The sequence below is a fragment of the Eriocheir sinensis genome, unplaced genomic scaffold (assembly GCF_024679095.1).
Source record: "Eriocheir sinensis breed Jianghai 21 unplaced genomic scaffold, ASM2467909v1 Scaffold195, whole genome shotgun sequence".
Taxonomy (NCBI): domain Eukaryota; kingdom Metazoa; phylum Arthropoda; class Malacostraca; order Decapoda; family Varunidae; genus Eriocheir; species Eriocheir sinensis.
The window spans coordinates 303,815-373,981 of NW_026111350.1; the positions used below are offsets into that span (position 1 = coordinate 303,815).

General features: G+C 44.1%; 3 protein-coding genes and 3 long non-coding RNA genes across 11 annotated transcripts; 2 read left to right on the forward strand and 4 right to left on the reverse strand.

Moving 5' to 3' along the window:
- The first annotated feature begins 2,371 nt into the window (after positions 1 to 2,371).
- On the forward strand, positions 2,372 to 23,402 carry LOC126990745 (protocadherin Fat 1-like). Of its 4 annotated transcripts, none has more exons than XM_050849410.1 (8): positions 2,372 to 2,464; positions 3,137 to 3,365; positions 4,967 to 5,130; positions 6,719 to 6,906; positions 7,350 to 7,536; positions 9,520 to 9,637; positions 18,411 to 18,505; positions 22,860 to 23,401. In XM_050849410.1, the coding sequence occupies exons 2-6, from the start codon at positions 3,139 to 3,141 to the stop codon at positions 9,531 to 9,533; spliced, it is 780 nt and encodes a 259-aa protein (XP_050705367.1). In that variant the 5' UTR covers positions 2,372 to 2,464; positions 3,137 to 3,138; the 3' UTR covers positions 9,534 to 9,637; positions 18,411 to 18,505; positions 22,860 to 23,401. The 4 variants fall into 4 exon arrangements, with proteins under 4 accessions (XP_050705367.1, XP_050705368.1, XP_050705365.1 ...); XM_050849411.1 differs by lacking the exon at positions 2,372 to 2,464 and adding an exon at positions 2,498 to 2,689 and having other exon boundaries at positions 22,860 to 23,402; XM_050849408.1 differs by lacking the exon at positions 2,372 to 2,464 and having other exon boundaries at positions 2,498 to 3,365; positions 22,860 to 23,402.
- Positions 23,403 to 27,433: 4,031 nt separating this feature from the next.
- LOC126990729 (protein RRP5 homolog) lies at positions 27,434 to 35,353 on the reverse strand. 3 transcript variants are annotated; one of them, XM_050849403.1, is made up of 5 exons: positions 35,266 to 35,353; positions 34,873 to 34,971; positions 30,138 to 30,639; positions 29,619 to 29,784; positions 27,434 to 27,660 (listed from the first exon to the last, which is right to left on the reverse strand). In XM_050849403.1, the coding sequence occupies exons 3-5, from the start codon at positions 30,265 to 30,267 to the stop codon at positions 27,528 to 27,530; spliced, it is 429 nt and encodes a 142-aa protein (XP_050705360.1). In that variant the 5' UTR covers positions 30,268 to 30,639; positions 34,873 to 34,971; positions 35,266 to 35,353; the 3' UTR covers positions 27,434 to 27,527. The 3 variants fall into 3 exon arrangements, with proteins under 3 accessions (XP_050705360.1, XP_050705359.1, XP_050705361.1); XM_050849402.1 differs by lacking the exon at positions 34,873 to 34,971; XM_050849404.1 differs by lacking the exon at positions 27,434 to 27,660 and having other exon boundaries at positions 28,594 to 29,784; positions 34,873 to 35,169.
- On the reverse strand, positions 32,037 to 36,570 carry LOC126990728 (protein RRP5 homolog). The gene is made up of 5 exons (XM_050849401.1): positions 36,436 to 36,570; positions 35,750 to 35,940; positions 34,137 to 34,410; positions 32,769 to 33,619; positions 32,037 to 32,186 (listed from the first exon to the last, which is right to left on the reverse strand). The coding sequence occupies exons 2-4, from the start codon at positions 35,914 to 35,916 to the stop codon at positions 33,284 to 33,286; spliced, it is 777 nt and encodes a 258-aa protein (XP_050705358.1). The 5' UTR covers positions 35,917 to 35,940; positions 36,436 to 36,570; the 3' UTR covers positions 32,037 to 32,186; positions 32,769 to 33,283.
- Positions 36,571 to 37,060: 490 nt separating this feature from the next.
- LOC126990730 (uncharacterized) lies at positions 37,061 to 37,911 on the reverse strand. The gene is made up of 3 exons (XR_007744680.1): positions 37,893 to 37,911; positions 37,467 to 37,584; positions 37,061 to 37,294 (listed from the first exon to the last, which is right to left on the reverse strand). It is a non-coding gene; the product is annotated as an uncharacterized LOC126990730 (long non-coding RNA).
- A 1,158-nt stretch (positions 37,912 to 39,069) lies between these two features.
- Positions 39,070 to 41,774, reverse strand: LOC126990731 (uncharacterized). The gene is made up of 3 exons (XR_007744681.1): positions 41,533 to 41,774; positions 39,378 to 39,420; positions 39,070 to 39,207 (listed from the first exon to the last, which is right to left on the reverse strand). It is a non-coding gene; the product is annotated as an uncharacterized LOC126990731 (long non-coding RNA).
- A 7,827-nt stretch (positions 41,775 to 49,601) lies between these two features.
- On the forward strand, positions 49,602 to 53,856 carry LOC126990747 (uncharacterized). Its single transcript, XR_007744701.1, has 4 exons — positions 49,602 to 50,609; positions 50,820 to 50,905; positions 52,336 to 52,483; positions 53,701 to 53,856. It is a non-coding gene; the product is annotated as an uncharacterized LOC126990747 (long non-coding RNA).
- Positions 53,857 to 70,167: the final 16,311 nt, after the last annotated feature.

The following is a 70,167-nucleotide window of genomic DNA, read 5'->3' on the forward strand; positions in this document are numbered from 1 at the left end:
CCTCCTCCATCCAGAGGGACTTCCTCTTGGCAGGTTTGTTCTTCTCGGGGCCAGAGTAAGTGTGGGCAACGCAGCCGTCACTCACACACTTCCTTTTCTTCACTACGGCAGGAGACGTTGTCTCCTCCCCCAGGCAAAAGGACTTCTTCTTGGCGGGCTTGTTCTTCTCGGTGCTTGAGGTGCGGCCGGAGAAGGGTGGTGATAACTCTTCTTCACTGTATGGTCTATCCATCTAGTAAGCTGTGTACAGTAACTGGGGCTCTCACAGACCATACACCTCTGTTTGGTGGAGATATTTTGGGGAAATTTTTGGGAGAATGGAGTTGGCAGAGTTCGGAAAGTAGTCTAGAGCTAGTGGATTCCACACACCGCCTTTTCTCTTTATATCGCATCCAATAATGAACAGATAAATAAACATGTTAACAATGTGCAAAAAAACTTTACACACACACACACACACACACACACACACACACACACACACACACACACACACACACACACACACACACACACACACACACACACACACACACACACACACACACACACACACACACACACACACGCAAACACACATATTCTCCTTCTCCTCCTCTTCCTCCTCCTCCTCCTCCTCCTCCTCCTGCTCCCCCTCCTCTTCCTCATCCTTCTCGTCGCACTCTGCCATTCCCTCCATTCCTTGCCACCAAACCCTCCCTCTACCCTCTCTCCCTGCCACCCAACCCTCTCTCCCCTCCCACCCTGCTAGCTCCACTCCTCTCCTCTACAACCCCATATCCTTCCCTGCTACACCGACCCAGCCGCCCCTGCCCCCCCCCAACCGAGCCGACCTTCCTTGCACCACACTTAAAAAGGTGATGAAGGACTCCCCCGAGCTAGGCAGATAAGACCATATAGTTCCACCACCATTATCCTCCCTACACTTAACACCCTCCTCCCTGCTACCACACCCAGTCTTCCTTACCCCCATCACCCTTTTCATCTACCCTGCCTCCCTCCATCCCATCTCCCCTACAACCCCTTCCCCCTCCTCCCCTCCCGCCTCTCACTTCAGGTCCACACTCCATTAGTTGTCCACTGAAATATGAATATAATAGGCGTGGCATTACGCCTAACTGTGCACGGAGGACGAGGCGACGTGTCCGGAATACGAAACAACGGCGCGGAAGAGGAGGCGCCTACACATAATGGAGAGAAGAGTAGTTGAGGAGTAGGGGCAGGGGAAGAATAACTAGGAGGAGGAGTACAAAGATGATAAAGATGAGGGAGGGATAAATCAGTGTAGGAGGAAGAGGAGTCTAGAGATGATAAAGATGAGGTGAGAGAATAGGAGCAGGACTTGAAGTGCTCACAGACGTTGTGAAGATTGTGAACCATATCCGAGGGGCGCAACAACTTCAAGGATTTCTAAAGTGCTTTGTGAAGAAATGGGCTCTGTCTTCTTTGTTCTCCTGTTTCACACGGAGGTACGTTGGCTCTCACGTGGCAAAGTTCTGAATCGCGTGCTGCAACTTCGAGAGGAAATAACGATGTTGCTGCAAGAAGGTCGAACCTCGAAAGAAAATCTTCTTCACGAAATGATGCAAGATGACTGTTTCGTAACAAAGTTGCCTACTTGGCTGATTTCTTCTCTGAAGTGAATTCCCTGAATATTTCACTCCAAGGAAACCTTGCAATGCTGCACACAGTTCGTGACAAAGTGGCAATATTCAAGTGTAAGATTCAACTTTACGTGAAAAGAGTTCAGGACAGTGACACAACTTTCTTCCCTCTATGACAACTATCCTAGATTCTATGGCAGAATCTGAATGCAGTTTCCGTGAGGAGATCTCGGCTCATCTTCTGCCAGTGATTGGAGAGGACCTAACACCCCCACAAAGTGACGATGCAAATCAACAACAAAGAAATAATGGGAATAAATGTGTCATCCTCACACCACTCAGCAACGATCAAAGAAGCAACGATGAAACAGAGCGACCCAACGAAATATCAAAAAATAAAAAATAAAGCAGCATCAGGATTAGCGTCCCGTTGGCAAGACACAAACACCGCCGAGGCTCGGAGGAGGAAGAGGAGGCGGCGGCGGCTCCCTCACGCCTGGCGCCGGGAAGATGCTTGCTGCTGTCTGCCGTGACTCTGGCGGCGGTGATGACGCAGGAGGCCTCTGGTGCCGAGACACGGGCGTTCAGAGCGGCCAAGACTGCGGCCCAGCACCACTCCCGGCCCGGCCAGGCATTCATCGAGGCCAACTGTACCCGACACTTGTGCCCTAATGTAACGCACGGTGCCCGACCTTAAGACCCCTAACTACTAACGACGCCTCCGAGCAGCCCTCCCCTCCTTTATATTCAACCAAATGAAACCTAACAATCCTCTGAGACGTCCACTCCCATACGTAGGGCTAATTAGGACAGGTGAACTCCTCAGGCAGCTCAACACAGTGTCCATCAACAGCTCCAAGGTATGTCGGCATGTGAAAGAGTATTGGTAGAGGATGGAGAAGTCTGCAGAATCCTCACTTTACAGCAGGCATAAGTGCATGTAGCAAATCCTGAGTGGCAATGACTGTCGCTTAACCCCGTCAGTGTCCGGCCCAGCTCAGCATGCCAAGAACACCCCTACAGGAGAACAGCTAGGCAGTTGACAGTAGGACAGAAGAGGCTTGTAGGGAAGAATAAATGTCATGGTGAGCAAACTATAGAATCACACCCTTTTTAACCTGAAACCACAGGTAATTCCAGAGTTGGGTGTGCTCAGAAATAGTTTTCATTGTCAGTGATACAGTAATTGTCATTTGCTACCCTTTCTGTCATGAGTTATTTTTCATATGTTCATTACTGTTCATAATTTGTTTTAATAACTGAGCTCATTTGTGACTCCTTGCCCTGTGTCTGCAAGGAACTGGGGAGGTGATTATGGTGTCATTAAACTTATTATTATTATTATTATTATTATTATTATTATTATTATTATTATCATCACTGAGATCCATGAAAGCAGGTCAAGGGAGGATAGAAAAATGCTACAGACCCAAACCCTTAATGAGCAGACATGGATATAAAGGAGAAAAATCGAAGAAGGGAGTCAAACCCAGTGCCTGGTGAGTTGCCTGACAGCCATAACCTTTCTCCAGGAATGGTGGGACATCCGGCACAGCAAGGATGGGCTGGCGGAGGAGGAGCTGTCCATGAGTGGCTGCAGAGTGGTGTGGTCCCGAGGTCAGGCTGGCCGAGTGGGGTCCCGGCAGGTTGTCAAGTGCACGACCTGAGACTCGGCTGTGATACATGCCATGCTCGCCTCCTCCTACACCTGCCCAGACCAACCGTCCCTGCTGGGAGAACCTGTCCCTCAAGAACCCACAGGTGACCTTTGCTCTTTGACCATTAGTAATATAAGTATGAGGTTGCCAGACCAGACTGATAGACTCTTTTTTATTACAAGGGCAAAAACAAAGACGACAGCAACACACTGCTTCCAACAAAGGTGTAAAGAACGGGAGGCCAAGAGCTGTGTGGCCTCCAATCACCACCCGCCGAGGGAAGCCTTTTTTTTTTTTTTATTATTTTTTTTTTTTTTTTACATCAAAGGAGACGGCTCAAGGGCAACAAAAAGAGTGCATAGAAAAAAAAATCCGGCTCCTCACCGCTCCGTGTTCTTGCTCTTATTTACGGATGTATTTATTTACTCATTCTTTTTTTGTTCATTATTATTTTTTTTCTGCCGCGTGGTGTAATAATGCTGTGGTGGTTCTCTCTTTTTTTTTTCTTCATCCGCATCACTCTCCCATTCATCCTTGACCTTTCCTTTACCATCATTGTCATCCACCTCGTCCTAGTTACAGTAGAGCCCCATTCAGCGCGAGAATTAGGTGGATGAAGCGGCCGCGCTAACTGAATAAAGTAACCAATATGAAAAAAAATATTTGGTGCAGACGTGGGTCTGACTTTTGGGTTTGATAATTACTCAAAATAATCACTCACATTAAAAAAACAACCCTACGATTGGCTGGGCTCTGAAAACACACTTGTGATTCGCTGGGAGTCCGGTGACGTCATCGCCGGCGCTCACCCGGCCAGCGGCCTCGCTGCCTTAAGGCAGTGTGTCACACTGGCTGTTTTCTTCTAACCGTTGTGGCTACTGGCAACGCCCGTGCACCCATCCAGGAGCGAGTTGTCGGTTCACCGTAACCTGGTGTCACACTGAGCCCTTTTCTTCCCACCGCTTTGGCGGCAGCTTGGACAACCGGCAAGTCCAAATTTTCCTGGTGTGCATCACACACAGCCAAGGTCAGTTGCCCGTATCCACATCCACAACGTAAACAAAGCACTTGCCCTGTATCAACATGGCGTAAAGTAAGGGCTCTCGCAGCTTGTGCCGCGCATCATGGCAGCTTGGCGCAATTTTCAAAACTCAGTCGTGGTGGCTGCTCGCGCTAACTGAGGCTTTCGCGCTAATTAATTTTTTCCTTGGTAGATGGTGGCTTGTGCTAATTGATCTCGCGCTAACTGAGGCTTTCACACTAATTAATTTTTTTCCTTGGTAGATGGTGGCTTGTGCTAATTGATCTTGCGCTAAGTGAGGCTTTCACGCTAATTATTTTTTTCCTTGGTAGATGTTGGCTTCTGCTAATTGATCTTGCGCTAAGTGGGGCTCTACTGTACTTTTTTTTCTTCATCCGCTTTGCTCTCCCATTCATCCATTTCCTTGTTCTCTCATTTACTGTCATTGTCATCCACCTCGTTCTAGTTACCTTTTTATTTTCCTTCATCCACATCACTTTTTCTTATTTTTTTATTTTCCCTTCGACGCTCTCATTTACCGTCACAAGGATTACCTTTTGTTCTCGTACGCAGTCTTCCATCTGTTGCACTCTTCTGGGTGTGACCAAGCTATTGTGTTTATTTGTATATCTACAATATTTACTTATTCATTTTTTATTTATTATGTATTTTTACTGTTGCAGGTTCAATCACACACTCTGCGAAGCTTACGTGGAGGAAAACTGGTCTCCCGGCCAGGTGGTCACCAACCTTGTGGCCACGGACCTTGATGCCTGGGACCTGGGCAAGCTGAGATACACCGTCCTGCACCAGACCTCAGAAGCAGCCGTCACCATGAACAAGGAAGGTGAGAAAGACTGAATCTACTTCTACTCTTGAAAGAGATTCGTATGGAAGTTTTACGCATTAATGTTATTGTTCATAGTTATAGTGGAAGTAGTAGTAGTAGTAGTAGGAGGAGGAGGAGCAGGGAAAGGCAGCAGAATAAAGAACTAAGAAGGAGAAAAAAAGAGCTGGAAACCTGCCTTTTTCCCTCCACATATCATTGAAGTTTTACCTGAGATCATATTAAATTAACTTATCTCTTGAAATGCATCTCATACCTCAAGAAAACACATCACTAGAGCATGCTGTTGTTATGCCTTGATTGAAATACAACCTACACTTAACCTAACCTAACAAAACCCTGAACAGTTACCATACATCTTGACTCGGAAAACTCATATTTGCTTCCTTACTAATGAGACTTTCTATATAACAAGAGAGGCCATTCTTTGTTGATTCATATTGAAAGACACCTAAACTTAACCTAACCTAACAAAACCCTCAACAGTTACCATACATCTTGACTCGGAAAACTCATATTTGCTTCCTTACTAATGAGACTTTCTATATAACAAGAGAGGCCATTCTTTGTTGATTCATATTGAAAGACACCCTAAACTTAACCTAACCTAACAAAACCCTCAACAGTTACCATACATCTTGACTCAGAAAACTCATATTTGCTTCCTTACTAATGAGACTTTCTATATAACAAGAGAGGCCATTCTTTGTTGATTCATATTGAAAGACACCTAAACTTAACCTAACCTAACAAAACCCTCAACAGTTACCATACATCTTGACTCAGAAAACTCATATTTGCTTCCTTACTAATGAGACTTTCTATATAACAAAGAGAGGCCATTCTTTGTTGATTCATATTGAAAGACACCCTAAACTTAACCTAACCTAACAAAACCCTCAACAGTTACCATACATCTTGACTCAGAAAACTCATATTTGCTTCCTTACTAATGAGACTTTCTATATTACAATGTGAGGTCATTCTTTGTTGATTCATATTGAAAGACACCCTAAACTCAACATAACCTAACAAAACCCTCAACAGTTACCATACATCTTGACTCAGAAAACTCATATTTGCTTCCTTAGTAATGAGACTTTCTATATTACAATGTGAGGTCATTCTTTGTTGATTCATATTGAAAGACACCCTAAACTTAACCTAACCTAACAAAACCCTGAACAGTTACCATACATCTTGACTCGGAAAACTCATATTTGCTTCCTAACTAATGAGACTTTCTGTATAACAAAGTAGGGTCATTCTTTGTTGATTCATATTGAAAGACACACTAAACTTAACCTAACCTAACAAAGACCTTAATAATTACAATACATCTTGACTCAGAAAACTCATATCTGCTTCCTTAGTAATGAGACTTTCTATATAACAATGTGAGGCCATTCTTTGTTGATTCATATTGAAAGACACCCTAAACTTAACCTAACCTAACAAAACCCTGAATAATTACCATACACTTGACCCAGAAAACTCATATTTGCTTCCTTAATAATGAAACTTTCTATATAACAATGTGAGGTCATTCTTTGTGTATTTATACCATATAGACTTCACCCCTTTCCAGGCAGTCTATACACTGAGACACCCCTGAATCGCGAGTCCCTGCCCGTGCACAGCCTCAAGGTGTCCGTGATGGACGAAGAGATCCAGGCCAGCTTCACGGTGGTGTGCGACATGAACAAAAACCCACCAGTCTTTACGCTGCCGGAGTACCAGGCGAACATCATGGCTCCCAGGACGACCATTCTTAAGGTGGGGAACAGGGAGGAGAATATAGGGAAAGAGGAAGAGAAGCAGAGAAAAAAAGGGGGAAGGGGAGGAGAAAAAAAGAGATGAGGAAGAGGAAGAGAAAAATCAAGCCTCTGTGTTGGATAGTGGAGTGTTTCCCATGTGGTATTGGTGTGCTGGATATCCCTTCACTGGTAGCCTGGTAACATACACTCCCAGGTCTTTCTCTGCCTCTGTGGTGGATAGTGGAGTGTTTCCCATGTGGTATTGGTGTGCTGGATATCCCCTCCCAAGGTGCAGGACTTAAAACTTCATTGAATTGTAGCAGCCACTTTTTGTTCCATTCCTGTAGCTTGGTGATGTCTTCTTATAGGAAATCCACAGTCAAAGGGTTAAATTCATTGTCATTATTTTTGCAGCCAGGAGAAAGCCAGAAATTACAAGAGGTTAATATGCCTTCTCTCTAGGTCATTGGTGTTAAGCTCACCGGGGAGCTGAGCAGTTGGACATCACCCAAAGACATCATATTGAAGGTCGCTGGAATTCTGACAGTTAAAGGCGGCACCGGGGCAATTGTTGAATATTTGGGGCCTGGCGTGGACTCCATCTCCTGCACCGGCATGGCCACGATATGCAACATGGGCGCCGAGATCGGTAAGGTGTGAAGGGGCTTCGTGGTGCAGTGGTTAGCATGCTCAGCTCACAGCCGAGAGAGTTTTATGACCCTGGTGGTAGTGTGACCCTTCTTCTGTACCATGAACCTCAAGAAACACTTATTAGAACCCAGAGAGCCTGAGTTCGATTCCCCGGCAGAGTGGAAAAATTTGGGCGGCTTTTCCGATACCCTACGCCCCTGTCCACCCAGCAGTGTACCAGGCATTAATGGGGGGTTGTGTCCCGTCTCCTGGGGTCTGTTCCCTTCTCCTATAATTCCTTCCCCTTCTGTCTCTCTCCAGCATATGACCACAGATGTTGCGCCCACTAAGCAAAACTTTCCAACTGTTCCCTTCTCCTAGAATTCCTTCCCCTTCTGTGTCTCTCCGGCATGTGACCACAGATGTTGCGCCCACTAAGCAAAACTTTCCAACTGTTCCCTTCTCCTATAATTCCTTCCCCTTCTGTCTCTTTCCAGCATATGGCCACAGATGTTGCGCCCACTAAGCAAAACTTTCCAACTGTCCCCTTCTCCTATAATTCCTTCCCCTTCTGTCTCTCTCCAGCATATGGCCACAGATGTTGTGCCCACTAAGCAAAACTTTCCAACTGTTCCCTTCTCCTAGAATTCCTTCCCCTTCTGTGTCTCTCCGGCATGTGACCACAGATGTTGCACCCACTAAACAAAACTTTCCAACCCTTTCCTCATCAAACTTATTTACCAACTTGTACAGTGCAATCAAATCTCCTCTCTCCCTTCTTTGTTCCAGTGTCGTCAAGTCCATCTCCCTCAATGTCTTCATACGTCATATTCGAGAGTTCTGGGACCATTTTGTTGCAATTCTCTGTCTTGAGTCCAACATAATCTTCCTTTGTATAGTTTTTCCTTTTTTCCTTATATGCCTCATCTTGGTATTCAAATCCTTCCATAGTTTTCATCTGTCATAGTTGATGCCATTCTTTCCTAAGGGGCACTCGTGACTGACTCCTTCATCTAACTCAACATTTTTCTGTGAAAATTAGGTCAAGTCTTGATGGTTGGTCATCTCCTCTTAGCCTTGTTTCTCCTTTAACCCACTGCATCAACAGATTATCACATCAGGTGTGTGTGTGTGTGTGTGTGTGTGTGTGTGTGTGTGTTTAGCTAGTTGTTGTATTTACCTAGTTGTAGTTTTATAGGGCCTGGGCTTGACGTTCGTGTGGTCCCGTCTCTGTATCTACATTTATCCAACTTTTCCTTGAAGCTTTGCACACTCCTTTCTGATACTACATCCTCCTTAGTCTGTTCCAAACCTCTGTACTTCTTTGCAGGAAGCTATATTTCTTTATGTCTCTCAAGCATCTTCCCTTCCTCAATTTTTGACTGTGTCCTCTTGTGTTCCTGGTGGTAATTTCTTCTTTTAGTGGTAACTCCTCGTTGTCTACTTCTTCCATTTTGCTCAATAATTTGTAGATTTGTATTAGGTCTCCCGTTTCTCTTCTTTGTTCTAGTGTTGGTAAGTCCATTTCCTTTAGTCTCTCCTCGTATGTCAATCCCTGGAACCATTTTGTTGCCATCTTTTGTATTCTTTCCAGTTTCTTATGTGTTTCTTCTTATGGGAGACCACACTGCCTCTGCATGTGTGTGTGTGTGTGTGTGGATGAATGAATGACTGTGAGATTAAGGCTGGTATTACAAGACACTTTCCCTGCTCACATCAGCTACTTCTAAAGGTCAAAGGGGGATATCAGTCAGGTTCTAATGAGTGTTTTTCAGGCTCATGGTACAGAAGAAGGGTTAAACTACCACCAGGGTCATAAAACCACCCCTGGAAATGCCCACAACTCCTGCAGCCTTGTCAAATATGTGTTCTTGGGCGGCTAAATGTCTAATAATGCGACCCTAAGTAAATAACTTCCTGATGGAGTGGATGATTGACTTGGCATCTTGTAGCTTTACTCTCAGCTATTTCAAGTTCCCGACTGATGTACTAACACCCTCAGATTGGCTACAGTGAAGGTCGTGGCAGAGAGTGTACTCAAACTCCTACTGTGAGCTACTCCTGATGCCTGCGCCCTCACCACCCCTGTGAAGGACGCCCAGCTGACCCAACCCTCCTCGGTGAGTCTGTCCCACTTAATGTTGCAAGAGTTATCCGGTATACCTTCACTCTCTCATGCTTTCCCTATGTCCTGTGCTGTCCAACTTAATAATGTGAGAGTTAACTGGTGTTTTCACTACCATCTTTTTAGAGAGTCTGATTAAAAAACTAATGCAGGAGTTGTGGTGTTTTTTGTTCCTGTTGAGTGCCTGGACTTACCAGCTGTCTTGTGCTGTCCAACTTATTAATGCAAGAGTCATGGTGTTATTTGTTCCTGTTGGGTGCCTGGACCTATCAGCTGTCTTGTGCTGTCCAGCTTATTAATGCAAGAGTTGGCCTGTATCTTCACTCTTAACCCCTTCACTACGGCCGGGCCAAAACAGCGCCCCGTGCCATATCCGGGATCGCCACGCGCGCCAAATTTCAAATGTTGCTATTGAATATAACAAGTTTTCAGCCATACACTCAACATAATCATCATGTATTATATAAGAAAACATGCAGAGTGGACCGTATTGGCTATACAGGCAGTGCCACACGTGGCCACTTGGTGAACTGTCAAAGCAGTACTTTCCATAGAATTCAAGTTATGTACTAGAGTGGATCTGAGGCTGCCTCCAGGATACAAGGCCTTGGCAGAGTCACCGCTCTGAGCCTACGACCGCTCCCTTATTACCTCTACTCGATTTCCTGACACTACTATTTGACCTGGAGAAAAACTGAAATCGGGTAGGAGTGAAGCGTGTGCAATGTCATCGGCTTGGAGCGATGGCGGCACCATGGCCGTGTATGTATCTCGGAGACAGCTTCAGACACACTATTCTATAACTTGAAATCTATGGAAAGTACAGCTTGGAGTTGAGTGGCCATATGCCTGTATAGCCAATGCGGTCCATTAAATGGTGCACATAAAGAAACTCACTACGGCCGGGCCAAAACAGCACGCTGCGCCGTATCCGGGATCGCCGTGCGCCAAATTTCAAATGTCGCTATTAGATATAACAAGTTTTCAGCCATAAACTCAACACAATCATCATGTATTATATATGAAAACATGCAGAATTAAATGGTGCATATAAAGAAACATAAATTAATTGATAATTTTGAGATGTAAGCAAAAATATAGAGATAAAATAAGTTGTATATTGGTTAAAGCGAGCCAGGACGCAGTATGCGCGTCCTGGGATGTGGTACGGGGCACGCAAGGACACAGTATACACGTCCTCGTGTTGTAGGGGTTAAGCCTTCCCTGTGTCCTGTGCTGTCACCTCTGTAATGCAAGTGGTGGACAATATGAGATACCCTTTGCCTCACAGTTAATGGCCACATAATGAGGTAGAGGAATGAGATAAAATTCATATAAAGCCGTATTTTTGAAAAGGGGAAGGGAGGACTCACCTGATAAAAGATGGCTTTATTTTGTACACTTTTTACTCCTTTTTGAATAAGAACATAGCAGGCAGTAGCTTATCCAGTAGACTATTAGTGCTGCCTCGGAGAATCTTGGAACCATTTGCTGAACTGAGTGCAGACCAACGTGGCTCACGTGAAGCACTTACGAGACTTGGCAACAGAAAACTCCTCAGTTGTATCCTTGACGTGCTAATTTCCCTCAGTGACTCGTGCTGCTCAGTACTCATTAGAGAGAGGTGGTTCAATCTTGTTTGAACCATACTGACTCTTACTTCTTGAGTCTAGTTAATTTTGGAAAGGAGCGTTCACCACTGCAGTTGGTAACCATTAGAGTTAAATAAATCTTCAACGCGATCTCGACATTAGGAGAACAAGACCCAAAAGAATGATCAACTCTCAGACGATACAATGTCATCTCGTAAAGGTCTTGTTGAGATCCAGCAACAGTACAGCCGGGTCGGACCGCAACAGCACTGATCCAATATTTCCCAAAATATATAAGGTACGTCAAGTTTGCAGTATATTGACAGGCCAACATTCGCTGCAGATTTATCTTTACTTAATGTTATGATAACCCCTCGAATGTTGGTCTGTGAATGTGCCGGCAACTTAACGTACACCTATTGAATACACACCAGCAGTGCGGTCGCTTCTGAAAATAAAAAAACTATTTTATACCCCTTTGTCATCACGATATATTATTATACTCAATACCCTACCAACGTACTACTGGCTTACTCATGAGTACAGATACTATTGATAAGAGGCCAAAACTCACACTTAGATTCAGCTGTGCACTTGTGCCTCGACCGCCATTAAAGCTTTTTTCTGTTATTGATATTTAATATAATCTATACTACTAAACTTTTATCTGCATTAATAGGTTAAGTATATTATGTATAACACACCCCTAACTTACCCTACAGACAGTCAAGGAAATACACATTTTAACCCGTCCGCTGCAATTGGCACGGATTTGGCTTTCACTGGTAGCCTGGTGAACTTATACTCCCAGGTCTTTCTCTGCCTCTGTGGTGGATAGTGGAGTGTTTCCTATATGGTGGTATTGGTGTGCTGGATATCCCTTCACTGGTAGCCTGGTGAACTTATACTCCCAGGTCTTTCTCTGCCTCTGTGGTGGATAGTGGAGTGTTTCCTATATGGTGGTATTGGTGTGCTGGATATCCCTTCACTGGTAGCCTGGTAACATACACTCCCAGGTCTTTCTCTGCCTCTGTGGTGGATAGTGGAGTGTTTCCCATATGGTATTGGTGTGCTGGATATCCCTTCACTGGTAGCCTGGTGAACTTATACTCCCAGGTCTTTCTCTGCCTCTGTGGTGGATAGTGGAGTGTTTCCCATATGGTATTGGTGTGCTGGATATCCCTTCACTGGTAGCCTGGTGAACTTATACTCCCAGGTCTTTCTCTGCCTCTGTGGTGGATAGTGGAGTGTTTCCTATATGGTGGTATTGGTGTGCTGGATATCCCTTCACTGGTAGCCTGGTGAACTTATACTCCCAGGTCTTTCTCTGCCTCTGTGGTGGATAGTGGAGTGTTTCCCATATGATATTGGTGTGCTGGATATCCCTTCACTGGTAGCCTGGTAACATACACTCCCAGGTCTTTCTCTGCCTCTGTGGTGGATAGTGGAGTGTTTCCTATATGGTATTGATGTGCTGGATATCCCTTCACTGGTAGCCTGGTAACATGCACTCCCATGTCTTTCTCTGCCTCTTTGGTGGATAGTGGAGTGTTTCCTATATGGTATTGGTGTGCTGGATATCCCCTCCCAAGGTGCAGGACTACATTTTTCTTCATTAAATTGTAGCAGCCACTTTTTGCTCCACTCCTGTAGCTTGGTGAGGTCTTCTTGTAGGAAATCCGTAGTCAAGGGGTTAAGAGAATCCATCGCCAGGACCTTCATGCTATTCAATTTACACATGTTTATGTCTGCTGGAGCCTTGGGTCCAGCTGCAACACCCACAAGTCCGGATCTGGACCGCGGGCCGCCAGTTGAGTTGGGAAGCCCTGGACTATATGCCGTATATGGTGTACTACAATGCCAGGCTTATTATACTATGCCCTAGTGAAGTTTCCTATATTTTCTTATCCCGGAAGCAGCGACGGGCCAGATTTGTGCCGTGATATAAACCCCCAAAAATAGATGATACATAATCTGATCACAAATGCATTGATATATTATATTATGGAATGGTTTGTGTGAGGGGTGATTTTTTTTCATTTTCCTCGCTTAGAGGGACCATTAAGAAACATGATCCCCGCAGCTACCGGGTTATAATTATATAGTAATATCATTTATAATAATATTACAAAAAATCAGGAAAATGAGTAATTATATTGTCTCGGCCTTCTGTGCCTAAGGGCAAAAACTTTAGTTACTAATTTTTTACATTCCCGCGGGGCCTGTACCACGTGCTAAATGTGCTACTAGGTTAACCCCTTGAATGCGGATTTCCTACAGTTAGACATCACCAAGCTACTGAAATGGAGCAAAAAGTGGCTGCTACAATTCAATGAAGAAAAATGTAAAGTCCTGCACCATGGGAGGGATATCCAGCACACCAATACCACATGGGAAAACACTCCTCTATCCACCACAGAGGCAGAGAAAGACCTGGGAGTGTATGTTACCAGGCTACCAGTGAAGGGATATCCAGCACACCAATGCCACATGGGGAAACACTCCACTACCCACCACAGAGGCAAGAAAGACCTGGGAGTGTATGTTACCAGGCTACCAGTGAAGGTATATCCAGCACACCAATACCACATGGGGAAACACTCCACTATCCACCACAGAGGCAAGAAAGACCTGGGAGTTAGGGTGGATCAAAAAATCCGACTTTAATATTTTAAATTGTAATAGTGTGGAAAATATGGGGGATGTTGATCGTAACTTGCAACAAAAAAATTAGACTTGTGAATAAATATCTTCAGGTGCCCCAAAGCCATTAAATATAATGCATAATTGATAAAACTTGCATATTCCTTTATGTATAATAAATAGCTACCTAAAGGTATTTTAAATTGTAATAGTGTGGAAAATATAGGGGATTATAATAGTTGTTTGCAGCAGAAAAATTAAACTTGCGAATAAATATCTTCAGGTGCCCCAAAGTCATTTAATATATAGCAAAATTCATTAAAAGTGGCATATTTCTTCATGTATAGTAACTAATGCCTAAAGTACATAAAGTGACAAGTGTGGCAGAATTTTATATATATATATATATATATATATATATATATATATATATATATATATATATATATATATATATATATATATATATATATATATATATATATATATATATATATATATATATATATATATATATATATATATTAGTGCTTAAATAAGAGTTTTAACTGGGAAACAGCGGTAGGAAATTGTAGTGATTGCACACTGTTACATCAGGCTTACCCAGCCTGCTCTGAGCCCGGGTTCCCTGACTCTTCTTGCCCAGTACTGAGCCTTACTTCGTACTGTATGGATGTCTTTACTGTGTGTTTATTAATGCTAAATTATAGCCTAATTTAGCATATTTTGGCTCCAGACTTATAAGACAACATGGCTAAGACACATACAACTAGATCAGCAGATGAGTGCCCCATTTTGGACATGGGAAGATTTATGGCATTGAGTATTACCAACTTATGAGACAGTAATGAGATGTTATATATTTGTGAGAAATGATCTGAAGAAGAGCACAAATAAGGATCCCTCATTCTCAGAAATTGCTGACAAGGTTGTAGAAAGGCTAAAGGTAGTTTGGAAAACACATCTATTCCAACAGTGTCAAATCAACGGATTGAACAAAAGCTAAAATGTTACCATTCAAAGTATCGCAACATATTAAAACCCCACAAAGGCAGAAGTGACTCTCAAGCTTACAGGGCAAAACTTGAAGCATTCAAGTTAGAAGCACAGAACAAATTGTTTGACATTGCAGCATGTAAATGTAAACTACCATCAAACTGTGCTTGTCCCAAAGAAAGAAAGGTTCCAAAGGAAGAACATATTTTCCTGTTAGATCAGAGAAGTGAGCGGAAAATGGTCATTGATCGAGTGGACATAACATTAACCAAGAAAAGACTGCAACAATGCTAAGGAAGCAAAGAGAACAACAACTGTTATCCCATACAGATTGTACGGACACCACCAATACTGATCTTGACATTTCATCAGAAAGTGATAATATATCTGAGCATACAGATGATGATGAGCTATATCCAGAACCAACACCTTCCAAACGAATGCTTGAGAAGAAGCATATGTCTTCCCTAGGAAGAAGAAACCAAACATCTTCAAACTGTAGCATGTGCATGTGATCGAGCTGGTGTGTCAGACAGAGCTGCAGCTCTTATTGTAAGTTCTGCTTTGCAAGATATTGGAGTTGTATCAAGCCAAGACATGTCAGAAGTTGTGGACAGAAACAAAATTAGAAGAGCTAGGCAAAAGATGCGATCATCCAGCATCAATCAAAGAGAACATAAAGCAATCACAGGCATATATTTTGATGGCAGGAAGGATTTGACATTAACCCAAGAAATGAAGGGGGGTAAATACTACAGAAAGAAAATAATGGAAGAACATATAGCTCTGGTTCATGAACCTGGAGCAGAGTACATGGGTCATTACAGTGTAACATGTGGGTCTGCAGAGGGGATAAGTAAAGGCTTCTTTCAGTATGCTGAAGAAAATGATATTGACCTGAAAGACCTTGTTGCAATTGGCTGTGATGGCACAGTAGTTAACACAGGAGAAAAAGGAGGAGCCATAAGGATGATTGAAGTGAAGCTTAACAAACCAGTTCATCATTTCATTTGTCAACTCCATGCAAATGAGCTGCCACTGCGTCACTTAGTGGAAAAACTTGATGGAAAAACATATGGCCCACATGGTTTCACTGGGCCAATTGGTAAACTGCTCAATGACTGTGAGAATCTTCCCATTGTAGCATTTGAAATAATTGATGCAGAAAAGCCAACTGTACATTGTAATGATCTTAGCACTGACCAGAAGTACTTACTTGAAATTCACCAAGCAATTATCACAGGAATTTGTTCACCAGATTTGGCACATCGCAGCCCAGGAAAAATGGCCCACTCCCGTTGGGTAACGACTGCAAACCGCTTGCTTCGTTTGTACATCTCAACTGATAAGCCTTCCAAGATATTCTGCAGCATTGTGCAGTACATAATGCAGGTTTATGTGCCAATGTGGTTTTCCATTAAGCAGAGCACATCTTTTGTAAATGGGCCAAAGCACATACTCAAGACAACTGAACTCACAAGAAACCTTGGTGATGATGTGTGTGATATTGTTAGACCTGTAATTCAGAGAAATGCTTTCTTCTGCCATCCAGAAAACATTTTAGCAGCAATGATAGTAGACAACAAAGATGAAACAAGAGAATTAGGCTGGAGGAGAATAAAGAAGACCCGGCAGAAAAACAAACAGAAATCTGTGAGATGCTTCAAGGTTCCTCCTATAAATTTTGATGCAACGGATTACACAGATCTGATTGACTGGCAGCTAAGTCATATCTCTGAGCCACCACTAACAAGGAATATAACAGATGAAGACATTGAACACCACATTATAAATAGGAGTAAAATGACATTTGAAGCATTTCCTTGTCATACTCAGGCAGTGGAGAGAATAGTTAAAGAAGTCAGTGATGCTTCATTGAAGGTGTGTGGGCATGAGGCACGTCATGGATATATACGATCAAGACTTGCATCACGTGTCAAGATACCACGCTTTGAAAGTAAAACTAACTTCAAAGCATAAGCAAATGTTAAAGAAATTAATAATTGAATTTGTCATGCTCAAGGATGGGTGGTTGGGATGGGCATGGGCGGAGCTCGACACACAGCCACCTCCTCGTGGTGAGCTCTGGATAGTCTTACTTAAGATGAACTGAGAGCTGTGTATCTGGACATTAATAATAGATGTATAAAACATGGCATATTACAATGGAAAGCAATATTGTTGCAGAAACATAGATCTCTGCTCACAGGCAACAACATATCGAGTAATTATCACTTATTATATTTTTCAAAGATGTTGGGGCACCTGATAATGTAGTATTAGACATTTGAGCTTTTAACAGTGTTAAACTCTTTGCTAAGCCCATATTTTCCACACTATTACATGATGAAAAAAACAAAATTTTCTTTTTTCGCCAATTTCGATCCACCCTACTGGGAGTGTATGTTACCAGGCTACCAGTGAAGGGATATCCAGCACACCAATACCACATGGGAAACACCACTATCCACCACAGAGGCAAGAAAGACCTGGGAGTGTATGTTACCAGGCTACCAGTGAAGGGATACCCAGCACACCAATACCACATGGGAAACACCACTATCCACCACAGAGGCAAGAAAGACCTGGGAGTGTATGTTACCAAGCTACCAGTGAAGGGATACCCAGCACACCAATACCACATGGGAAACACCACTATCCACCACAGAGGCAGAGAAGGACCTGGGACTATATGTTACCAGGCTACCAGGGAAGGCCAAATCTGTGCCAATCAAAGCGGACGGGTTAAACCGACACTGAGTCACTTGGGGCCATAAACTTACTCACCAATACCCTTATACTGGCTCACTATGTTACATAATAAGAACCACTACCAGGGCTGCACATATGAATCTTACCAGGGCACACACTAATAATTATTTGTCCTGGTATAGTGTGGCTAATTCTTCTGGCTCCGTGGTGTAGTGGTTATCATGCCTACCTATGAATCTGCCGGCCAGGTTGGGATCCCCCTCCCTGAACAGTCATTTAATTGTAGCCCACTTATGAATTTTCCCCCAGAACATTTGAGTAAGAGTTAATTTTGTCATATGTAGGTGAGTAAGGTTATGTGATGTTCATCCTTCCTTTCAGGCGGGCTAGATGTACCAAGTGTTAGACCTTAATGTATAGCTATCTAGTTGTATCTCTCTCTCTCTCTCTCTCTCTCTCTCTCTCTCTCTCTCTCTCTCTCTCTCTCTCTCTCTCTCTCTCTCTCTCTCTCTCTCTCTCTCTCTCTCTCTCTCTCTCTCTCTCCCCCATCTCTCTCTCTCTCTCTCTCTCTCTCTCTCTCTCTCTCTCTCTCTCTCTCTCTCTCTCTCTCTCTCTCTCTCTCTCTCTCTCTCTCTCTCTCTCTCTCTCTCTCTCTCTCGCGCTCTTTCCCTCCCCCCCATCTCTCTCTCTCTCTCTCTCTGTCTCAATCTTTTTATTTCCTTCATCATTTCTCTCCCTTCCTTCCTTCCTTCCTTCCTTCCTTCCCAGTGTTCCTTCCTTTTCATTGTCATTCTCCCTTCTGATGTTTTCCTTTCCTTCCTCCAGTGTGCCCCTGAGAGCTCCCTGCAGCACAGCGAGTCTCTTCTTGGACGGCTCAGAGGCACAGAAGATGTAGCCAGACTTGCCGGCCAAACCCGAGGGTGAGTCCACACCCTGAGACACTTATGTTAGCCTGTCTGTCTGCCTCAACAACCCTCAACTCGTACAGGAAACTGTTAATTAAAAGATGAGACACTTTTTGTTAGTCTGTCTACTTAAAATTAATCTTGTCTTGGTCTGTTTACTTGGTCTAGACACAGAAAGTAATGACATCAAGATAATTATGGAACAACAATGAGAATAAGTCACACATCTGCCCAAAAAATACTCAGACTCGTGTGATATATATATATATATATATATATATATATATATATATATATATATATATATATATATATATATATATATATATATATATATATATATATATATATATATATATATATATATATATATATATATATATATATATATATACACACATACATACATACAGCAGTGGGTCTCAGCAGGCCTGGCAGACCATGGTGTTGTGGAGTCACTCAGTACAAGTATATTACATTGTCAATATCTAGGTAGGCAGGGAAATTTAAGTCCCCTGTGTGTGTGTGTGTGTGTGTGTGTTTTTTCTATGTAATATTATACATTCTCTCTCTCTCTCTCCCCCTTCTACTTATAATTTCTTCTCCCTTTTCCTCCACTTACCTTCTTCCTCTTCCTTACCTCCTTCCTTCCTTCCTCCTCCTTTCTTTCTCTTCCTCTGCTCATTACATTTTCTCTTAAGAACATAAGAACATAAGAACGCAGGAGTCTACAAGAGGCCGGTAGGCCTGTACGAGGCAGCTCCTTTGACCCTAAGCTCCCGTGTATCTAACCCCACCTAATATCGCTGTCCATGAATTTATCTAGTATATTTTTGAATGTGACAATTGTATTGGCACTCATCACATGATTGCTAAGCCTATTCCACTCATCCACCACCCTGTTAGTAAACCAATTTTTGCCTATGTCCCTGTTGAATCTGAATTTATCCAGTTTAAATCCGTTACTTCGTGTCCTACCCGGTTCTCTTACCAACAAAACCTTATGAATGTCTCCCTTATTAAAGCCCTTCATCCATTTATAAACCTCGATCATGTCTCCACGCACCCTTCGCCTTTCTAGAGAATGCAAGTTTAACTGTTTGAGTCTTTCCTCGTATGGCAAGTTTCTCAACCCCTGAATCATCTTAGTCATCCTCCTCTGCACCGATTCTAACATTTTGATATCCATTCTATAGTAGGGTGACCAGAACTGAACCGCATAGTCAAGATGAGGTCTAACTAATGCTAAATATAGTTTGAGGAAGACTTCGGGGCTTCTGTTGCTTACGCTCCTTGAAATAAATCCCAGTACCCTATTAGCTCGATTTCTAGCTTGAATGCATTGTGCCCTTGGACGGAGATCAGAGCTCACTAAGACCCTAAATCCTCTCGCACCCAGACCTACTTATGAGAGTGTCATTTAAGCAATAGTTATGTGAGGGGTTGTTCCTACCTACACTCAGAATACTGCACTTCCCTACATTGAACTCCATCTGCCATTTATCCGCCCAGTCATATAATCTGTTGAGTTCACCTTGGAGAATACTAGCGTCCTGATCCGACTCAATTACTCTACCGATCTTGGTATCATCTGCAAATTTACTAACATCACTACTAATTCCTGTGTCTAAGTCATTGATATAAATAATAAACAAAAGTGGACCTAATACCGAACCTTGTGGGACCCCACTCGTAACACATCCCCAGTCAGATCTTTTACCATTGATTTGCACTCTTTGCTTCCTATTGCTAAGCCACGCCTTGACCCAGTTCAAAACTTTACCCTCTACTCCGTGAGCCTGTAATTTAAGCAACAGTCGTTGGTGAGGAACTTTGTCAAACGCTTTACTAAAATCAAGATAGATTACATCATAATTTTCATCTCTGTCAACCGCCTCAAATACTTTATTGTAGAAGGACAAGAGATTGGTGAGGCATGACCTACCTTTTGTGAACCCATGCTGCGAGTCGTGAATTAACAATTAAGCTACGTTTCTCTAAATGCTCCCGAATGTTCCTGGCTATTATGGACTCCAGCATCTTCCCTATAACCGATGTTAAGCTAATTGGGCGATAGTTTGAAGCAACTGACCTGTCCCCCTTTTTAAAAATCGGCGTCACATTAGCTACTTTCCATAGGCTCGGCACATAGCCAGTATTTACCGACATCTTAAAGATGTCGGTTAGTGGGTCACTGATTATATCACCTAACTCCTTTAATACCCTCGGAAATATCCCGTCAGGACCTGGCGACTTGTTCTTCTTAAGCTTATCTATCTCATCCTGAACTACTTGCCTGGTAATGATTATATCCCTCAATTTATCGCCATCCCCGCCCTCGTACACCTGAACTCTTTCCGGTATAGTCGTTCGATCCTCCTGTGTGAATACTGAAAGGAAGTAGTCGTTCAACAATGTGCTCATATTTTCGTAATTTTCTACTAGCTCCCTGTGTTTGTTTTCAGCGGTCCAATTTTCTCCCGTGTTTTTGTTCTATACATCTGAAAGAAGCCCTTAGGATTACTTTTCGCCTCATTTGCTACTTTGATCTCATAGTTCTTTTTGCTATCCTGGTGTTTTCTTAACTAATCTAGATAGTTCGACGTACCGGCCCCTGAGATGTGTTTCCCCATTCTTTATTTTCTGATAAATTCCTTCTTTAACCCAATCTCGTGTTTTAGTCCACGAGTCATCCACTTAGGATCATTGTTTTCTTTCTAAGTGTTCGCTGTGGTATATGCTGTTCTTGCCCTCTACTATTACTGTAACTAAATTATTGTAAGACATTTCTACCTGGTTCTCCTGGCTCTCCAATCCGCAGTTCTGGCCCTCATGAATCCCTAAATTATCCCAGTTTACCCCTTCAAGATGTCTTCGAAGCCCCTCGTAGTTTGCTCTTCTAAAATCTGGCACTAACACTGGGTTTGGTTCGCGGGTTACCATGATCTAAGCTAAAACGAACCGTTCTGTGATCACTATTTCCTAACTCTCCGCCCACCTCCAACTCACGTAGCAAGTTCCCATTATTGGGCAGGACTAAGTCTAATATGTTATCTCCTCTGGTAGGCTCAGTAACTACCTGCTTAAGGAAATTATCTTGTATAACTTCAAGAAAGTCCTCGGCTTCCAGGTCACCCACTAGATCTTCCCAGTCTATATTCCTATAATTAAAGTCCCCCATTACGCAGACATTTCTACTCATACTCGCCCTGCCAATCTCCTGTAGTAATATACTCGTGTCCTGCCTGTTAAGGTTGGGTGGCCTGTACAGAACTCCTAGAGTTAGTTTTTCTTTCCCTTTGTAAACGTCCACCCAAACTGATTCTGAATCCATGTTAGTTTTGACTGAGTTGTTAACTAAACATTTAAGTGAGTCTTTAACATATAGCGCAACTCCACCTCCCTTTCTGCCCCTTCTGTCTTTGTGAAACATCTGATAACCCGTTATTTCAAATTCTGATCTAAAATTTATATTAGCAGTGTCTATCCATGTCTCAGTGATCGCTATTATGTCAAAATTTTCTGAACAAGCTTCACCCCTTAGTAAGTCTATCTTGTTTCTGAGGCTCCTGCTGTTAGTATAGAAGATTCTTAGCCCGTCCTCTGTTACTCCTCTAGAATTACTTCTAAGCTGCCTGGTTATATTATGAGCTAGATGTCCCCTCCCATTACTCCTCCCCCCCTCGCCCATACTAAAAAATCCCTCAGGGTACCAAGTGCTCGCTCAAGGGAGTCTGAGAGAGCCTCAACACCCTTGAACGTCAAGTGTATCCCGTCACGGGCGTAGAGGGTGTCGTTGCCAAAGAAGAGGTCCCAATAATTATTGTCGACGAACAGCCACCCATTGTGCTCGCAGTGCTCAGCAAGTCTGCTGTTCACTGCTATCGCCCTTCCCTCCCTCCCTCCATTTGGTTCTCTCCCTTTTTTCCTCCTCCTCCTCTTCTTCCTCTTTTTCTCATATTTATCTTCTTCAGCAGTTTCTCCTCCTCCTGTTATTGCATCTTCCTCTTTTTTCCTCATTTGGTCTCTCTCTTTCCTCTCCCTTCTATTTCTAATTTCTTCTCCATTTTCCTCCACTTACCTCCTTCCATTTAGTTCTCTCCCTTCCTCTTCTTTCTCTTCCTTGGATCATCACATTTTCTCTTCCTTCTTCCTCTTCCTTGCCTCCTTCCTCCCTCCATTTGGTTATCTCCCTTCCTTCCTCCTCCTTTATTCTCTTTCTCTGATCATCACATTTTCTCTTCCTTTTTTTCCTCTCTCATATTTCTCTTTTTAGCATAGTTTCTCCTCCTCCTCCTTCTGTTATTGCATCTTCTTCATTTGGTATAGCTCTCTCTCTCCAATCCATTAATACAGTTATTCTCCTCAGGTGTGTGTTGATGTTGGGACCAAGAAGAAGAAGAGGAGGAAGATGATGATAAAGGCAACAGGAAGATCAGAAGAAGAGGAGGAAGAATGGAAGAAGAGAAGAGAACACACACACACACACACACACACACACACATATGACAAACACCTTTTTCTATATTTTTCATTTTTATTAATCCATACAACATACATTAGCTATATACATATAATACAACATATGCATAACTATATACATTAGATCATAGAGTGAGTGAGTGAGTGAGACTCGAGAGGCGAGATAGAGGTGCTCTCTCTCTCTCTCTCTCTCTCTCTCTCTCTCTCTCTCTCTCTCTCTCTCTCTCTCTCTCTCTCTCTCTCTCTCTCTCTCTCTCTCTCTCTCTCCTCACCTCACCACAGCTCACAGGACCCTACAGATGTACCTCCCACAGTATGTTGACAACTGCCCACAGACACATACCCCCCCAGCCTCATGAAGGACCCCCTTCTCCTTCCCTCCCCCCCTAGCCAACATAGCACCCACATAGCCTTATCAAAGTTACTATGTATATGCATGTATGTGTGTTTTTCTATTAATGAAAAGTTAATTTGTAATGTTTGTGTGTTCTATTCCTATGAGAGAGAGAGGAAGAGAGGAAAAGGTAAAGAGGGAGAGAGAGAGGAGGTAAGGGAAGGAGAGAGATGAGAAAAGGAAAAGAAATAATGTAAGAAAGAACAAAGAAATTTACAGATAAAAGAGAGAGAAAGGTATCAGAAGGGAGAGGGAGAGAGGCAAGGTAATAATATTGAATAGTAAGTGTCTCAACTAACCTACTAACTAACTATGGGATGACCAGAGAAAGAGAGAGAGGAGATATTAAGGCAAGGCAAGGTAAGGGCGTAGGGTATCGGAAAAGACGCCCAAATTTTTCCACTTCGCCCAGGAATGGAACCCGGTGCGAAATATAGAAACTGTAAGCAAGTTGAACATTTCTCTCTGCAAGTTATTTTACAGGTGCTGTGTACACAGGCATTGAAAAGTCAATCATTTAATTATTTGTGACAGAAACAGTTAGCACATTATTTCATAACACACCAAACACTACAAAAAAAAAGTTTCATCTGCCAGTGCGAGATTGGCGCACTTTTTTTTTTTTTTTTACAACAAAGGAGACAACTCAAGGGCACAAAAAAAAGTAAACAATAATAAAAAAGCCCACTACTCGCTGCACTTGTAAAATTCTACCCATACCCGTAACGATATGACCCCCACGCAAGACCCCACTCACAACCTAGCAACTTCAGTGCCTCGGAGTGCGTCGCCAAGTGCTGTGCGGTTATACAGACATCATGCACACAACATACATAAAAAAAAATATATATACCTACGTTTACTAGCTTCGTCGTTTTATTATTTTACGTTTTTTTTTAATTTTCGCTGCTTATAACGGACTTTCGGCCCTAACGGACTAAGTTCCCCCCAAACCGAGTGTGTATCAAGACACCTCTCCACCCGAAATTGACCTCTCTTTTGGCTACTCTTTACTCTTATCTTTTACAGGAGCGGCGAGTAGCGGGCTTTTTGGGGACTCTTTATTGCCCTTGAGATGTGTCCTCTGATGTGGAAAAAAAATAAATAAATAAATAAATAAATTAGTCCGTTATATCGAGGGTTTACTATACTTGTGTTGAGAGCCTCCATAACACCGTGGGGCGGGCCAATCCGCTACCCACTGAGTCAACCGCCTTCGTCAAACGCACCATCAAAACTGTATGAAAATCTATGTGAGTGTAACTGTATGTATCTAACTGTATGTGACTTTAAGCTTAACTATATATACACTTCTCTGTTCCTTCCCTTCCCTTCCCTTTCCTATCCTTTCCTTTCATTTCCTTCCCTATCCTTTCCTTTCCCTTTCCTTCCTTTTCCAATAACTTTACAACGGACTGGACTGCTCCTTCGTACTGTGACCTCTTGTCACCTTTCCTTGGACTGGGGTGACTGGTTCTTGAGTCTTCCAAGATGGCCTTCCTTCCTTTCTTCTGTTCTTCCTTCGTTCTTCAGAGCTGTGGATAAAGACGGTTATTAGTATATTTTTTCATTATTATTATTTTTTATTCTCTCTCTCTCTCTCTCTCTCTCTCTCTCTGTCTTATCTCCTCTTTTCTTCATATCTTTAATTTTATCTGTTTCTCCCTTTATCGTCCTGTCTCTCTCTCTTCCTTTCCTTCTCTATCATTTCCTCTCCTCTCCATTCCTTTCCCTTCCCTTCCTTTTCCTATCCTATCCTATCCTTTCTTTCCCTTTCCTTTCATTCCCATTCCTTTCCTTTCCTTTCCTTTCCTTTCCTTCCCATTCCTTTCCTTCCCTTCTCTTCCTATTCCTTTCCTTCCCTATCATTTCCTTTCCTTTCCCTTCCCTTCCCTTCCTATTCCTTTCCTTCCCTTCCCTATCATTTTCTTTCCTTTCCTTCCTTCCTTTTCCTATCCTATCCTCTCCTTTCTTTCCTTTTCCTTTCATTCCCATTCCTTCCCTTTCCTTTCCTTTCCTTTCCTTCCCTTCCCTTCCTTTCCTATCCTTTCCTCCACTCATGACAGTCCGCCCTGAGCTGCCCCGTCCCAGCCCTTTGGTTAGCAGTTAGTCCAGCCCCTGATCTTGGCCAGTGGGGAGGGCTTGGACCCCTCCCCACAAAACCTACCTGCCAAAAACAGAATATAAAGTGCAGATCGCGGCTAACCGTTGGAGGGAACGTCTGGAGCCTTTTGGTTGATGATCGACTGCCCTACCAAGGCTTACCTAGTGAATGCTTACTTAGTTATCCCTGACCATACAAAATGAATTCCCAATGCACTTTCCAGCCTATGTCTTATTGGATTATGTACTGTTGTTTTGATGAGCTTGGATAGGCTGGTGCATTGGTTGGTGAGACCTTTCGGTTCTTTGCCTGACGGTTCACTCCAGCATGGCTCATAGGGAAAGGTCATCCAGGTAAGAAATCCAGGTAAGAAGAGGATGCCAGACCACTGCAGGAGGATCTCAACAAACTGTGATCAGCTTGGTCAGAGAATTGGCAGATGAATTTTAACATCACCAAGTGTAGCGTACTGAGTGTAGGAACACGCAACCCATTACACGGGTATAGTTTAGACTCCACACGATAGGTAGAGCAGTGTGTGAAAGGGATTTAGGACTGTTAGTGAACTCTGACCTACAACTAAGGAAGCAATGTATTAGTGCGAGGAATAGGGCTAACAGGGTATTAGGCTTTATTATTAACAGGACGGTAACCAACAGGAGTGCAGAGGTCATCCTCAGACTCTATATAGCATTAGTTAGGCCACACTTAGATTATGCTGTCCAGTTTTGGTGCCCACACTACAGAATGGACATCAACTTGCTAGAATCAGTTCAGAGGAGGATGACCAGGATGATTCAGGGGCTGAGGAACCTCCCGTATCAAAATAGGCTGAAACATCTAAACTTACATTCACTAGAAAGACGAAGAGTGCGGGGAGATCTGATAGAAGTATTCAAATGGGTCAAGGGTTACAACAAAGGCGATATAAGTAAAGTACTGAGAATTAGCCAGCAGGATAGAACTCGCAGTAATGGATTTAAATGAGAAAAGTATAGATTTAGGAGAGATATAGGCAAGCATTGGTTTAGTAGTAGGGTGGTGGGGGAATGGAATAGACTCAGCAATCACATAGTTAGTGCAGGGACGATAGCTTGTTTTAAGAGTAGACTGGATAGCTACATGGACGAGGACGACAGGTGGCAGTGGGAGAGAATCTGGAGCTGCCCTGTGTAAGCCATAAGGCCTCTTGCAGGCTCCCTATGTTCTTTCCTCCCCAGTCAAAATACATCTTCCTTCCCTCCCTCCCTCCCCCCAATCATGTTCTCCCTTCTTTCCTTTCCTCCCCAGTCAAAATACATCTTCCTTCCTTCCCTCCCTCCCCCCAATCATGCTCTCCCTTCCTTCCTTTCCTCCCCAGTCAAAATACATCTTCCTAGCCTCCCTCCTTCCCCCAATCATGCTCTTCCTTCCTTTCCTCCCCAGTCAAAATACATCTTCCTTCACTTCCTCCTCCTCCTCCCCATTCTGTCCTCCCTGCCTTCCTTTCCTCCCCAGTCAAAATACATCTTCCTTCGCTCTCTCCTCCCCGAATCATGCTCTCCTTCCTCATTTCCGCCCCAGTCAAAATAAATCTTCCTGCCCTCCCTCCTCCCCTCAATCATGCTCTTCCTTCCTTCCTTTCCTCCCCAGTCAAAATACATCTTCCTTCCCTCCCTCCTCCCCCGAATCATGCTCTCCCTTCCTTCCTTTCCTCCCCAGTCAAAATACATCTTCCTTCCTCCTCCTCCCCCGAATCATGCTCTCCCTTCCTTCCTTTCCTCCCCAGTCAAAATACATCTTCCCTTCCCTCCCTCCTCCTCCCCATTCTGTCCTCCCTGCCTTCCTTTCCTCCCCAGTCAAAATACATCTTCCTTACCTCCCTCAACCAACCCATTCTATACTACCTGCCTTACTTTCCGACCCAGTCAAAATACAACTTCCTTCCCTACCTCTCCCCTTTGCTGTCCCCCCTCGAAAAATTTTCTCCCCAGTTCCCATCTCTCCCTCCCCAGCCCTGCCGCTTTTCTCCCCCTATTTTCTCCTCTTCCACAGCCTCCACATGTTTCATCCACCATTCATACAACACGAGAAAAAAATGAAAAAACAAGAAATAAATTAAATGGCGGGGTTTGTTTTGGCCTCTCTCTTGCTCTTGCTCTTGCTGTACAGGTGACCCGTTGGAGAGTCAGGCCTTCGCACCGGCACAACCTGTAAAAATAAAACAACACAAGCAGTATCCATTACAAATATAATGTTCTTTCAGCTGTGCTTAGTGAGTATCCTGCATTTGCCTCTAGATTGTAGTCCATATGTACAGTCCCTCAAGCATAGCTGGGCGTTATCGCGATAAGTTATCGCGATTCTTTATCGCTGATAACAAAATCGATTATCGACCATCCGCTACTTATTTAAATATATATCGGTATCTTCGTTACTTTTGTAACCAAACTAGCGATAATCGCTACTTTTTTTGCCGCATCTCAGGAAATTTTTTTTGTCTCCTTACTGCGCATGCGTGGCCCGGTGTTGTATGAAAAAGCTTCGGGGTATGAAATAGCTTCGGTGATGAGATTTCATGCTTAGGTCATGAAAATTAAAACACTGGGTTATTATTTTTTATGCTACTCAAAAATCAATACATCATTGAGCAAAATCATTTAACTTTGCCCCAAAAATTATTATTCACTGCCTCAAATTTGATATTCCATATTCGTTGGTGAGCATGTCATGGTATTGAAGGCACCCGGTGTTGTGTTATTTGGTGTCCCATCGTCAAAAGCTGGCGCTTTTGTGTACAAACACTGGTCTCTCGTGAACTGCGCATGCTCAGACCATTAAGTGTAGCCCTGTACAGTCTCACAATGCTTTTTTAACACATTAAGAGTTGCTGGAAAGCTGAATTAAACATACAGTACCACCATCCTCGCTGTTTCTAGAACGACGTACACTTTGCACATATAAATACAACTCGTACAGAGTGTCGTCCTAGAAACAGCGAGGATGGTAATGTACTATATGTCTGATTCAGCCTTCCAACAACCCTTACTTACAGTTTAAAAGCTTTGTGAGACTGTACAAATCTATGCTTGCTGGTCTGAGCATGCACCGTTCGAGGAGACCAGTGTTTGTAAACAATTTTGACAGTGGGGACGCCAAATAACACAACACCAATTCAAGCATTTCTAGTATTAACGTCCATATGTACGTGTCAACGTGTGGTTTTAAGGTTTTGTAAGTTTCCTAAAATACAGATAATGAAAATTTGAATTCATCAATGTTGTTCTATCTGAAATATCAATATAATATCGTTTCGCCATTTTACTTTAAGGACTAGTATTTACTCTATCTCTATATTCATTCCCATCTAGTGCTTGGGCAATGTTCTCCGTCCCCACATTTTATTGTCTTATTGTCCAGGGGGAGGTACCGCCCCCTCCCTTGTTGTGCTTTCCTTCCTACCATTGTATCTTTTTAGTTTCATGGTGCTCCCTACACATGTCTTAATAGTTGTATAATCACACTCTGTCCTGCCTGGGGGTTGGGATGGCATGTTCCTCCCTTCTCCCTTGTTGTTTACCTGCAACAATAAACTATCAATCAATCAATCAATCTATCGGACTTATCGCTAGCTAGTATCGGAATTGTGGATTTATATCGGGTATCGGTTATCGGTTATCGCCTATATTTGTGTCTCTAGTTAACGAATATCAGTTATCGCCATTAAGGTTTTTCATTATCAGTTAACGGTTATCGGGAATAAGGTTTTCTGTTATCATGCCCAGCTATGCCCTCAAGTCTATAAAGCAAAAATGATGCCCAACAAGACCATGTCATTACCCCACTATATTCTTGTTGATTGTCCCCATACAACTTTTGACTGAGGAATAACATAGCCCCTTGACAAACAGCCTCCATGTAAAAGCTGTCCCTCTAGCCTTGGCCTCAGCAGAATCTATAGATCAAAAATGATGCCCAACAAGACCATGTTATTGTGACTACCCCACTGTATTCTTGTCCAAGTTGATCGTCCCCATAAAACTTTTGACTGAGGAATAACATAGCCCCTTGACAAAAAGCCTCCATGTAAAAGTTGTCCCTCCAGCCTTGGCCTCAGCAGAATCTATAGAGCAAGAATGACACCCACGGTTACATCACACCAGCCTCACCTTGCCCCCTCAGTGTCCTTGGCCTTGGTGAGCAGGTCCACGTAGACACTCCAGATGTCCAGCCTCTTCCAGTAGGTGCTGAGGAGGGACTCAAACATGGTCCAACTGCGCTCGGTCTCCCCAAAGCGAAACTCAAGCTGGCCAAACCGGTTGATGAGCTCCACATCTGCAACACGAGAAATGAGGCCCTTAGATAAAGCCTCAGTCAGGAGTTTTAATGTTTTTTTACGGTAAGGGAAGCAGCTCAAAGGGGGGGGGAAAGCCTGCTAATCACTGCTCCTATAAAACAGAGCTTAGAAGAGTGGCCAAAAGAAAGGTAAGTTTCAGGAAGGGTGTCTTGATGGTACATAAAGTCTAGTGTAGAAGACAACAAAGTATTCCTCGGAGCTGTAGCCTTGGTGTGAAGAAGGCTGCTGACAAGGCCCCAAGGAGTGCACTACATGGGGCTTTGAGGTGACAAAATGCACTGGAAGGCTGGATAAACTAAGTGACAGCTTTGAGTGAGGAAGAGTGACTCACGGTCCTTCTTGTCGAGAGAGCGCAGCGCCCGCTCAAAGAAGCGACGTCCCTCCCCAGCCATGATGTGACTGAAGAAGAAGAGTCCCGCCTTCACCCACACACTCAGCTCCTGACTGAACTTCTTGGACATGTTGAAGTACACCCTCTCGGCCTCCTGGAGGGACACAACGCCATTAGCACCAGAAGCTTATTGAAGGCTATTGCTAAGGACATAAGATAGAGTTAACCCCTTGACTGCAGATTTCCTACAACATCACCAAGCTACAGGAATGGAACAAAAAGTGGCAGCCACAATTCAATGAAGAAAAATGTAAAGTCATGCACCTTGGGAGGGGATATCCAGCACACCAATACCACATGGGAAACACTCACTGCACTATCCACCACAGAGGCAGAGAAAGACCTGGGAGTGTATGTTACCAGGCTACCAGTGAAGGGATATCCAGCACACCAATACCACATGGGAAACACTCCACTATCCACCACAGAGGCAGAGAAAGACCTGGAAGTGTATGTTACCAGGCTACCAGTGAAAGTAAAATCCGCCGTAGAGCCCCTCCAGCCTCAGCAGCACTGTCCACACGTTGAGGCGCTCCTCCTCCTCCTGTGCGTCCATCACCTGCAGGCTCGCCGTGCCACTGCCTTGGCCTTGTCCACCTCGGCACTCTGGGGACATGCCAACACAGCTTCACTATGCTGCCCAATAATCCAGGGCAAATTTTTCCTATTCATTTTATTGGTAACTCTTCTTTCACACTTGCTGTCCAAATAAAAGCAGCGATCCACTGATGGAAGGAAAGGAAGGGAGGAAAAGGGAAGAATGAAGGAAAGGAAGGGAGAAGAAAATGAAGAAAGGGAAGAAAGAAGTGAAAATGAAAAGAGGGAAGAAATGAAGGGAAGAATAAAGGAAGGAAGGGAAAGGAAATGAAGAAAATGAATGAAGGGAAGGAAGGGAAAGAAGTGAAAAATGAAGGAAAGGAAGAATGAAAGGAAGAATTAAGGAAGGAAAGGAAAGAAGAAAATGAAGAATGTACTTTAATGTGAGAGCTGTGTTGAGGGTCTCCTCCTGAAAGAGATCAAGTCACAGATAGGGACATACACACACACAGAGGAAAGTGCTTCTAGAATTTACTGGCAAAAGGAAAGAAAGAATGGAGGCACTGCTTAACTCTTGCATTGGGAAGCTGTACCTCAAGGTGGAAACTGATGAGCTGTAGCAAATTCTTTTTTTTTTTTACTCATGAAAGGAAAGACAGTGCCGGCTAACTCTTGCATTAGTACCTCAAGGTGGGAACTGATGAACTGTATCCACACGGCTGATGAGTTTGGACCACCCTGGAGCATGGCCTCAAAGTCCATGGCTGACTGTGGTGAGCGCCCGCCCCTCCTCCAGCCGCGAGAACTGTTGCTCCTCCTCCTTGGACTGGGCTATTATTTCTGACTTCCGCATTCTCTTCTCTTTCTTCTGTTAGTCATAGAGAGAAAGGTGCCTCAGGATAACATAGGGGAGTGAGCTATGGGGCAGCATGAACCTAAATGCACATAGTTATAAGGTAGTAAACAGACCCCTTCATCTCTTATCCTCTTTCTGTTAGTGTTAGGAGGAAGGGACATGCCTCAGGATAACAACTAGGATGGATATATGGGGCAGTATGAACCTAAATGCACATAGTTATAAGGTAGTAAACAGACCCCTTCATCTCTTATCCTTCTGTTAGTGTTAGGGTGAAGGGACATGCCTCAGGATAACAACTAGGATGGAGGTACAGGGCAGCATGAACCTAAAGGAACATATCTACAAAGGAGACTCATCTTGGTAGTAAACAGACCCCTGGAAAAACAACACACATCAACAGGAGATCAATTTCACTTTATAGGACAGAATCAATCAGTACAAACCTTTGGCACGTCTTGGTCCTCACCGTCTGAGGAGTCCATGAACTTCGGCGTGTCGGGAACTTCCCACACAAAGCCTGTTCCCAGTGTGAGGCAAGGCTTGGCACTGCTCACCTCACCTTCCACCTCATCACCCTCACTGGCCTTCATCTCCTGGGAGGGGAAGACAACACTGTTTGAACTTTGAATCAAGATATATTCAGGGCCGGATTATCCTATACGCCAAGTACACCATGGCGTATGGGTGATAATGCGTGAAAGTCGGGATGGTAAGAATTTAGGACTAACCGCGAAACTCGGATAGCGTGAAACTCGAGAGGGCACTGTATATTCTATGCTCTTATGCTGCTGGTGCTGAGTGCTGAGAGGGAACATCAGCTTATATGAGGAGCATGTCAGACCTGGGTATTGGTGCATTAAAAAATTGTGCAAGGCAAGCCACTGATCTCAGGGAGTTGTGTGGGCTTCAGGATTTTGTGAGTAGGGTCGTGAGTGGAAGAATGTTGGGAACCACTGCTTTAGATACCTATGTGTAACAGTGTGTGTGTGTGTGTGTGTGTGTGTGTGTGTGTGTGTGTGTGTGTGTAATCGTATGTCCATAAATCTCCATTAAGAAAATCTACGAGCGCCATGAGCTGAAACGTAAAAAAAAATAATGATAATAATAAAATAAAATCACCTAAAAAATCAAATAAAGGTTGTGTATGTGGAACAATAGTACATGGCATCACCCACCTCGCGGCTGTCCTCGCTGGGAGAGCTGTCGGCCCCTTGCTCCACCCCCTCTTTGGCCTTATCCTGAGAGGCATCTTTCTCAATTTTTGAGAGTGAGGGTGACGGGTGAGCCGGGCACCTTGCTGAACACCACGGCATTCATGATCTCGTCCCCTTCCTTCAGCACCTCCCTCAGCAGCTGGCACTTGCTCGGGTCATCCGAGAGGTGGTGGACAGGTATGGAAGCCTCGACGTTGTGGGGCAGAACAGTGACTGTGATAACGTGCGTCCTCACCTCGTCCACCACACACCTGACTCTTGCTCGCACCTCAACCTTCCTCGCTGACTTGGGCGCCCTACTCAATGGCTGAACGTTCTCGTCAACCAGGAGACTGAGGGTGATGTTCTGCTTCTCGGGGGACACCTTGAGGACCCTGCAGCGAACGACTTGTCCCTCGTGGAATGCCGGGGCTAGACTCATGCCCGACTCAATGCCGACCTGGGGACGAAGCCTTTCACGTCGTTTTCACGTCGTTTCACGAGGGCACCTTGATGACGTAGCCGATGGTGAGAGTGTTCTCTGCCTCTTGCGAGTACTCGGTAAGAATGGGCTCCTTGGCTGTAACCAGCTGGGACTTGAGGGTCAGGAGAAGGTGCTGTCTCTTGGAGTTGACCTTGAGCACTCTGGCGGTGACCTGGTCCCCCACGATGTGCTTTCGCTCGGGGTGCTTCATGGGGTCATCCGTGAGGTGCAGTGAGGGCACGTGGCCGCTCATCAGCTTGCTCACCGCCAGCCGTGCGCCGTTGCTGTCGTAGCTGTTGACGGTGGCCTGCACAACCTGCCCGGGCTGCAGCTCACTGTAGGCAATGAACTGAACAAGAGGAGTGTCACTTATAGAATGCAGATACTATTATTATTATTACTGAAATACAGAAGAGGACATTTAGGGAATATATATTGAAAAAAAAAAAGATATGCCTTGAATTCACAAAGCAATGAGCTTAATGAGAATGATATGTCAGTCATGGTATAGTGTGATATTACTATTACTGAGACCCATAATATGACATCATGCAAAAAATAAATAAATAAAACAAATGATATCCCTTCAATTCACTGCAATAAATTCCAAAGTACATTTAAGACCAAGTAACACACTGAACAAGTGGTTAGTGGTTCCACTCCCCCTAAACCCAATACCTTAACTATAAATGAAAGAAATTCCTTGCGTCCGGACTGTCTGTCTTTTATTGTCAGTAAAGGAAGCAGATCATGTGTGTGTGTGTGTGTGTGTGTGTGTGAGAGAGAGAGAGAAAAAAGCCTGCTAATCAAAGAAAGGCAAAGGCACTGAATAATGGCAGTCTAAGTCCCACTAGTAATCCACTCACCTGCCGCTCAAAGACAGACTTCTGCAGTGTGACAATGAAGAGTTGGTCCATGTGGTTGTACTTGAGGAGGCGACACGGGACCTTCTTGCCCACCCGGAAGTCTCGGTTGATGTGCATGAGGACCTTGGTGTTGTCGCTAATGTGGTTGGCCGAGCAAAACCCTCGAGCCTTGCCGCCTAAACTCAGGAATATGCCACTGGGCGAGGACTTGTAGATCTCCGCCTCTTGAACGATGTCTCCAATCTCATGTCCATCCCTGGGGTCCTTGGCAAGGCTAAAACACAAAACATAACCATTATAGATTCCAGTCATGGTGGTGGCATTATGTACAACTGACATGCATGCATTTGGTGAAGCATCTCAGCTATTAACCCCTTGGCTGCAGATTTCCTACATAAGACATCACCAAGCTAAAGGAATGAAACAAAGAGTGGCTGCTACAATTCAATGAAGAACAATGTAGTCAAGCACCTTGGGAGGGGATATCCAGCACACCAATACCACATGGAAAACACTCCACTACCCACCACAGAGGCAGAGAAAGACCTGGGACTATTATGTTACCAGGCTACCAGTGAAGGGATATCCAGCACACCAATACCACATGGGAAACACTCCACTACCCACCACAGAGGCAGAGAAAGACCTGGGACTATTATGTTACCAGGCTACCAGTGAAGGGATATCCAGCACACCAATACCACATGGGAAACACTGCACTATCCACCACAGAGACCTGGGAGTGTATGTTACCAGGCTACCAGTGAAGGGATATCCAGCACACCAATACCACATGGGAAACACTCCACTATCCACCACAGAGGCAGAGAAAGACCTGGGAGTGTATGTTACCAGGCTACCAGTGAAGGGATATCCAGCACACCAATACCACATGGGAAACACTCCACTATCCACCACAGAGGCAGAGAAAGACCTGGGAGTGTATGTTACCAGGCTACCAGTGAAGGGATATCCAGCACACCAATACCACATGGGAAACACTCCACTAACCACCACAGAGGCAGAGAAAGACCTGGGTGTATGTTACCAGGCTACCAGTGAAGGATATCCAGCACACCAATACCACATGGGAAACACTCCACTATCCACCACAGAGGTAGAGAAAGACCTGGGAGTGTATGTTACCAGGCTACCAGTGAAGGGATATCCAGCACACCAATACCACATGGGAAACACCCCACTATCCACCACAGAGGTAGAGAAAGACCTGGGACTATTATGTTACCAGGCCACCAGTGAAGGGATATCCAGCACACCAATACCACATGGGAAACACTCCACTACCCACCACAGAGGCAGAGAAAGACCTGGGACTATTATGTTACCAGGCTACCTGTGAAGGGATATCCAGCACACCAATACCACATGGGAAACACTCCACTACCCACCACAGAGGCAGAGAAAGACCTGGGACTATTATGTTACCAGGATACCAGTGAAAGCCAAATCCATGCCAATTGCAGCGGACAGGTTAAGTCAGGATACGAAAACTGATCTATGCTACACTCAACTAACAATATAGTTATTTAAGCCTCATACATAAGGCAGTACATCAATAAGCTTTGACACCAGTGACAGCATTCCGTACTCACCCCGTGGTGCAGACATTCTTCTGGAGGGTGAAATGAACCACCTTGCTGAGGGGCATGACATACAGCACCCTGCCCCTCACGCTGTCTCCGAGGCCGTACTGCTGCAGCTGGTCAAAGGGCTGGGCCAGGTGCAGGGGGCTCACCACACCATCCAGCCCGGCCAACATGAGGGTGAGCGCGTCGCTTCGTATCTGGGGAATGGTTGGAATCCAGGTGTCCATTAAAAATTTATGTTTCTAGATACAGTAGTAGACCCTCTATAAGTACGCAAGACATGTACCAAAAAAATTTATACAAAATGGAGGTGTTATTTCAATGAGATTTATTGAGTGTGTGTTTGTGTGTGTTTGTGTGTGGAGTCAGCTCAAGGGTGACCTATACTAAAATCCTTGAAAATAAATGCATTAAATTTAATTAGATCTTGATTCTCTCAATGCAGTATCAGAATAACTGCAACTCACCTGTTTTGGTGGGACAGGCTAACAATGTTTTAATATCAGGCTGTTTTTGACATGGAAGTTCATATGTAACTTGAATAATAATAATAATAATAATAACAATAATAATAATAATAATAATAATGATAATAATAATAATATCAGCCTTGGTAGTGCAGCAGCTGTCTGGCCCTGAAGGGGAAGAAAATAGATACATTGCTGATTAGGGAGTTAGACAAGAGTGCCTACCTTTGAGATGGTAGTGTTGACGGCAGTGCCCGGGAGCAGGAGTGCCAAATTGGTGGTGTGGCTTAGGTCCAGGGTTGCTGAGCCTTGGGGTTGGCACTGAGGGTCAGGCGCAGGTTGTCTTTGGTGTCCCTCCCAAAGATGTTTGTTAGGACGCAGCGTAACACACTGCACACCCAAGTGTCTGCAACGGTGCGTGTCAGTCAGGCAGATAGTACATGACTGTTAAGAGTGGGATAGACACATAGCCCATCCAACCTCATGAGGGAAAATAAGGACAGTAAATGAAAAGTAGAAAAAGAAGAAAAATAGAAAGCAAAAGAAGAAAAAGAAGAGAAAGAAAAAAGACATAACAAAGGGATTAAAACATAAAAGTTTGGGGACACAAACTGAGGAAAGAAGAGTTGGCAAATATTGTTGTTCATTGTACTAGAAACTATAATGTACAAAGCATGAAACAGTAATAGTATGACAAAATGCTTACTCTAATAAAGCCACAGTCCTTGTAAATGATTCAAAGCTGCTCTTTATATGCCAACAACACCAAGAGAGAGAGAGAGAAAAAATAAGCGTAAAACAATCTATGGCACCTACGAGCCTTATCCGTGTCCTCCCTCTTGAGGAACGCTGCCTTGATCTTGGGAATGCCTGTGTCCATGACATAGCCCTTGTCCTCCAGGCTGGCCACAGCACAGGGCAGCACCAGACCCTTCTCCAGGCACGATGCTGAGATGCCAAAGTTCGCCTCATTGGGCATTAGTGTGAGACTCACTGTGGACAGGGAGGGAGAGGAGGACTGAAGGTTACTGGTTGGTGCAGGAGGCAGTATGTTGAAGTCTGGCAGCATTGGGCACCGGAGAGGCTGAGGCAATGGACAGAAATCATTGGAAGTGTATCATTGACTGTCAAACCTCAGAAAGATTATGGGAAAGTATGTTGTTAAACAGAAGATGATGAAGGAGAATGATGATGACAGGTCTAATGCCATGTGTGTGTGTGTGTGTGTGTGTGTGTGTGTGTGCAGGCCAGCTCACCCCAGGTCATGTTGTTGACCTTCTCGATGGACACCACACTGCACACCACATGCTGGCCTGGCTGATACAGCTCCTGCAGGGCCTGGATTTCCTCCTCCCCCTCCTCATCATCCTTCAGCTGTAAAATACAAATAAATAGAAAAATGAATGATCAGGTCACTGTGGTGGAGTGTAAAGAAAGACTCCAATGACACACAAATGTTTATAGACATATCAAAGGGGGAAAACTGTGCTGGTGTATTTTAGCCTTGAACTTGAGCACATTCACGGTGTCACACAAGAATGAGCAAGATAAGAGTAACAAAATGAAACATAAAATTATTTGTAAGGCAATACAAGAAAACTCAATGAGTGTACACAGTCACTCACACAACTCATGACCATTCTCAGCAATACTAAGGTAAAACTGTCCTTGGCAGCCCTCACCTTGGACAGAAGAGCCGTGCAGGGCCGAGAGATGTTTGCCAGGCTGATGCTGCCCACCAACTTATGGGGCAGACTCACCACCAGCTCATAGTCCCTCACCTCCAACACAAAGCCCAGCAGCACCTGGCCAACCGTCAGGCTCTGCAGGGGAACACACACACACACACTCACAACCACACCAGAAAATGATACTCCATAGGATATAATGATGATTTACAACTGACATTAACCCCTTGACTGGGGATTTCCTGCAAGAAGACATCACCAAGATAGAGGAATGGAACAAAAAGTGGCTGCTAAAATTCAATGAAGAAAAATGTAAGTCATGCACCTTGGGAGGGGATATCCTGTATACCAATACCACATGGGAAACACTCCACTATCCACCACAGAGCCAGAGAGAGACCTGGGAGCATACGTTACTAAGCTACCACTGAAAGCCAAATCCGTGCCAATTGCAGCGGATGGGTTAAAATATGTTACATTCATGCTAATTTTTCTTTTATTAATCAGGGCTTAGAGCAGGGGTTCCCAACCTGGGGTACATGTACCCCCAGGGGTACATTTGCACTTTTCAGGGGGTACATTGGGTCCGAGAGAATAACCACTACTGTACAATACAATGTCGTGTTTTTTCAATTTCCTCATTTTAGTAAGCAAAACTGTTATTTAACTTAAATTATATCGTCAGTTTACACATACAGATTTCATTATAAAATAACATCAAAATATTACAGTTTCGTGTTTTTTTCCCTAAATTTCCCAAGGGGTACAGAGGAACAAAAAGGTTGGGAACCCCTGGCTTAGAGGGATACAGCTACATCTCATTATTTTGCTACTCTGTCCTCCATCTCTCACTAAACATTTTAATCTGTCATTTCCAGGGTTAGCCATCTGCATTACTGTGGTCTCTTCAACACTGATCCATTGCCACAACCTTACTATTCCCAATGCTGTAACGGCAAAGGAAGACAGCCATCCCCCATCCACAGACTATTATTATTATTATTAATGAGATTCATGAAACTGCATCACGGGAAAAAGAGAAAACTGATATACACACAAACAAAGTCTACTCAATATGCAGACACTGATATGAAAACTTAAAAATGAGACAGTGACAGAAGAGTAAGGAAAAGAATGATAACAAAAGTACCAACAGAGCATTAGCCTGTACCTTGTAAGTTAACGGCTGGACATCAAGGGCAGACAAGTGGTCAGCCTTGGGTGTTTTCTTCACATGGACCTCTCTGTCTCCCTCCTGCTGCTTCTTCTTCTTGCCTTTACTGCCTTTCTTTTCCTTCTTTACCTTGACCTGAAATAAATAGAAATATGTTTGGAATATTCCTCGTCAAACTTAACCAGTAATAATGGTGATCAAATTACAAGGCTAGGTATATATGAAAAAATATCCAGATGGAGACGGAAACGAGAGAAGTGAATGACTAAGTAAAACAGCAGAAACTCGGTATTTGTCTCACTCACCGAAAACAAGTCGCCTTTCTGCTTCTACTGTGTCATGGCTCCCCTGTAAGACAAGGTAATATGATGTAGTAATAATGACAGCACAACAAAATGGTACATTAATATCATGCACACGACCCTTCCAGCAATGTTATGGCTACTACAGTCATCCTTATCTCTGCGACACACAGTCCACCCTATTCCGTAACCACACCCACCATTGGTCGGAGGGTGAGTGGGCGACATCATCGACCATCTAGAAAAGAAGAATGCCTTAAACGAGGGACAGCACGGATTTAGGAGAGGTTGTTCCTGTCTCTCACAGCTACTGAAGCACTACCGAGGAATACTTGAGGCAGTGAAGGATCGTAGGAACGCAGACGTCATCTACCTAGACTTCGCCAAGGCCTTCAATAAGGTGGACCATGGGCTACTGCTACACAAACTCAGGGCATCAGCGGTAACCTAGGAAGATGGATCCAGTTTCCTCACAGGCCGAACTCAACAGGTGTCAGTCCAGGGCAGTTTATCTCGACCCAGCCCAGTCAAAAGTGGCGTTCCTCAAGGCTCGGTGCTGGGACCACTACTGTTCCTGGTCATGATACAATACATCGACCAAGACCTCCAGCATGCGCAAGCCACATCCTTCGCAGACAACATGAGGATCCTTAAACATGTACAAGCCCACGGTAACACTGCCCTGCTACAAGCTGACCTAGACCGAGTGATAGCTTGGGCAGAAGAGAACAACATGCTGCTAAACATAAGAACATAAGAACATAAGAACGCAGGAGTCTACAAGAGGCCGGTAGGCCTGTACGAGGCAGCTCCTTTGACCCTAAGCTCCCGTGTATCTAACCCCACCTAATATCGCTGTCCATGAATTTATCTAGTCTATTTTTGAATGTGACAATTGTATTGGCACTCACCACATGACTGCTAAGCCTATTCCACTCATCCACCACCCTGTTAGTAAACCAATTTTTGCCTATGTCCCTGTTGAATCTGAATTTATCCAGTGACAAATTTGAAGCACTTAGATATGGCCCACTACAGGAGCTGAAGACCACAACAAGTTACATCTGCAACCAGCAAACCATCGAAATCAAACACCACGTCAAGGATCTTGGAGTGTATGTGAGTGATGACGCCACCTTCACATTGCACTACGACAAGATCACAGCGACAGCCCCAAGACTCACTGGTTGGATACTCCGTACCTTCAGAACCAGAAAACAGGACTGTATGCTGACACTGTGGAAATCCTTGGTGCTCCCTAGGCTGGATAATTATGAATAAAGCCTCCCTTACACTTCCTGAAAAGCAGTGAACCTCTCCGCCACCCACACCCGAACACGACGAACACCGTCCATTCACAGCAACAATTGAGTAGTACTACTGCAACGTTGCCGGCTGGAGGGAAGGTTCACCACAGTGGGTGCAGGAACTCATTTCCGCAACTGTACCACCTGGACAAGCGACTGTCAACAGTACCTGACCAGCCACCAACGCCAGGTGGCAACGGAAATGGTCTCCAAGGCACAAGAGGAGAGGAGCCAGTGGGAAGCAGCGGAGATTCAACAAAGTAAGTAAGTCACTGCGGCACACACACCTACCAGTCCCTCCCCTCTCTGCGGCACACAGTCCACTCGGGCATACATCCACACCCACCAGTGGTGTGAGGAGGACTGGTGTGGGTGACTGGTGGACCACCAGTCATTGCAGCACCACACCTGCCAATCCCAGCACACAGTCCACCCCACACCCACACCTGCCAATCCCCAGCACACAGTCCACCCCACACCCACACCTGCCAATCCCAGCACACAGTCCACCCCACACCCACACCTGCCAATCCCAGCACACAGTCCACCCCACACCCACACCTGCCAATCCCCAGCACACAGTCCACCCCACACCCACACCTGCCAATCCCCAGCACACAGTCCACCCCACACCCACACCTGCCAATCCCCAGCACACAGTCCACCCCACACCCACACCTGCCAATACCCAGCACACAGTCCACCCCACACCCACACCTGCCAATCCCCAGCACACAGTCCACCCCACACCCACACCTGCCAATCCCCAGCACACAGTCCACCCCACACCCACACCTGCAAGTCCCTTCTCTGAAGCATACCGTCCACCCACACTCCCAGGCAGCAGTCACCTTTCCCTGCGGCTTCACACCAGCACCCTGAAGCAGTTCCTTGTGTGTTATGGGTCTTGGCAGGCCATGGAAACACGGCTCGTACAGGAACACACGGCAGGTCAGGTGTCGTTCGGGAAGCTTGGCCTTTGTATCGCCAGTGTTTATGTCCCCCAGGTGTTTACTTGATCTTGATGTCACAGGTGGCGCGGGATTTCTCCCCAGCCAGGCCTTTGTATCGGCAGCTCCTGTGAAAAGAAAAGAAAACATGCGGAAAGTCTGTTCTCGGGGCAAGATATCATTCCCTACATCTTGCACGCCACATGCCCTCCAAGAACTCTTTCACTGCCTCAATCACTCGTCCACTCGTCTCTCCACTGAGCCCCAGCAGCAGCACCATCCACTCCCTTCCAGTCCTCCCGTTCACTCCACGTCCCATCTCACTCAGAAACACATGCATCATCTTCGTTCTCTCCCTGTCATACTTCTTGCATTCCAGCACGACCTCATCACTGCCCTCGTCCCGGCCCGTCACCCCCCGGCGGCTCTGGCCTCGTCTTCTTCTCTGCTGAAATCGGCCACTCTTGTATGTTGTCGCCAAAATCTCCTGTCCTCTGCATCCACTTCGTCCAGACCCAGCTGCCTCATGCTCACAGATACTCACAGATGATGCTCTGGAAGAGGCCTAATTAAGCCTGTGGCTCCAGTTCAAAAGCCAGTGAATCTGTTTTCCTCTGGCCTCGGCTTCAATAAACGGCCGTTGTTAGTGATATTTGCATGTAAGATCTTCATTTTTACATCTATGGGTCGTTCACATGTTCCACTGTACCTATAATGTGTGAAAGAATTTAGATGAATGATTTATTCTCGCATGGGATGGGATCAAAAGCAATATTAACGAGGAAACACATCATGCAAACCTAGATACTTCATTCCAATGTGCTCACAGGTCTTATAATTACTGAAATAAGAACAAAACAATGCAATCAACTCTCCAAGGACCAACACTAGGGAAATGATTATTATTCCTCCCTTAATTCTCCCTTATTGTTGTTTACCTGTAAATTATCTATCAATCAATCAATCAATCGTTATTGCTCCGTGTTGTGAGCAACCAACTGGTCTTATACGTATAGGCCACACACACACACACACACACACGAGTGTTTGGATGAGTGAATTAGGAAGGGAGGGAAAGATGCTGGGATGGAGTGTGTGTGTGTGTGCGTGTGAGTTAGAACGATTTACATAGATTTACATAGAAAATCAGACCACACAGACCCCATGGTCCAGACTAGGTGGTCTGTCCTTAAACCTAAGTGATTTTACATTAATCAGAAGGCTCCTAAACGTTGCATTTCTACTCTAGTTGATATTAAGTTGAAGGAAGTGACGGTCGAGAAGAAAGAAGAGAAAAGAAGGAAGAGAAGGAAGAAAGGGAAGGAAAGAACGAAAATAGCAGAATAAAAAATAATACGAAGACGAAGGAAAAAGAAAGAAAACAAAACCTAAATAAATGAAAATCGTAAGAAAAAACCCTGCATCCCTTCCCTCCTCCTCCTCCTCCTCCTCGTGACTCGACAAGAGGAAGAAGAGGAGGAAAAAAGAAGAGGAGGAAGATAAGGAGGAGGAGGAGGAGGAGGAGGTATATGGGATCAATTGAACAATTTCCCCCCCCAGACCGCTCTGGTGGGGCAATTCCTCAGTTGGGCAGAGTTGAGGGGCAATTCTTCAGTTGGGCGGGGCAGTTCGTCAGTTTGGCAGAGTTGTGGGGCAATTCTGCTGTTGGGAAGAGTTGGGGGCAATTCTTCAGTTGGGCAGAGTTGGGGGGCAATTCTTCAGTTGGGCAGAGTTGGGGGGCAATTCTTCAGCTGGGCAGAGTTGGGGGCAATTCTTCAGTTGGGCAGAGTTGGGGGCAATTCTTCAGTTGGGCAGAGTTGGGGCCAATTCTTCAGTTGGGCAGAGTTGGGGTCAATTCTTCAGTTGGGCAGAGTTGGGGGCAATTCTTCAGTTGGGCAGAGTTGGGGGCAATTCTTCAGTTGGGCAGAGTTGGGGGCAATTCTTCAGTTGGGCAGAGTTGGGGGCAATTCTTCAGTTGGGCAGAGTTGTGGACCATTCTTCAGTTGGGCAGAGTTGGGGGCAATTCTTCAGTTGGGCAGAGTTGGGGGCGATTCTTCAGTTGGGCAGAGTTGGGGGCACTTCTTCAGTTGGGCAGAGTTGGGGCAATTCTTCAGTTGGGCAGAGTTGGGGGCAATTCTTCAGTTGGGCAGAGTTGGGGCAATTCTTCAGTTGGGCAGAGTTGGGGGCGATTCTTCTGTTGGGCAGAGTTGGGGGCTATTCTTCAGTTGGGCAGAGTTGGGGGCAATTCTTCAGTTGGGCAGAGCTTCAGTTGGGCAGAGTTGGGGCACTTCAGTTGGGCATAGTTGGGGGCAATTCTTCAGTTGGGCAGAGTTGGGGGCAATTCTTCAGTTGGGCAGAGTTGGGGGCAATTCTTAATTTGTGCAGAGTTCAGTTGGGCAGAGTTGGGGCAATTCTTCAGTTGGGCAGAGTTCAGTTGGGCAGAGTTGGGGACAATTCTTCAGCTGGGCAGAGTTGGGGGCAATTCTTCAGTTGGGCAGAGTTGGGGGCAATTCTTCAGCTGGGCAGAGTTGGGGGCAATTCTTCAGCTGGGCAGAGTTGGGGGCAATTCTTCAGTTGGGCAGAGTTGGGGGCAATTCTTCAGTTGGGCAGAGTTGGGGCAATTCTTCAGTTGGGCAGAGTTGGGGGCACCTCTTCAGTTGGGCAGAGTTGGGGGCAATTCTTCAGTTGGGCAGAGTTGGGGGCAATTCTTCAGTTGGGCAGAGTTGGGGGCAATTCTTCAGTTGGGCAGAGTTGGGGCGATTCTTCAGTTGGGCAGAGTTGGGGGCAATTCTTCAGTTGGGCAGAGTTGGGGACAATTCTTCAGTTGGGCAGAGTTTGGGGCAATTCTTCAGTTGGGCATAGTTGGGTCAATTCTTCAGTTGGGCAGAGTTGGGGGCGATTCTTCAGTTGGGCAGAGTTGGGGCGATTCTTCAGTTGGGCAGAGTTGGGGCAATTCTTCAGTTGGGCAGAGTTGGGGGCAATTCTTCAGTTGGGCAGAGTTGGGGCAATTCTTCAGTTGGGCAGAGTTGGGGGCATTCGTCAGTGGGGCAGAGTTGGGGGCAATTCTTCAGTTGGGCAGAGTTGGGGGCAATTCTTCAGTTGGGCAGAGTTGGGGGTAATTCTTCAGTTGGGCAGAGCTGGGGGTGCAATTCTTCAGTTGGGCAGAGTTGGGGGCAATTCTTCAGTTGGGCAGAGTTGGGGGCAATTCTTCAGTTGGGCAGAGTTGGGGGCAATTCTTCAGTTGGGCAGAGTTGGGGGCAATTCTTCAGTTGGGCAGAGGTGGGGCAATTCTTCAGTGGGGCAGCGTTGGGGGCAATGCTTCAGAGGGGCAGCGATGGGGCCATTTCTTCAGTGGGGCATCGTTGGGGCAAGTCTTCAGTTGGGCAGAGTTGGGGGCAATTCTTCAGTTGGGCAGAGTTGGGGGCAATTCTTCAGTTGGGCATAGTTGGGGCAATTCTTCAGTTGGGCAGAGTTGGGGGCAATTATTCAGTTGGGCAGAGTTGGGGCGATTCTTCAGTTGGGCAGAGTTGGGGGCATTCTTCAGGTGGGCAGAGGTGGGGGCAATTCTTCAGTTGGGCAGAGTTGGGGGCAATTCTTCAGTTGGGCAGAGTTGGGGCAATTCTTCTGTTGGGCAGAGGTGGGTGCAATTCTTCAGTTGGGCAGAGTTGGGGGCAATTCTTCAGTTGGGCAGAGTTGGGGGCAATTCTTCAGTTGGGCAGAGTCTTCAGTTGGGCAGAGTCTTCAGTTGGGCAGAGTTGGGGGGCGATTATTCAGTTGGGCAGAGTTGGGGGCACTTCAGTTGGGCAGAGTTGGGGCGATTCTTCAGTTGGGCAGAGTTTTCAGTTGGGCAGAGTTGGGGGCGATTCTTCAGTTGGGCAGAGTTCTTCAGTTGGGCAGAGTTTCAGTTGGGCAGAGTTATTCTTCAGTTGGGCAGAGTTCTTCAGTTGGGCAGAGTTGGGGGCAATTCTTCAGTTGGGCAGAGTTGGGGCACTTCAGTTGGGCAGAGTTGGGGGCAATTCTTCAGTTGGGCAGAGTTGGGGGCCTTCAGTTGGGCAGCAGTTGGGCAGAGTTGGGGGCGATTCTTCAGTTGGGCAGAGTTGGGGGCAATTCTTCAGTTGGGCAGAGTTGGGGGCGATTCTTCAGTTGGGCAGAGTTTCAGTTGGGCAGAGTTGGGGGCGATTCTTCAGTTGGGCAGAGTTGGGCGATTCTTCAGTTGGGCAGAGTTGGGGCGATTCTTCAGTTGGGCAGAGTTGGGGCGATTCTTCAGTTGGGCAGAGTTGGGGGCCATTCTTCAGTTGGGCAGTGTTGGGGGCGATTCTTCAGTTGGGCAGAGTTGGGGCAATTCTTCAGTTGGGCAGAGTTGGGGATTCTTCAGTTGGGCAGAGTTGGGGCAATTCTTCAGTTGGGCAGAGTTGGGGGCAATTCTTCGGGCAATTCTTCAGTTGGGCAGAGTTGGGGGCAATTCTTCAGTTGGGCAGAGTTGGGGGCGATTCTTCAGTTGGGCAGAGTTGGGGCATTCTTCAGTTGCGCAGAGTTGGGGGCAATTCTTCAGTTGGGCAGAGTTGGGGGCAATTCTTCAGTTGGGCAGAGTTGGGGGCAATTCTTCAGTTGGGCAGAGCTGGGGCAATTCTTCAGTTGGGCAGTTCAGTTGGGCAGAGTTGGGGGCAATTCTTCAGTTGGGCAGAGTTGGGAGCAATTCTTCAGTTGGGCAGAGTTGGAGCAATTCTTCAGTTGGGCAGAGTTGGGGGGCAATTCTTCAGTTGGGCAGAGTTGCGGGGCAATTCTTCAGTTGGGCAGAGTTGGGGCAAATCTTCAGTTGGGCAGAGTTGGGGGCAATTCTTCAGTTGGGCAGAGTTGGGGGCAATTCTTCAGTTGGGCAGAGTTGGGGGCAATTCTTCAGTTGGGCAGAGTTGGGGCAATTCTTCAGTTGGGCAGAGTTGGGGGCAATTCTTCAGTTGGGCAGAGTTGGGGGCAATTCTTCAGTTGGGCAGAGTTGGGGGCAATTCTTCAGTTGGGCAGAGTTGGGGGCAATTCTTCAGTTGGGCAGAGTGGGGGGGCCATTCTTCAGTTGGGCAGAGTTGGGGGGCAATTCTTCAGTTGGGCAGAGTTGGGGGCAATTCTTCAGTTGGGCAGAGTTGGGGGCAATTCTTCAGTTGGGCAGAGTTGGGGCAATTCTTCAGTTGGGCAGAGTTGGGGGCAATTCTTCAGTTGGGCAGAGTTGGGGGCAATTCTTCAGTTGGGCAGAGTTGGGGGCAATTCTTCAGTTGGGCAGAGTTGGGGGCAATTCTTCAGTTGGGCAGAGTTGGGGGGCGATTCTTCAGTTGGGCAGAGTTGGGGGCAATTCTTCAGTTGGGCAGAGTTGGGGCAGATTCTTCAGTTGGGCAGAGTTGGGGGCAATTCTTCAGTTGGGCAGAGTTGGGGCAATTCTTCAGTTGGGCAGAGTTGGGGGCAATTCTTCAGTTGGGCAGAGTTGGGCAATTCTTCAGTTGGGCAGAGTTGGGGGCAATTCTTCAGTTGGGCAGAGTTGGGGCAATTCTTCAGTTGGGCAGGTTGGGGGCGATTCTTCAGTTGGGCAGAGTTGGGGGCAATTCTTCAGTTGGGCAGAGTTGGGGGCAGTTCTTCAGTTGGGCAGAGTTGGGGGAAATTCTTCAGTTGGGCATAGTTGGGGCAATTCTTTAGCTGGGCAGAGTTGGGGGCAATTCTTCAGTTGGGCAGAGTTAGGGGTGCAATTCTTCAGTTGGGCAGAGTTGGGGCATTCTTCAGTTGGGCAGAGTTGGGGGCAATTCTTCAGTTGGGCAGAGTTGGGGCAATTCTTCAGTTGGGCAGAGTTGGGGGCAATTCTTCAGTTGGGCAGAGTTGGGGGCATTCTTCAGTTGGGCAGAGTTGGGGCAATTCTTCAGTTGGGCAGAGTTGGGGGCATTCTTCAGTTGGGCAGAGTTGGGGCAATTCTTCAGTTGGGCAGAGTTGGGGCGATTCTTCAGTTGGGCAGAGTTGGGGCAATTCTTCAGTTGGGCAGAGTTGGGGCATTTCTTCAGTTGGGCAGAGTTGGGGGCAATTCTTCAGTTGGGCAGAGTTGGGGGCGATTCTTCAGTTGGGCAGAGTTGGGGCAATTCTTCAGTTGGGCAGAGTTGGGGGCGATTCTTCAGTTGGGCAGAGTTGGGGGCAATTCTTCAGTTGGGCAGAGTTGGGGCCTTCAGTTGGGCAGAGTTGGGGCAATTCTTCAGTTGGGCAGAGTTGGGGGCATTCTTCAGTTGGGCAGAGTTGGGGGCATTCTTCAGTTGGGCAGAGTTGGGGGCGATTCTTCAGTTGGGCAGAGTTGGGGGGCAATTCTTCAGTTGGGCAGAGTTGGGGGCAATTCTTCAGTTGGGCAGAGTTGGGGGGCAATTCTTCAGTTGGGCAGAGTTGGGGGGCGATTCTTCAGTTGGGCAGAGTTGGGGGCAATTCTTCAGTTGGGCAGAGTTGGGGGGCGATTCTTCAGTTGGGCAGAGTTGGGGGGCGATTCTTCAGTTGGGCAGAGTTGGGGGGCGATTCTTCAGTTGGGCAGAGTTGGGGGGCGATTCTTCAGTTGGGCAGAGTTGGGGGCAATTCTTCAGTTGGGCAGAGTTGGGGGCAATTCTTCAGTTGGGCAGAGTTGGGGGGCAATTCTTCAGTTGGGCAGAGTTGGGGGGCAATTCTTCAGTTGGGCAGAGTTGGGGGGCAATTCTTCAGTTGGGCAGAGTTGGGGGGCAATTCTTCAGTTGGGCAGAGTTGGGGACTACAGAGGGCGTCCAAAACCTCACCGGCCGGTAGACCTGACATCAGGGGATCAAAACCTCAGCAGTTGACCTGACCTTACCTTAACGCCTCAACGGGGACCTGACATCAGAGGATCAAAACCTCAGCAGTTGACCTGACCTTACCTTAACGCCTCAACGGGGAGCTGACATCAGAGGATCAAAACCTCAGCAGTTGACCTGACCTTACCTTAACGCCTCAACGGGGAGCTGACATCAGAGGATCAAAACCTCAGCAGTTGACCTGACCTTACCTTAACGCCTCAACGGGGAGCTGACATCAGAGGATCAAAACCTCAGCAGTTGACCTGACCTTACCTTAACGCCTCAACGGGGACCTGACATCAGAGGATCAAAACCTCACCCTAACATTTTTGACTAACCTGACACAACTTGTGATCAGTTTTAGCACCATTGGGTTCATGTCTATTGTTCGCCGACATTGCCCGTGACACATTCAAGCCTGGCGTGCTCCCTCTGAGGATCCTTTGCCTGTGATTAATTGCCTTAAACAACATCGACTTTCTTCACTCGTATCTGCAGGAATTTATGTGGTGCGACCGATTTTTTGCCAATGCATTTGAAAATCAGTGTATTCATTTTTTCCACTCAACTCACGATGTGAAAAATGCAAAATATAAAGTGCTCCACATATGCTGTGTATTCTCACACCCATTTATTATACATTTACATAACAATAAAACTATTGGTTATAAATAATGCAATATATAAAATATAAGATTATGCATAATAAATGGCATAAACCAAATATAATATATTATTTACGATATTTCAAGTTGAGGGGCGATTCTTCAGTTGAGCAGAGTTGGTGGTGGGGCGAGTCTTCAATTGTGAACTCTAGGGGGGCGATTCTTCAATTGATCCGGTATATGTAGTAGTAGGAAGAGGAGGATAAGGAGTAGGAAGAGGAGAAAAGGGAGAAGTGTAGTAGTAGTATTAGTATTAGTATTAGTAGTAGTAGTAGTAGGTGCTCCCGAGGTTTTGCCTGATGATGACAAGGCGCTGGCGGTGTACTATCGCCGAGCCGTTATCCCCACAAGGCTGTTTTCTCGTGAAGGTGGACGGGCTGTTTGCTCCGTCACAATGACAATGTAAACCTTTTAGCGTCACTGCAGTAACAGCAGTGACTAGTGGTGACGTTGTCGCCTTCACTGTGAGGACATGACAAGCTGCCGCGTCCACCTTCAGGGCAGGACAAGTGAGCCTGGCAACGCCCCCGTCCCTGGTTGTGTCACCAGCCAACGAGGAGTTCCTGCCTCTGTGGGCGGCGGCGATAATGCTACGTACATTAATGCCGCTCCGGCGGTGGCCAGCCGTGCGCCTTGAGTTGCTCGAGTCCCCCCTGCCGTTCTCTTTGGTGGCGTCACGCGTGACGTCACGTCGCCGCCACAACAGGATTCTCCTCCATGGTGAGGCTCTGGGGGCCGGGCCCTCGGGTGTGTGGGTGCAGGCCGTGTGTGTACACGCAGGGGAGTGTGCCAGACGAGACCCCGGGGCTGCCAGGCCCTGCCACGGCCTGCTGGAGGCCCTGGTGCAGGCCGTGACGTCACGCCAGGGGAGGAGCCACGGCCGGGCAAGGGTGAGTCACGGCCTGGCCGCCCCGGTAGGTGCTGCCCTCTGTCCCCAAACACGCGGCGCCAGGTAGGGGCAGCAGCACGCCTGGAGAAGAAGAGGAGGAAGAAGAAGAGGAAGCCAGACCGCCACAGGCTGCCGCACGCCGCCAGCAGGGCGATTTTGTCCTGCCTTCACGGGGCGGCGGGGCTGGCTGTGGGTCACGGGGCGGCGTGTGTTAGCTAGGCCATTCTTCCAGACACAAGGAGGGCTGCTCACAGCGTGCGGGGGCGCGGGGTGCCCCGTCTGCTGCCTCCGCTGGGTCACGCGATGTCGTGAGCCGAGGTTTACTTGCCCCGTACCCGTGAGTCCGTGGCTGCCTGGGTGCCTCGCGGGGCGGCCAGCTTTTGCTGTACGCGTAATGTAGAGGCGGCAGCGTGTGTTGGGGGGCTGTGGCAAAGCCATCTTTATATAAAAGCCTTAGCCTGGCCGCGAAAACCATCGATGACGTCACGCGTCGGGTCCGTTGGCTGGCCGGCGCGGGAGGGGGGGGGACAAGGAGCGTCAGTTGCATTTCAAACATTGTGGTGGTATGATGTACTCGCTCCAACACAGTGACACTCCATGTACAAGGTGAGAAACTTATTTAGTTGTGAATTAGTACAGTACTTTATTATCATAGTACTGTATAAAACTGTAAAAATCACGTGAATATCATGTGTCATATCATTCCAAACACCGTGATGAATGCTTGACGTCGGTCTTGTAATTTGGCAGCGGTATTATGTTTCATAAATCCCAAATCCCCTGTGATAAGCAGTAACAAGTCACTTTATCCCACAGTTATTCTGGCCCTGGTCACACCGACCCATAGTTCTTCCGCCCTTGGTGATTCCGGCCTGCCTTGTAAATAACTCTGACTCCCCAAGGTAACTGGCAGGTATATGAACGTGTGTGTGTGTGTGTGTGTGTGTGTAATTCATATTTTGCCTGTTTGCAGTCTCTGTCGAGGCAGCCAGACATTCCCCTACGGAATGAGCTCAGCTTGTTATCTCCGATATCAGGAAAGTAAGGTATGAAAAATATCCGTGACCTTTTGTGGTGTGGCTTGTGTGATGAGGCAGTGTGAAATGTGTGGTGTACTGGTAGTGTTCCTGGATGTGATGTGTGGTATGTAGTGGCTGGGTGTGATGCAGAGCACATCGACTTGCTGGGTGTGATTATGTAGCGTGGTGTACTCGTAGCTGGCCGGGTGTGTAAGGTGTTGACACCGTGGCTCAGTATTGTGAGTGGTGTGACGTGATTGGGTGTGATATGCGGTATAGCTTGTGTGGTTTGGTGTTCCTGAGTGTGATTTATGATTCGGTGAGCTGAGTATATTGTGTGTGTGTGTGTGTGTGTGTGTGTGTGTGTGTGTGGTGTAGTTTGGCTGGGTATGATGTGTGGTGTGTTGTGTGGCTCGGTGTGATGTGTTCACTTAAATATGAGCCAAGCTCATGACATAATTAAACCTATGGCTTTCAAGAGTTCATAAACTGTGTAATAAGTTTCATGTTAAAAAAAAAATGTTACCTTCCTATAACAGGGTTGACACAGGCTTAGAAGAAAAAAAAGTAGGTATTTTAAGCTTGTTGGTCCAATTAGGTAAATGTAAGACGCAGTCCTCGCTTTCGTAGAGGTTGCCTCTTCTGCACTACCTTGATGAGACAAAAAAAAAATGTTTTAATCTTGCTGGTCTAAGGAGAAAGGTGTGTTTTAAGCTTGATTCTCTAAGGAGAAAGGTGTTTATAAGCTTGTTAGTCTATAGAAGATGCTGTTTTAAGCTTGGTAATCTAAAGGAGAGGGCGTTTTGAGCTTACTGATTAAGTTATAATAGCATAATTCTCAGTGCTCTCAAGAACTGACTGCCTGTCTACCTTCCCCCCTCCCACGGCCCCGCTGCATTCTCACCCATATTCTGTCCATCTCACTAATGCAAAAGTTAACCAGTACTTTCACTCCTTCATCCCTTTGACTGGTAAACTCTGGAACTCTCTTCCTGACTATTTTCCCACACTACAACCTAACTTCTTTAAAGAGTAAAGTATCAAGACATCTTCCTAACTAAATTGGTCATTCTTCCGGATTTTCTCTTAACTTAATGCTTTTGGGTGTGGCAACTAGCGGGCTTTTTGTTGTACATTTTTTTTCCTTTGGCCACAGCCCCTGATATAAAAAAAGTAAAATATCTCCCTTTTCATGATATTAAATTATAAATGTAATAACTGATGATGGAAGTTCTTATGAATTTTCTATTTGCTGAGGTGAATGATATAATACACCTTGACAATACGCATGTTAATTATCACTTTGTTTCTAGGTAGACTGAATCTACTGCAAGGCATCATGGACCGGTTTCATACATATGCATCTCTGGTTGGCTGGCATAAGCATGATCCTGTGAGCTAGTGTTACTCCTGGCAACTACTTTTGACTAGTTCTTCCTGTGAAACAGCTGTCTTTCAAAGGTGAGAATTTAAAATTTAACATTGCATAAAAAATTAATATATGACTGATAGGTGACAGGAATAAACAAGATAGGATTAGCAACGGGAGTACTTACTGTATAGATTTTAGAAACTGTAGCCACGTGCCAACAGGTGAGAACAGAATTATGAAAAAGGGAACATCTAGGATGATATACTTGAAATGTTTATGCTAAGGCTACAAGCCTGAGAAACAAGAAGGATGCGTTATTTAGTTATATAATGGAGGAAGATTTATGTGTAGTATGTATTATAGAGGCATGGATACCTATATAATGAAAAGTTTAAGGAGAGTAGGAAAGAGTATGATGTAGATGGGTATACCATATACCTATATTAATCAGAGAGCTGATAGGAAATAGTGTGGGTGTAGTGACTTACATGAGAAACACATTTCCCTTAGTTAGGTTAGGGATCAGATAGAATATAATCTTTGTGGGTTGATGATAGCGCAAATAAAAACAAGGTAGTAAGAATTGGAGCTTTGTATACACCACCAAATCAGTCACCTGAAGTAGATGACATTATAGGTAGTAGGTGAGGTAAATAGGGGATTTCTAGGCGGGCACTTATTATACGGGATTTTGATCTTGCCTCAGCAAACTGGGAAACAATTGTAGGTGGTACTCGTGCAGAAAATAAGATCATAGAAAGTTTTCAGGATAATTATTCAGTGCAGGTTGTAGACATACCTACTAGGACAAATATATTAGACTGTATTAATTAACATTGAGCATTGTGTGAGGGTTGTTGAGGTGTGTGTGTGTGTGTAGTCTCTCTCTCTCTCTCTCTCTCTCTCTCTCTCTCTCTCTCTCTCTCTCTCTAGGTTATACCTAACTACTTAGATATGAGTATATACTTTATTTACACTCAAATGAACGCATTTGCTCAAAACGAGTAATGTAAAATTTAGTAGATATTAAAGGCGATATCAGTTGATTATATTAACTTATATTTTAATATACAATCTTTACTCCATACATTCCAAACGGGTTCTAATCTTTGATTACCACTTGTTATTTATTAAAAATCTATCTATATGCCAGGCTCAGATTCCCCAAACAAGGGGGTTGGCCTTAGAAGAGGCATCGACAGATCCACACTTGGAAAGGGTCCAACCTATAAATAAATCCATAATATTTTCAATAACTTGCCTATCACATTGTTGCTACAAGGTTTCATAAAACTTGTATTTGCAGATGCCGAGGTCATGCTGTGTGCCAGGATGCAAGTCCAACTATAAATCTGCAGATGCCTCTGCGTTCAGTTTCCCTAAAGATGAACAGCGACGGCAGCAGTGGATGAGGGCTATCCACAGGAAAGACTTTACTCCAACAGAAAATACAATTGTTTGTTCCAAGCACGTCCAAAACGTTTCATCATTACAGAAGACAGTATGACACGCGCTGATGGAACTGTAGTAACAGCAAAGAGAGGCAGGCCATCTCTACATAAAGATGCTTGTCCAACCATCTTTGAAAACCAGCCCAAGTATATGTCCAAGGAAATACCAGCTCCTCGCACCACTCCACAGGAAAGGAGAGACAAGCTAATTGAACATGATGAAATGGTGTTCAGTGATTGGATTGAGAAAGACCAAATAAACAGCTTTAAAGAATTTTGTGAAGGATTTACTGAAAAGCTCTCTAAAGGTTGGCTGCATCTTTCCAGTGATGACTATGTGTCTTTCCTTAGAATTAACTGCGATGGCCAACCAAAGCTAACAGTGTCCTTTAAAGTTATGTCAGATTTAACAGTTTCAGTGTGGCTTGAAAATAATACCTTAAAACCAAGAAAGTTGAAGTGGCTTTTAGGAGAAGCAAATGCATGTGATTTGTGGTCAAAATTTGAGAATTTACTTAGTCACCTTAATCTTGAATCTGCATCAACTTTAACTGTCACTGATAAACTTACTCAGTGTAAAGAAACTATTGAAGAGATTTTGGAAACTGACAATGATGAAATGAGCTCCAAAAAGAAAGTGATGTGGTTCTGTGCTGAACAACTAGGTTTGATCTGCAAAGATAGTATGAAATACAGCTGTGATTTTTTGGTTTGGTCTTACAGTGTGTTTATGACCAATCCATCACTGTACACAAGTCTGCGTGACATTGGAGTTCTCGTTCTTCCTCACCCTAATTACCTTAGGAAACTGAGTATATCTACTGGTGCTAAGTGTCTAAATACAGAAAATTCACATGAACTGTTTCTGAAGGAAACATTTTCTAGTCTGAAAAGTGAAGAAAAACTGGTGAACGTACTGCTTGATGAGATACATGTAAAGAAGGGTCTTTCTTATAAAGGAGGGAAAATTTATGGTGCTTCTGTGAATTCAGATGAACCAGCAACAACAATTCAGGCTTTCATGATTTCATCACTTTTATCAAAGCACAAGCATGTTGCTGCTTTGTATCCAGTCTGCAAACTGACAGCTGACACCCTTCTTGACTTAACACACAAATTTTGGCATTCCTACATGATATTGGATATAAAGTTGTTTCATTGATTTCTGACAATAACAGGGTTAATAGAAAGATGTTTGAAAAGTTATGTGATGGGCCTCTTACCCCCTCCATTTCAAATCCCTATGATTCAAGTGAGCAACTTTTCCTCCTGTTTGATTCAGTCCATTTGCTAAAATGTATACGAAATAATTGGCTCAATCAGAAGAAACCCATTCAAACTTTTGTAATACCTTCACCTTCCAACCTCACAATTCAAGAGGAAGCAAGTTTACAGCCACTGAAAGAACTGTATGCCAAAGAAAGAAAGAAATGTGTGAAGCTAGCTCCAGGCTTATCAGAAAAAGTACTTTTCCCCAATAACTTAGAAAGGCAGAATGTACAGCTTGTTGTGAGGTTGTTTGATGAAAAGAATGTGGCTGCACTGAAAACTATGAATTTGCCAGGTGTGTCAGGCACTGCTGCTTTCTTGCAACAAATCATGTCATGGTGGCATATAGTAAATGTTAAAACTCCAGATAAAGGTGTTGCCCTCCGTCAAGCACAATGTGACCCCATCAGGCAGGATTCATCTACAGATCCAAACTTGCTGTTTCTCACTACCTTTGTTCAGTGGCTTGCAGCTTGGGAGGGAATGGAATTGGTGCAGCATGAAAGGATTGGTCAGCTCTCGCGAGAAACAGCTTTTGCTCTGAAGCACACTACAGCAACCCTAGTTAAGTTATGTGATTACCTCTTGAAAGACCATGACTTTCGCTATGTTTTGTTGGGAAAGTTCCAAACAGACAAACTGGAAGGTAGATTTGGACAATACAGGAAAATGAGTGGTGCAAATTATAATGTGGCTGTTGCTCAAGTAATGGAATCTGAGAGGAAAATCAAAGTTATTAATGTTCTTTCAATGGGTTCATCAAAATTTGGACCATTAACTCTCACTGAATTGAATCACTCTCAACTTGAATCTAAATCTCACTCTGAATCCGTAGACTGTCTGGAGAAATTCAAGGGTGTTGAGAAGTATGTCAAAGAGCAGAGTTTGTCAAAGCAAGATGAAAGTGTGATGATGTACATTGCTGGTTATGTAGCTCATGTAGTCAGGAAAAGACTTAAGTGTGACCTGTGTGTGAGTCGGATTTCTCTTGATAAAGTAATGGAGGCAGAAATTCCTGAAGAATGTCAGTATCTCCACAGTCTTGATAGAGGAGGCTTGAAATGGCCAACAGATTTCACTCTGTCTGTGTGTATCCACACCTATCAAATATTTCAAGCTCTCCTAAACAATTTTAAGACAGAATTTATTCAGTGCACCAGTAACCAACGACTAGCCCTCGTTAGGTTATCACTGAATTTTCAAGGGACTCTGGTTGATGTAGAGGAATGTTGTCCATGTAATACATCAGTAAGTCAACTTCTGAGGATGTGTATTTGGCCTGTGACAAATATTTTGTTGAATAACTTCACAAAATCATACAATGATACAGTAGGCCGAAAGGACGATAAAAAAAGGAAGCTGTCAACATTGAAAGAGTCTTAGAAGACAGTATATAGGTTATCTCTTAAGACATTTTCAATTAAGGATCAATGTAGGTATTTTATTGCAATGGAGGATGGTTGTGTGACTGATGATATATGCTCTGTAGAGTGGTAGGGATTGATTTATATAAATGCTTTCAGTATTTACGTATTGCCCTTTTTTCTTGAGCATATTTTCTATTTTGGGGCACAACATTTATCTACACAAATATTGTTTTGACCTGATATTTACTCCCTGAAATATTATTGATTTATTTTTTTCCATTAAAATAAATGGTATGTTTTCATCAATATTTTTATTTCCCTGACTAATGCTATATCTGGATAAAGGTAAGTGATACATTTATCAGAGAAACCAGGATCTAAATTAAAAATAAAAAAAAACCTAATGGAGATCTAGATTTACTATACAAGATGAAGTAAATATAAAATTACTACTAATACATGCAATCATGTACAGTAATAATAATAATAATAATAATAATAATAATAAATAATAAATAATTAAAAGGTAATAATAATAATAATAATAATAACAATAATAGTTATCATAATGATACTATTAATAATGTTAGTGGATAGCGTGAAAAAGGTGGATGAGAAATTAGAAGAGTTTTAGTGAGTGAGGCATTGCGGACCCAACGCGTGACGTCATCGATCCCAGGCTAAGGCTTTTATATCAAGATGGCTTTGGCTGTGGTGCCCTGCCAGCACCGGGGCGGGGGAGGGCAAGGCGTCTCAGGGCACAGAGGGGCGGCCAGCAGGCCGTCGGCTGCTGGTGGGGGCGCGGCGCCGAGGATAGAGACCCCTCTGTGTGTGCTCAGCGCATCACAGAGGTGATTGTCTCTGAAATGGAGGCATACATTCCTCGTTCTTTCTCTACTCCTCACGCTAAAAAGCCATGGTTTAATCACGCTTGTTCTCGTGCTGTCAATGATAGAGAGGTAGCTCACAAAAGGTACCAGAGCCTTCAAACTAATGCTAATTATGAACTTTACATTTCTGCCCGAAATCGTGCCAAATCTATTCTCCGACTAGCCAAAAATTCTTTCATTAATAGAAAATGTCAAAACCTTGCTTTCTCTAACTCTTCCCGTGACTTCTGGCATCTAGCCAAAAACATCTCCTCCAACTTCACTTCTTCATCTTTCCCTCCACTCCTCAGTCCTGACGGCAACACTGCCGTCTCATCTATCTCTAAGGCTGAACTCTTCTCTCAAACTTTTTCTAAAAACTCCACTCTGGACGATTCTGGGCATATTCCTCCTACTCATCCCCCCTCTGACTCCTTTATGCCTGTTATAAAGATTCTTCAAAATGATGTTTTCTATGCCCTCTCTGGCTTCAATCCTCAGAAGGCTTATGGACCTGATGGAGTGCCTCCTATTGTCCTTAAAAACTGTGCCTCCGTGCTGTCACCCTGCCTGGTCAAACTCTTTCGCCTCTGCCTGTCAACATCTACCTTTCCTTCTTGCTGGAAGTATGCCTTCCTACAGCCTGTACCTAAGAAGGGTGACCGCTCCAATCCCTCAAACTACCGTCCTATTGCTTTACTTTCTTGTCTATCTAAAGCTTTTGAATCAATCCTTAACCGGAAGATTCAAAAGCACCTTTCCAATTCTGACCTTCTATCTGATCGCCAGTATGGGTTCCGGAAGGGGCGTTCTACTGGTGATCTCCTAGCCTTCTTAACTGACTCTTGGTCATCCTCTCTTAGCCGTTTCGGTGAAACTTTTGCTAATGCGCTGGACATATCAAAAGCTTTTGATAGGGTCTGGCACAAATCTTTGCTTTCTAAACTACCCTCCTACGGTTTCTATCCTTCTCTCTGTACCTTTATCTTCAGTTTCCTTTCTGACCGTTCTATTTCTGCTGTGGTAGACGGTCACTGTTCTTCCCCTAAATCTATAAACAGTGGTGTCCCACAGGGTTCTGTCCTATCTCCCACTCTTTTTCTGTTGTTCATTGATGATCTTCTTTCCAAAACGAACTGTCCTATCCATTCCTACGCCGATGATTCCACTCTGCATTACTCAACTTCTTTTAATAGAAGACCCACCCTTCAGGAACTTAACGACTCAAGGCTGGAGGCTGCAGAACGTTTAGCCTCAGACCTTACTATTATTTCCGATTGGGACAAGAAGAACCTGGTGTCCTTCAACGCCTCAAAAACACAGTTTCTCCACCTATCCACTCGACACAATCTTCCAAACAACTATCCCCTATTCTTTGACAACACCCAGCTATCACCTTCCTCAACACTAAACATCCTCGGTCTATCCTTAACTCAAAATCTCAACTGGAAACTTCATATCTCATCTCTTACTAAATCAGCTTCCTCGAGGCTGGGCGTTCTGTACCGTCTCCGCCAGTTCTTCTCCCCTGCACAGTTGCTGTCCATATACAGGGGCCTTGTCCGCCCTCGTATGGAGTATGCATCTCATGTGTGGGGGGGCTCCACTCACACAGCTCTTCTGGACAGAGTGGAGGCTAAGGCTCTTCGTCTCATCAGCTCTCCTCCTCATACTGATAGTCTTCTACCTCTTAAATTGCGCCGCAATGTTGCCTCTCTTTCTATCATCTATCGATATTTCCACGCTGACTGCTCTTCTGAACTTGCTAACTGCATGCCTCCCCCCCTCCCGCGGCCCCGCTGCACTCGACTTTCTACTCATGCTCATCCCTATACTGTCCAAACCCCTTATGCAAGAGTTAACCAGCATCTTCACTCTTTCATCCCTCACGCTGGTAAACTCTGGAACAATCTTCCTTCATATGTATTTCCTCCTGCCTACGACTTGAACTCTTTCAAGAGGAGGGTATCAGGACACCTCTCCTCCCGAAATTAACCTCTGATTTTGGACACTCCATTAACCTCTGTTCGGGAGCAGTGAGTAGCGGGCCTTTTTTTTCTTTTTTTTCTCCTTTGCGCCCTTGAGCTGTCTCCTTAGCTGTAAAAAAAAAAAAAAAAAAGTTTGAAGATGGTATTACTTTCAAAGAGGGTCGTTATAATGTTGAGTTGTCATGGTATTCAGACAAAATAGATTCTGTTCCTTCAAATCATTCTGTTGCACTTAACGTGTTGGACCGAACTCTGGACCACTTAAAAAGAAAGGGGTTATTAGAAAAGCATCAAGCTGTATTTGACCAACAGCTGGCTGACGGCATAATAGAAGAAATTGAAGTAAACCCTTCTCAGTATAATGAAAAGATTTGAATACCTCATAGACCTGTCATCAAAATGGAAGAACAAGTAACAACTAAAATAAGACCTGTGTTGAATTGTTCATTAAAAAACAAGAAGGAATTACCTTCTCTTAATGAGGCTGCCTACCCAGGTGTAGATTTAATGAATAACATTCTTCAATTACTTTTATATTTTCGCACCAATAAATCAGTCATGCTCAGTGATGTAAAACAAGCCTTTTTGATGATTAAATTAAAAAATGAAGTAGACCAAAACAGGTTTTGCTTCTTTTGGAAAAGAGGCAACAAACTGGTCACCTACAGGCTCAAGACCATAGTGTTTGGGTTCACCTCTTCCCCATTCATCTTGCACTATGTGATGAAACATCATGCAAGTTCATTTCCTGATGACAAATTAAGCAAAATATTGGCAAATAATTTTTATGTAGATAATCTATTGGTAACAGGAAATGAAATAACAGAAATGAAGAAATTATATAATCTGGCATATGAAAGAATGAAGGCAGGTGGATTTACCTTAAGAGCTTAGAATTCCAATTCAACTGAATTGAGAGAACAGATGGAAAGTGATGGAAGATTAGTAGAACACTCCAGCGAAGAAGAAAAGGTGCTAGGGTATAGATATAATGTTCAGCAGGATTCCCTGAGCATAGCTCCATGCAAAATAAATCCAGAGGCAAACACAAAAAGACAAGTCCTTTCTCAAGCTTCCGAACTATTTGATCCTTTGAATTTGGCTCTACCTGTGACCATAAGAGAAAAATTATTAATGAGGAAAAAATGGGAACTAGAAGGAGGCTGGGACGAACCCCTTCCTGAAGAGATCTGTACTGAGACGAAAAAATTAAGTAGAGACTTGGAGATGCTGTCAGAAGTATCATTTCCTAGACATGCTCTGAACGAGCTAAACACATATGGGCTACATATTTTTTGAGACAGTTCCGCTGAAGCGTATGGCTTTGTTGCCTACGCTCTAGATGGAGAGGGTAGAAGTACATACCTACACTCTAAGTCTAAGGTAGCTCCATTAAATAAGAGAAATGAACACAGCATCCCCACTCTAGAGCTCATGGGTGTGATATTAGCTTTCAAATGCTTACTTACAATTTTAGAGGCTCATCAACACATCCAAATTCAATTTATAAATATCTGTGTGGATGCTCAGGTGGTGCTAAATTGGCTTCTAACTAAGGATACTAAAGTAAAATCCAAATTATTGAAAAACAGAGTGTTAGAAGCTGATGGCCTGAAGACTGAAATAAGTAAGAAATTCAAGTTACCTGTAGCATACCACTCTGTACACACTGAAGATAACCCAGCAGATATGCTAACCAAAGGGTTATCTTATAGCAAATATCTGGATAAAATGAAGTTCTGGCTGGAGGGACCACAGTGGCTTACTAATGATTACCAACTGTGGCCTCAATACCCTTTGTTGAGCATAGCACCTTCTCAAAAAGGCAAAATATGCACTGCTTGTACCTCTCAATCGCCTAATGTAAATACAGGAGTAATAAATATAAATAAATAATCTTCCTTTGAGGGCTTGTTGAAGTGCACAGCTTACCTATATAAATTTCTAAATAAAATAAAGGATTGTGATCCTAAAAAGAAAGCCTTAGAGTATTGAGTAAAGGTGGCTCAAACTGAGCGTTTCCAGAATGAACTGAATTTCTTGAACAATCCAAATAATGCAAATGAAAAAAAAATTCCTCCTCTGGTATCTAACCTCAACTTATTTCTTGAAGAAAGAGGCATTATAAGGTCCAAAGGCAGGATAAGTAGGTGTCAATACTTCAAGTATGACATACATCACCCTGTGTTTCTCCCTAAGGAGCACAGGTTAACTATATTGATAATTAATGATTGTCATAACAAAATGCAACATTTAGGCATTGGAACTACCTTGAATTATTTACGGGAACAAGGGTACTGGATACCTAAGGGTAGGATGGCAGTCAAGAGCTCACTAAGCTCTTGTAATGTATGTAAAAAATATAATGCCTTGGCATTTAAGTACCCAGAATTCACGGATATGCCTAAGCATCACATGAACCTAGTTAAACCTATTCAACATGTCGGGGTAGATTATACTGGCCATTTCTGGGTCAAAGATGAACTTAGTGATCAGTCTGTCAAGGTTTATGTTTTGGAATTCACTTGTCTTAATATTAGAGCAGTTCACTTTGAATTATTACCTGACATGTCTACAAAGAATTTTCTGTTGGCCTTTCACAGATTTTGTAATCTATAATCTATTCCCCATTACCTGTACAGTGATAATGCCAAAGCCTTCTTAAAAGGTGGCAATATTTTAGAAAACTCCCTACAATCCAAAGAAGTTCAAGAAGAACTGGAGAGAATTAACATCAAGCATGTGAGAATTCCCTTATATTCAGCATGGGTAGGCTCTGCTTGGGAAAGGTTAATAAGGGTGCTCAAGAATTGTTTGTATAAAGTAGTCGGAAGGGCCAAGTTGACATACTTTGAGTTGTTAACATCCTTGTCAAGCATTCAGTTGGCCATAAATTCTAGACCCTTGACCTACCGGTCCAGTTCAGAAAGCTTGGAGTTTATAACACCAAACTCCTTCTTGAAACTTCATGGGAACCCATCTCTCGTACTGAGGGGGGATGAGGAAGTGTGGGTCGATGACCAGAGCCAACCCTCTTTAGAAAAGACTCTTGAAGTCCAAGAAGAAATATTAGAAAGCTTCAAAAAGTTGTGGTATGAGTGTTATCTACTCAGCTTAAGAGAACATAGCAGAAACCTATATCAGTCAACTTGGGAAAACAAAATTAAAATAGGAGATATAGTTCTGATTAAAGCTTTAAATAAACCCAGACCCCTCTGGTTAATGGGCACTGTCTTGCAAATTATTAAGGGATTGGACAATAAAGTAAGAACAGTCAAGGTCAAACAAGGTAATGGAGCTGTAGAATTTCATTCTAAATGTAACCTTTATCCGCTGGAGCTCACTATAGCTCATCCGGGTAGAGATTTGGTATATGACCAGGGGGCCTCCCACAATAATGCCGACCCCACCCAGAGCGGCGGTGATCGTGTCGGGGCGCCTCGGCTACAGAGCGGTTCAACAAAATGCTTAGGGATAATTTAGATAACTTGTAAATATCTTGGTTGTTTCAGTACCTCACCTACTAAGGCTGAAGACTTTAGAATTAATTTTGGGTAGTGGTTAGAATTATCAGGGTAAAAAATATGCTACACCTTCCAGGCGAGGATTGATTAAAAAATATGCTACACCTTCCCAGGTGAGGATTGACTAAAAAATATGCTACACCTTCCCAGGTGAGGATGATTAGTAAAAATGCTACACCTTCCTACAAGGTGAGGAAAGGGTAAGGGCAAGTCTATTTGGATGAGATGTGCAACGATCTCAACCCCCCTTAGTTGCATTTCACTCTTTTTCTCTTACTAAGATTAGTGCCCATTTCTTGTCTTTAAATAAATAAATAAATAAATAAACAAATAGTTGAATAAATATTTACTCTTGACGGTTAATTGCGATTTGGGGAATCGCAATCTCCTCTGGGGAATGTGTTAGGAATTAGGTCAGTTAACCAGGGGATTAGACAAATTAACTATTTTCCTTATGAACTAGTCTCGGGCCAAGAGTTCAAGCCAACTAAGAGTGTCGTCTGAGCTCAAATAAGCCTTGGATGGTACTTACATGCTTCGCTCATCGGCTCCCAGACCGAGACAGTATCACCGTATTCACTGCCTGAAGACTAAACACATTTACAATGAAAGGAATAACAATAGTTCAGTGTTTCCTTTCATGAAATAATAAATAATTACCCTTGCGGCAAGGATAATTTAACCGATCGAAAGCCACCCCATCTGGCGAGGGAAACTCAAAATACCCCTTCTGACCCACGTGGTTGGCTTAAGGCCCACCACATCACCTGCTCTCAAGCAAACAACACCTTCAGCGCTTCGCCCCACATTAACTCGCGACAGTGCTGACTTAAACTTAGTCCCGAGGACAACAGGACTCCTCCAAAACTTAATTCAAGAGACCACTACTTTTGAAACCCTTCGAAAGATAAGTGCCTCCTACAGTGATTACAAATAGATATTACTATTAGGCCTGTTAGGATTATCGTTGCAACGCTAGGAGGTGCTTGTAGGGGAAAGCCCGGCACCCCTGATGAATTAGTGGTAAGTGGTTTGTGTGTCTTTTTTGTGGAGTTGTCCTGGTGCAGCTCTAGTGTCTTGCGAGAAACATGACCGTTGGGTACGGTAAATTCACTGTATCACAACAACGGATTGATTAAATCACTGAACGCAGGCAGCCTAGTAAAGAGCCAACAGGCTTTCTGCTGCCTGTTAGTCCATGTTTCCATGTTTCTTCTTCTTCTTCTTCTTCTTCTTCTTCTTCTTCTTCTCTCTCTCTCTCTCTCTCTCTCTCTCTCTCTCTCTCTCTCTCTCTCTCTCTCTCTCTCTCTCTCTCTCTCTCTCTCTCTCTCTCTCTCTCTCTCTCTCTCTCTCTCTCTCTCAGGTGAGTAATCTATTCTTACCTGTTGTTGTTGCAGGTAAGGCCGTGGTTTGGTAATGCTGCAGCTGAGGAGATGAAGGCAGGTATGTGGTGATGATGGTGATGATGGTGGTGGTGATTTGGTGGTTACTGAACGAGGGAGATCTCTCTCTCTCTCTCTCTCTCTCTCTCTCTCTCTCTCTCTCTCTCTCTCTCTCTCTCTCTCTCTCTCTCTCTCTCTCTCTCTCTCTCTCTCTCTCTCTCTCTCTCTCTCTCTCTCTCTCTCTCTGTTTTACAGGTTAAAGAAAGAACAAAGCACGCCCGAAAACATTAGACTTTATAATGATGCCAGGCGACGAGTAAAAAGACTAGTAGGTCAGGCAAAGCGTAGATACGAAGAAAATATTGCAGCCAACTGTTAAAATAATCCGAAATCTTTCTTCAGTTACATAAACAACAGAAAGGCGATCAAAAGTGGTATTGGACCTTTAACAAACAGCGACGGTGCACTAGTGACTGACCGCCAACACATTGCAAACCTCTTAAACAATTACTTTTCCTCGGTGTTTAATACTAACAGTCTTCCTCTCGCTACCGCCAACACCAGTACTATTGTAAATCTCGAGCATGCATTGCCTAATTTTGAAATAACAACCGATGAAGTCCTTAAAGCTCTCCATTCACTTAAAACAAATAAAAGTCCTGGACCTGACAAAGTATATCCAACTCTGCTGAAAGAAACAAAGAGCGAAATACTCTCCTCCCTCACAACCGTATTCAATATGTCCTTGCGACAAGGCATCGTCCCTTCAGATTGGAAAAAGGCTAACGTGACACCGATTTTCAAGAAGGGAGACAAAAAAGTACCAGGTAATTACAGGCCCATTAGTCTAACTTCGGTTGTAGGTAAGCTACTTGAGGGCATAATTAGAGACAAAATTGTGAATTACCTTGAAAGCCACTCATTGATTGGGGACTCACAACATGGCTTCCGAAACAAAAGATCCTGCCTATCAAACCTATTAACCTTTTATAACGACCTCTTCACTGTTTATGACGTACCAAATCACTGGACGTAGTCTATCTTGATTTCCAGAAAGCGTTTGATAAAGTCCCGCATCATAAATTACTTTACAAATTAAAGCAAATAGGTATTGACGGTCAAGTAAGCCAATGGATCGCGAATTGGTTGAGCAACAGACAACAAAGAGTAGTGATCGACGGATTTAACTCAGAGTGGGCGCCTGTCACTAGTGGCGTCCCTCAGGGCTCGGTCCTTGGCCCAGTGCTCTTCATTATTTACATCAACGACGTGGATGTTGGACTCAATAACCGCATTAGTAAATTTGCAGACGACACAAAGATTGGCAACTCGGTTCTCACTGACGAAGACAGGCAAAGCCTCCAAGAGGATTTGCACAAAATTTCAGCTTGGTCGGATAGATGGGAGATGCCCTTTAACGTAGACAAGTGCCAGGTCCTTCAAGTTGGAACGAGGAATAAGAAGTTCGAATACGAAATGCGCGGCGTTAAACTCAAAAGCGTTCAATGCGTCAAAGACTTAGGGGTCAAAATCGCGTCAAACCTCAAATTCTCACAGCAATGCATCGATGCAGCAAATAAAGCGAACAGAATGTTGGGCTTCATTAAAAGAAACTTTGTATTCAAGAATAAAGATGTAATACTCCCGCTCTACAACAGTTTAGTCAGACCCCACTTGGAATATGCGGTACAGTTTTGGTCTCCCCACCATGCAAAGGATATTGCTAAATTAGAAGGTGTTCAGCGTCGGGCAACGAAAATGATCCCTTCCTTGCGCAACAAATCCTACGAAGAAAGGCTTTCTACCCTTAACATGTTCTCTTGAGAAACGTCGCCTCCGAGGAAAACTGATCGAATGTTTTAAAATACTTAATGGTTTCACGAATGTAGACAGATCAACATCGTTTATGATCGATGACACTTTGCGCACGAGGAACAATGGCGTAAAACTCAGCTGTAGACAAGTAAATTCAGACTGCACCAAATTTTTCTTCACCAACGTTGTAGTGCGAGAATGGAATAAGCTTCCACCGTCAGTGGTCCAGTGTAACACGATTGACTCCTTCAAAAATAAGCTCGACCGTCACTTCCTTCAACTTAATATCAACTAGAGTAGAAATGCAACGTTTTGGAGTATTCTGATTAATGTAAAATCACTTAGGTTTAAGGACAGACCACCAAGTCTGGACCATGGGGTCTGTGTGGTCTGATTTTCTATGTAAATCTATGTAAATCTCTCTCTCTCTCTCTCTCTCTCTCTCTCTCTCTCTCTCTCTCTCTCTCTCTCTCTCTCTCTCTCTCTCTCTCTCTCTCTCTCTCTCTCTCTCTCTCGTGTGTGTGTGTGTGTGTGTGTGTGTGTGTGTGTGTGTGTGTGTGTGTGTGTGTGTGTGTGTGTGTGTGTGTGTGTGTGTGTGTGTGTGTGTGTGTGTGTGTGTGTGTGTGTGTGTGTGTGTGTGTGTGTGTGTGTGTGTGTGTGTGTGTGTGTGTGTGTGTGTGTGTGTGTGTGTGTGTGTGTGTGTGTGTGTGTGTGTGTGTGTGTGTGTGTGTGTGTGTGTGTGTGTGTGTGTGTATGTGTGTGTGTGTGTGTGTGTGTGTGTGTGTGTGTGTGTGTGTGTGTGTGTGTGTGTGTGTGTGTGTGTGTGTGTGTGTGTGTGTGTGTGTGTGTGTGTGTGTGTGTGTGTGTTCATGTGTGTCAAAAAGTGCGTGCTGGTAAAGTATATTTTATGTGTATTCGTATATATATTTTTAAACAAATTTACATTGTTTTATGTATATTTTGCATATCTATTTCAATACAAATTTACCTTATCTTATATGCATTTTGTATATATAATTTTATAAAAATATGCGTTATTTGATGGGTATTTTGCAACTTTATTTTCATACAGATTTACATTATTTTACTGATATTCTGTTTATTTATTTTGATACGATTTTACATTTTTCTATGTGTATTTTCTATATATTTTTTTTATAGATATTTACATTATTTAAACTCAGACTTTATAAAAAGTATGGAGCTCCTCCCGAAGAAAAAAAAAATAACACAATATGTTGTCCATGTAATAAGTATATATCTGGTTATATAACCAACAAAACAAACACAACAATAATTAAATACATTAACAAAAGTAACAAAAACAGGTACTAAAAAATATAAATAATTGAAGGAGAATAATGAGTGCCAACACCTGACACTCATCTGAACATGCTTAGCACTGGCCTCAAGAACAGAGCTAAGTTTTTCATGATGGTAACATTGGTGGTTTGCATCAGTGATATATATTTGAAATGTGATGGCCTGTGTGTATAATAGCTTGGTATGTACATATCACGCAACCTTACAATTTCACTATCAGTGCACTCAAAAAGAACATGGAGTTCATCTCCCACAACACCAGCATCACACTTATCTATTACAAAGCCGATCTTCTCTATTTACACCTTGATGCCTGCCAGCATTAACAGTTGCATTAACTGTTGTTACAAGTTCTTAATCTCGTCACCATTATTGGGTTGCTCTTCTGTAACCTTGAAATGTAACACTCCATGCCATAATCCACCTTAAACATTTTGTAGTTACTGCACAGAGATTTTGTTACTATGTTGTTGTGCCAAGTTGCAATCCACTGGTCTTTCAATCTCAATTCCACAGCTTTTTTAACCCATGTTGTATTGGGAACATCTTGAGGCAACCATAACCATGACATACCACACTCATCACAAATGTTTTTAATACAGGCTAACCATGGAGAAGTATATAACCTATCCAAATGTAACAAGCAGTGATACACTACCGAACAAAATTTTGTATCTCTATCTAAAATAATGTTAGACCAATATCCCATCATTCTGCTCTTTACATGTATGTCAAGTGGAAATGCTCCCAGTTCACCATATACCATGTCATTGCTAGTATTCCTATGAGCTCCCAATGCCTGTTTTACAAATTTCATATGCAAAGATTCTAACTCTAACTCTGTAAAACCCCCAAGTCTCTGAAGCAGAGGTCAGTACGGGCAACACTGGGTATTAAATAGTTCAGTTTGCATGTCAGCTGGCAAGTCAAATTTCCTACACTTTCCTATCAGTGAATACATTGCCCGTGTTGCCTGTTCTTTAAGCTCCAGCTCGCCTTTACGGAACCTTCCATTGTAATTAAATAACACACCAAGATACTTATAGTCTTCCACTACTTCAATGTTTTCGCCTCCAAATTCAAATTTGTAGTTATCAATGTTGGCTCTTCCTCTACTAAACATGACTATTTTTGTTTTGTTGCTGTTAAGTTGTAGTTTCCATTGATTACAGTACAACTTAAAAGCAGTCCAAGCTTCCCTCCTCACTGTCACACAAAATAATTGTATCGTCTGCATACATAAATACCAGGAGTTTTAGGTATGAATTGAAGAAATCATCACTAAAATCTACATAATCACAATTAAAATTCAAGCAATTTACTTCCAATATCATTAATATAAAAAGCGAACAGCAATGATGGCAAATTTTCTCCCTGCCTTACCCTGCATTACATACAAAGGTGTCTGATGTCTGTTGGTTCAGCTTGACACAAGACCTGATGTTGTCATACATGTTTCTGATTACATTACATATTTTCCCATGCACCTTTTCCTTCACCAACTTGTACCACAAACCTTCACGCCACACCATATCAAAAGCTTTCTTGTAGTCCACAAGCAGACAAAAAAGCTTCCTTTACCTCCAGCTGAACAAATCAATTATACATTTAAGCAAAAATATATGATCCAGTGTAGAGAACTCATGCCTAAAACCTGCTTGTGTTTTATTAATAATAAACTTAGTGTTTGAGTACTCATTGAGTCTCTCGTAAGCAGCTTCCCCATGCAACTAAGCAAAGTGATCCCCGGTAGTTATTAACATCCTGAGCGTCACCCTTATTCTTATAAAGCGGCACTATTGTCCCAACCAGCCACTCAGATGGCAGCATCAAGAATCTTATTAAACAGCTTAACATATAGGGGGGGCAAAATATGCTGAGTACTTTTAATGTATTCATTTAATATCATGTCATATGCTGGGGATTTTTTTTTTTTTTAAATATTTCTAGCAGCCACTTCGTTGGTTATAGGGTCATTAAGTAATGGTGAGCGTTCATTATCCATATCATCATGATCATTTAGAATATTTACTTCATTATTATCAATGTTGTCATCACTCGCTAACTGTCTGAAATGCTCGGAAATTCATTTAATGTAATGAGGATCTGATGGCTCTTTTTCTGACCATTAAGGATTTTCCAGTATTCTTCAGGGTCATCACTTTTGCATTTCCTAAGTACTTTAATTATGTTTCTTTTTTTATTTTTTTTTATTCTTCTAAGATTTGTTTTGTATTTTCTGCTTTCCTCAGTCATTCCTATTCCTATTCCTGTGCAAATGATATATATGCCTTGCTTTATGGCGCCCCTTTCTTGCTTTCCAGCATTGTTTGTCATAACCATGGAGGTATTATAACAGGAGGCGCCCTCCCGCGCCGTCCCCATACAGGCGAGTGAAGCCAGTGGGCGGAGCTTACTGCGTCTGTGGGCGGAGCTTACAATCGGCAGATAGACCCAAGACATTGCGATCTCCTGGGCTGAACTAAGGGAATTTACTTGTTTTTGCATACTAGACGAAAAAAAAAAAAAAAAAAATTGATGCTTTGAGTTATGAAAAGTACATATTTTCCTATTTATTTAATATAGATCTACTATCAACGACATTAAGGCTGGAATCACACGGGACACTTTAGTGGTCAGTGGCCGCCACAAAATAATGGTCAAGATAGAACACACACATCTCTATGGGTGCATGCACACGGGACACTTTTTAGTGGTCAGTGGCCGCCACAAAATAATGGTCAAAATAGAACACACCCATCTCTATGGGTGCATGCACACGGGA

What these genes read in the sequence shown, in the direction of transcription:
- LOC126990745 (XM_050849408.1), top strand. Translation starts at nt 3,055, where the DNA reads ATGGATATAAAGGAGAAAAATCGAAGAAGGGAGTCAAACCCAGTGCCT. An exon ending in TGTCCCTCAAGAACCCACAG is followed by an intron (nt 3,366 to 4,966) that starts GTGACCTTTGCT and finishes TTACTGTTGCAG; the next exon opens with GTTCAATCACACACTCTGCG. An exon ending in CCAGGACGACCATTCTTAAG is followed by an intron (nt 6,907 to 7,349) that starts GTGGGGAACAGG and finishes CCTTCTCTCTAG; the next exon opens with GTCATTGGTGTTAAGCTCAC.
- LOC126990729 (XM_050849402.1), bottom strand. Translation starts at nt 30,267, where the DNA reads ATGTCCAAGAAGTTCAGTCAGGAGCTGAGTGTGTGGGTGAAGGCGGGA. An exon ending in CTCTCTCGACAAGAAGGACC is followed by an intron (nt 29,785 to 30,137) that starts GTGAGTCACTCT and finishes CTCGTGTTGCAG; the next exon opens with ATGTGGAGCTCATCAACCGG. An exon ending in AAGGACACTGAGGGGGCAAG is followed by an intron (nt 27,661 to 29,618) that starts GTGAGGCTGGTG and finishes TTATTTTTACAG; the next exon opens with GTTGTGCCGGTGCGAAGGCC.
- LOC126990728 (XM_050849401.1), bottom strand. Translation starts at nt 35,916, where the DNA reads ATGTTGGCCGGGCTGGATGGTGTGGTGAGCCCCCTGCACCTGGCCCAG. An exon ending in AAGAATGTCTGCACCACGGG is followed by an intron (nt 34,411 to 35,749) that starts GTGAGTACGGAA and finishes TTTGTGTTTTAG; the next exon opens with CCTTGCCAAGGACCCCAGGG. An exon ending in AGTCTGTCTTTGAGCGGCAG is followed by an intron (nt 33,620 to 34,136) that starts GTGAGTGGATTA and finishes CCTCTTGTTCAG; the next exon opens with TTCATTGCCTACAGTGAGCT.